Source organism: Amblyomma americanum, chromosome 2, assembly GCF_052857255.1.
Source record: "Amblyomma americanum isolate KBUSLIRL-KWMA chromosome 2, ASM5285725v1, whole genome shotgun sequence".
Taxonomy (NCBI): Eukaryota; Metazoa; Arthropoda; class Arachnida; order Ixodida; family Ixodidae; genus Amblyomma; species Amblyomma americanum.
The window spans coordinates 12761418-12831875 of NC_135498.1; the positions used below are offsets into that span (position 1 = coordinate 12761418).

The following is a 70458-nucleotide window of genomic DNA, read 5'->3' on the forward strand; positions in this document are numbered from 1 at the left end:
GTCGATTATGCTGGAATTGCAGAAGCCGGCGGCTTCAGGGAGCCGACATGTACCGAGCCTGCATGTGCCGCGCTATACATGTAGGCGTTCTAGGCGGCTTTGTTTCACTACGGCCCTTCTTGGAAGGTCCTGACGCTTTGGGAAAAATGGGTTCTGTTGACTTTTACCTTGCTAACCGGACCGCTTCCGAGAGCCCTCAATGAAGCTCAGTGTGGCGACAGTAGACTCGGAGGGGTTGACTCATGCAGACACTGCGCACGTGCATCGATGTGTTCTGTGTGAGCAGTACCTGGTAGTACTTAGTTCTCTTCGAGGTTTCGTCAGGTGACGTCGTCGCCTGCACATCCGACGTTCTTCTTTCCATCCTGTGCACTAGGAGGAGGAGGAGGAGGAAAAACTTTATATTTGATATTAAAATGTGTTATTAGCGGTCGCGGGCTGTCTTTTTCATCTTCCAATGAGTTATTGCAGCCCGTCTTAACAGGGTTGGGGCCCCTGGTCCAGGGCTCCACTGAGGTATGCCGCCAGGTAGGCTCTCCGCACCAATCCGCGCTGGACGGCCGGGTCCTCGCTATAGAGCATCCCCTCCCACTGTTCCGCACTCGGGTTTTTGTTTATTGCAGCTAGATCGTTGTTTTTCTGACACACCCACGTTATGTGCATTAACGTGGGTTTTTCTCCACACCACGGACATTTGCTGCTGTATTGCGTGGGGTAGATTTTACTTCTGGTATTTAGACTGGGGAAAGTCCCCGTTTGCAGCAGCCTCCAGCCTACTGCATTTTGTTGGTGTAGGCTGTTATGGGGTGGCGGATATTTGAGTCGCGTTCCCCTGTGATAGTTTAGAATGTCTGAGTAGCTCAGGGGTACCGGGTCTGCTGCTGGGTTGTCGAGGTCAGTTTGAGTGGAGGCTCGGAGGTGAGTGGGAGTGTTTCAGGCGAAATTGCCTAATGGCTCCTTCAGTGCATTAACGGCCAGTTTAGTAGAGTCTGTGAAAAAAATCGTTCCGCTAAGGCACGCTGCCTGTGTGTGAATCAAGCCTACACTCTAAACAATACGGCGATGTAGCAGTAGAAAGGGGGTAAGCTGTCTTCTAGCGCACTACCCTTTATAAAAGGGAATGCGCTAGAGGACAGCTTACCCCCTTTTTACTCCTTTCTGTTTCTATAGGGAGGGTGCAGAGCATTAGAGGAATGTCAGTATGAAGGTTGCGGAGAATGCAGGTTTCTGCCGTCTCGAGAGACGGATAGTGTTGAGGGACTTTGCCTGATGTTCTTGTAGTATTCGGCCATTTGATCTGTGGGCGTCGCGGCGTCTTCCGTTCTCGTTGGAGGGAAGAAATCTGCGCTTCCCTGAAGCACCAGGCGCCCGCAGTATAGTGTAAGGACCCCATATTTTACCTTGCGCGCCTACAGCACCTGTATGAGGACATGGCTTATAACTACTTGCATCATTTCGCTTTGTGCATGAGGCGCCATTTTCGGTTGTTCGGGCTCCACAATAGTCAGCAGACATTTTTCCTGAAATTATTTTATTGCATAGCATTAGAGGTCCCGTTCTTGAGTGTCACAAAAAAGCAGGGGACGATGAAATTAATTCAAATAAATTCAGTGCAGTTAACACCTGCCCATCGTGAGACTGCGCATCGGCTCATTGGGCGAGCGATAGGCAGCCTCCCGAAAAAATACATGCGCAAAAATGAGATTTACATGAGCTTGGAAAGGGCAACCCGTGTTTCACAATCTCCACCGGTGGCTGTGTTTGAAACAGCCACCTGCCGGCGTGGTAACGCACCACTTAACCGCTGCGCCACTGCGCCAGTAGAGGTATGTGCATTTCCCGCGATCTATGAATATATGAAAGAAAAGGAGTAGCAGAGAGGGAGGCCTCCGGCTCTAGTATAGATCCTGGTATCTATAATGCTGTCGCATTGTGCTGTTAAGGGTAAGTTAAGCGTCATCCAAGTTTTTCTTTTCCACACTCAACAACATTGGAATGTGCCGCACTTCTTCCACGGTCGCCTTGGAAACTGATATGTAATACATTTGTTTCTGAATGAGTCGAACAACGGCGTCAGAATGTCGCCACGCCAACATTCTGCCGTTCTATGGTCGAAACGTCGAGAAACCGTTTCAAACGTTGGTCTACGTCTGTACCATAACTGACCGTGCCAAAAAGGCTTTCTTTTCGTTGAATTATATAATATGTATGTATTACGTTCATTGCATTCACAAACTCATTCCCTCAGAAGCCGAATATACAGAGGGTTTGAGCGGTAACAAGGACGAAGGCCTGGCAAGTCTGCACGTGCACCTGACGCTTGCTCAGTTTGCCAACGAAAAACACGACGAGGAAAAAGTCTGCTCTCTAGCCCTTCTTCCCTGGCTTCGGAGAGCTCGCCATGGGTAAGTTTAGCAAGTTCGCCTAAACTCGCCATTGACCGGAACAGTTCTGTACCGGACAAGGACTACAGATGAGCCGAGACAGACCCGCCGCGGAGGCTCAGTGGTTAGGGCGCTCGAATACTGATCCGGAGTTTCCGGGCTCGAACCAGACTGCGCGGCTGCGTTTTTATGGAGGAAAAACGCTAAGGCGCCCGTGTGCTGTGCGATGTCAGTGCACGTTAGAGATCCCCACGTGGTCGAAATTAATCCGGAGCCCTCCACTACGGCACCTCTTTCTTCTTTCACGCCCTCCTTTATTCCTTCCATTACGGTGCGGTTCAGCTGTCCAACGATATATGAGACAGAAACTGTTCCATTTCCTTTGCACAAAAACCAATTATTATTATTATTATTATTATTATTATTATTATTATTATTATTATTATTATTATTATTATTATTATTATTATGAGCCGAGACAGCTAAAGGCAATAGTTTTCGGCTCCTGGGGCTGTTTATGAGCAGTTCTTGCAAAGAAGTACCGTTCTTAACCAGGGGGGTGCCCACCGGCGTGGCCGGTGTGAACAGCTTCTTCTCTAAAGGAAAAGATGCAGTTCATAAATCTGCGAACGTATATGACGACAGTGCTGTAGTTGCGGGAGAGACATTCTACGTGGAGTTTGGAACAACGTGGTTTCGTCCGTTGACGGCGCTCTTCACTGCCTTAGTCATGCCGCCGCCCATAATTCATGTGTTGGCCAGTGGCCACATACGCAGAACGTGATCAAAGTAACGTTGTTTGCACCACAAGGGAAAGCGGTCATCAAAGTGTCAGAGCTTTCGGGCCAGCAATCTACAGTTGCACAGTAAAGAGCGACTGCGTGGCGGCACGCTTACGGGTGGCACCGCGATCAGCTTGAGAGCTAGAGAAAAATTGAGGGTGTTATAACCAAGTGGCGTCGCGGAGCTAGATCCGCGTGGTCTGGGGCGATAACGCGCTAATGGGAGTATTTCGTGATTTTGATTGGTTATCGTCTGTGAGGCCATTGTTAGTGGGTAACGAGGCGGGTGGTGGCCAGTCATTACCCGGCTTTATATATTTAGGAGTGGAGACAGCCCTGCGGTTGTAATGCACGGTATCTGAACGTCCGACGGGGCACATCGACGGTTGCATGTTTCCTTTGCGTTCAAGGCGTGTCTTCTTAATACTGAATTTGTTGGTCTCGTTCTCCCTCAAACACGTCACTCACACACGTATACCTAACCGCGTTTGAAAGCCACATGGCATGTCTTTCCCCGCAGATTCTTCTGATAGCGACCGCACCGCCATGCTTGACCCTTCGGCCTCGGACACTACAGGCGAAGGTGGGCAGTTAACATTACCTTCGAATGCTACCATACGTGGAGGCATATTGACGTTGTGTTTGCGGTTAATTACCTGATATATTAGCTTATTCTTCACCTTGTCGCTATTATCACTTTAGGCTGTCATGTCGTTTTGCCAAAGTAGTCCATTTATGCACGCCATCTAAAAATACCTTGAATACCTTTTCGTTACCGTGGCCACGTATTTTATGGTTCAGAATGATATATACATACCTGGGAGAGCGTGAAACGGCTTAAAATATGAGAGCATAACATAACAATAAAAATAAATTAAAACAACAAAATTATCAACAAAAATAAAATTACTAGAGCAAATCAAGGATACCGTTCGCTGGTATGCAGTTAGACGTGTTAGAAAACACCGTACAAAAATAAAAAGTGAAACTAACGCTGAATCCTTTTCTTTGATACTGCTCTATTCGAACTCTCATCAATCATGTACAGCGTTGTTCAAAAGCATTCAAGCCACAGAGCTCGCGTTTGAACCGTGTAGCCGAGTAGTTGCGGTCCACCCGATGTTCAGAATCTCCGGACAAGGAGGCAGAGTATTTTCCCCACTTCTGTGAAGTTTTCGAGCTTGTGGCCAGAATAATTGTCAACAAATTAGTGCGTTTTGCGGTGCCAAGCTATCGCATACGACACGGGCTGCTATGTCGCTCGCTAATACGGCTGGCATTGTAACCGGCTTAATTTTATTTCTCAATTTTCCTCAAGACGATGGCCCTGGGACGTCCTCAATCGTCACTCCATTCAAGGGTAAGAAGCTTACTTGAAAATACAAGGCTACTCACTACTCCAGGTCAATATCTAGCACCTAACGGCCTGCGCCAGAATCACCCTGATTTACTTCCTTTTTAATCGGCTCTTGTTTGGAACGTGAAAGAGGAATTTGTAAACTTTCCACGCATCATGTTCCGATGCTGCCTGCCCTTCTCGAACTCACTGGACTCGCACAAGACGCAACCGTCGGGAATCGGAAATAATTGTGGATTGGTTTGCCAAGACGCATTGGTCAGTGTGATTAAGTACGAATGCAAAAACGCTTTCCCCTCTGTAATTATTTTTCTGTATGGCACTGAGATTTTAAATAACAGTATATGAGGACCACTTGTTACACGAAATTCAGTGTGGAGCGCCGACTTTCTCCTATGCTATCATTTCATTCTGCTTAATGAAGCAGCTGTAGCCGACTGCAGAGAAATGCAGCGTTTTACGAAAGCGATTGGGAAAAGTCAAAGTAAACTTAATCTCTGCGGAGTCTCTTTGGCCAAGGCCGCTAAGCGAATTGCCTCTAGCAGTGAAGAAGTGCTGCACACAGGTGTTTGCAGTTCAAGAAAGCATGCCGCTACGGCAGTTTGTGAATGCCTTCTTTGTCTTTTCTTCTGTCCCTCGTCCTTCATAGCCTGAATCGCTTTGTGTCCTTAAACCCTGATAAACCGTAAAGCATAAACCATAAACCACCTCCTGCCCTTCGCCTATAGTAATAGTAGTAGTAGTTTTCGTGCTGAGTTCTTCACAACAAGTGTTTGCACTTTTCAGAAAGGCCAGTAGCGCATGTGCGCCGGTCTCCCTCACCGTCGGATTCTCTGAAGAAAATTTGATCTTGAGGGAGATTTGGCGTGGCACTGCATTCAGGACGTGTGTTGGCAAGGATGACGCTTTCGGCTGGCCATTGATGTGATGGTTAAATCCGATTTGGATGAGGTGGTTAGCTGATCTGTTCCGAAAAACTTTGACAAAGGGCCCCGAATTCACATCTCAACTTATATATCGAAGCACGGCAGCAAGCGAAAGTTCCGTCGTGTAGCTGGTTAGGATAGAACTGCCATATTCGTTTGCGTTGTGCAGTGTTGCCAGACACGTAACTTTTTATGGCTTTGCGAATACTAATGCATTTTACTGTAATACAGTCATGACTTGTACCACGTTTTCTCACCTTTGTACAGTGGCCACATTGTAAGTACACAGAACTTAATAATTTTGTTGCCTCGGTAGCTTTCGCAGACCAGCATGAAAAAATTACAAAGTGGGCTAGTGCATAACATGCATACGTGCTCAGGAGAAGCAAAGTAATTCTGCAAAACTACTAAGATGGATTGCATGGGGATCTTTTAACGCCAGAAAAATTAATTCAAGCGAACGGTTAAATCTAATTTGAGTGGAATAAGGAAAAAGGGGGATTTGAGTGCATTATCTGACACACGATTTGTGACTATTCACGCTTTTTGAAAAGTCAGCACTGTAGGTGCTTTTGACGTCTTACTGCTGTTTTCGTGAACATATTCCCTTTTCTTTATCGCACTAAGGGCTTCCGAAACACGCTGAGTCACTGAACTTTCTCCAATCATCTATCTGCAAAAATCATCCGCCCAACCATCAGGTTGTGCGAATTTTCGGGTCAGCGGTATATATGGAGCGCGATATCGAATCCAAAGAATTGATGAAGTAAAGTGCGATATTTCGAGTGGCCCTCTTTACTGAAGGAGTTTATTCGACTTCTTTAGAGCCTAGAAAAGAAACTTTACTGAAAACCCGGAGAGTATCTGGCGTACTTCAGTTACTGATAGAATTTGTCTCTATTGACAGACCATAGAGAACAGCGCATAGGAATACAAATCCTATAGGCAGTTTATAGACAATCTATAGATTTATGGTCATACATGTTTAGCAGACTTTTTTCTATAGCTATAGACTGCTTGAACTATGAATAGACAAAAAGAAATATATATATAGGAAGACCATAGAGTCTAAAGTAAGTCTATAGAATCTCTATAGACAGTCTATAGTCAATAGTATATAGAGTTGAAATGGGACAACAAAGCACCTTTCTCAGCGTTGTCGCCTTTCGAGCTTTGTGTTTCCTTAAAGATAATCCTATACACAGACCGGTAGTCTCTACTGTCGGAGATATATGTTCTCAAAACCTTACGCTACCGTTTCTTCAGGCATGCCACTGTCTGCACTCACAGTGCATTCATAGGTCGTTCTTTTCCCCCACCAGCTGCACACCGCCGCTGTTCTTCACCATCGCCGGCCTGCTGCTGCTGTTTCTCTTCGGGTCCAACCTGTTCATGTTCGTCAGCGGTAAACGCTCTCACGCTATTGTAACACAAGCGCCATACAGCCCGACAGCAGACGCATCTTGAAGCCTGCAGAGCGGCACAGGTCGTAAATGGACCCACAATTGGCCCAGCTCATTGCTCATGCCCAGGGCTCCTGTGGGTTACACGGTGTCAGTGCTCAGCGTCCCTTTTAGCAACGTTCACATGGATGCCGACTACCATTCTACACGGGGGTTTTTAAGAATCCTTGGAGCTTGTCCTTCTTGCTTTTCCAGCCGCTCTGCTGTGATTTTTAGCAAGCAAGCAGTTACATGGACGAATATTGGGCGTTAACAGTGGGCGTTAACAGAAAAGAAAACTTGGTGTGACGATAGTGACAGACTTTTTACAGCCGCCACACACACAATGACAGCATGCGGCCCCTGGCTGTGCTACCTTGTCTGCGCATTCTTTTACTTGGCGTTCCTGAATAGATACTCTGCCATTTAGAGAGCGTCAGAGCGGACGCCCTGAGCGATGCAGTTAACAGAAAACAACGCAAGGCTAAAGAAAGAGAAAAACATTACTTGACGGGCAAATCTTGTGTGGTGAAATAGCAAGCTTGATCTCCACTACGGCACCTATTATACCTTTCTTCTTTCACTCCCTCCTTTATCCCTTCCCTTACGGCGCGGTTCAGGTGTCCAAAGATATATGAGACAGATACTGCGCCGTTTCCTTTCCCCCCAAAAAACAATTATTATGATCATAAGATTGCACGCGAATCATGCTGCTATCACTACTCGCACCTGTTTTTTCCATATTTTTATTCTTTACGATAAATTCGGCTTACGAAAACCATTCTCTCACTGTAGGTTTTCTAAACACTCGTTTGCGGTCACATGAATCCTCTAGTTACGTCCTATTTTGTTCGTCATCAGTGACATAGTAATAAGGCGAGTTGTTAGTAGCGCTCATCCCGTCACCTTCTTTATCCGAGTTATTAGCTCCTCTGTGGCCACGCTTAGATTATAGGCCTTAAACCAATGTTCCTAGCAGCACATACTAATAAACTCTTACGAAAGTTTGAAAGGAATAGAATGCCATTATTTTAAAAGAAATTCGGGGTATTAATGATGCGGTCAAACGGTCGATCTGTCTAGCGCCGGCGCCCCTTGGAGCCTAACTGCCATGTAGTATACATAGCAGAAACTACAAGCTGTCGTTGGCTGCGACGCTGCAGCGAACGTGGGCAACGCGCCCAGCTTGGAATTCACAGCCGAGCCCGATGTGGCGGTGATCGTCACGGAGAACGGTGTGCCTAGCATCGCCGTACGAGCGGAGGAGGAGACCGTAGAAGCAACCCGGGAGACAGCAGCCACGAAGACGCGAGGTAGGCTTCACGGCAAGCTTCTAGAAAAGTTGCCTCACAACGCCTACTTTGCGCAGCTGCACAAGGCTATGCGCCAGTTGGACGTCTTCTGTTTAGAAGCTTTTGAGCTTGAAATGCTCATCGGAGGCACCGAGGTCGCAGGGTCGCGCATCTCCCTGGTAACTGGTGATTAAGCATTAGAGAGAAAAACATCATTTGCCACTTGAAACGTGGGAAATACAACGGTAGTTTTACTAATTCAGACCAGCAAGCAAACGAATGAGCCATGTGAGCGTGTAGGATTGTGTATTTACAAGACAAACACTGCGCGTGTGTTCGTGCGTGTGGGCACGAAAGAACTGAGCCGACAAGTTCCTGTCAGTGTGCAGGTCCAACGTGGTATTCACGAAAGCCTAGCTGTTCTCTTGGAGCAAAAAAAAAAAGAATTTATGGTAGCAGCGAATCAGTCACCATACATTGCATTGACTGTCGCCTGCTCTAAGACACCAACGGCAAAAACTGTCACTCTTTGATTCATGCCTCTCCTCTTGAAACGTGGCGTGGATGGATCTCTCTGCTTATAAGTGAACAAAGCGCGATATTCATATTATTCATATAACTTAACTTTTTCCAGTGTGTAATTCCTTTCTATAATGCCAAGGCTGCTCAATCTTGCAGGCTATGCCTGCTGGGTGCCTAGTGCTAAGAAATACTAAGTACACAATCATGGATAAAACACCGAGGAAGACTTTGGCGAAGGACACGCACACACATTGTCGCAAATTTCCATCACGTGCTCGTAATATGCGTGTGATGTGGCTTAATTTGAAGCTTAGTAATGTGGTAATTAATGGAGTTACCTAGAGACGTTCTAATTAGTGATATACATTTTAGAGTAACATTATCTCTGTGTACTGCTGTGTGGAAGAGCTGCCGACAAGAATGTGAAAACTGTGGTAGTAATTGAGATAAATGCGCTAATTAAGAACCGAGAGCATTAACTGAATGTGAAGGGAAACTGCTGAAGGGATCCACTAATGTTGTCGCGCCACGCCTTTAAAGGCTGTGCTAATGCGTCCCCGTGATTTGTTAATGCGAAAGCTTAAGTCTCCCATTCTGCAGAAAATCTGGCGTCGTCGGCGTTGGCGTTGTGAGCGAAAAATCCACAGGCCTGGGTGGGCCACCCACGTGACCTTGTGGTGTCATCACAAGCTGCCCACCGCATTGTGAGCAAAGTGACCGCCGTGGCAGGTGGCATTTAAGATAATGACTGGTTGCGAGGGGTTTCTCTGGAAGAGCAATGTGGGTCTTATAGGTCCCACCGGTGGCAGCATGCACCTGCCATCTCAGGGCAGTGGCGCATCACTTAGCCGCTGCAATACTGCGCCGGGAGTGGAATAAGGACTCCCACAGATTTATGAACGTAAAGTCGAGATTGGCCAATTACGCATATATAGCCAATAACCCATTAAAGCTATCACGTCACACCCTTAAGGTGGAACTGGAGTGTACTCTCATTTTTCTTGGGAGTTTCAAAGCCAGGGCTACAGTTAACCCGTATTAGTGGGGTGCTCGTGGTACTCCCATAGACTTGAGGTCTGAGCGCGGCACGAAGACTTCCTTTAGAAAACTGGTCTATAGGCAGTGTGTAGGCTTCTTATAGACTCTATTTACTTTCTACAGATTTCTTTTTGTCTATTCACAGTCTATAGGCTATAGACAGAATTCTACTATAAATGTATGGCCATAAATTTATACATTCGCTATAGACTTTCTATAGGAGTTATATTGCCCATAGACTGTTTTCTATGAGTTATCTATAGAGGATCTATAGACTTTATAGACAGGGGTCTATAGACAGTCTATAGACTGCCTAAAGAATTTTTTGTAAGGATTGTCTAACATTCGGCCTAGTATGTCTACAGAGTCCAGTGAACGCTCTCTGACGTTCCCAATGGTGCATGGCGACTCCACCCACCCTTACCTGCGCTCTGGCCTGGCAAATTCTGACCAAGACTGCATGGCTTTGCAGCAGCTCCCCGGGGTGACATCATGTGCGTCGACGGCCCGGAGCTGCTCCCCGGCCGGTCGCTGGTGTGCGTGCTGGGCAGTCGGGTCCAGGAGTACGGCGTGACGAGGCTGGACGGCCTCTGCGACGTGGTCTTCGTGCCCTTCTACGCACTGCCCAAGGGCGGCGACACTCTCCTGAACGACGGCCACAGGATCACGCAGGAGGTGCTGGAGGCGGCCGCCAAGTCGGCCACGACCACCTACGGCATCCACGTGCCACTCGGGTATGCGAGGCTGCATTGTCGGTCTCTGCGGCATGTGGCGGCCACCGAGAAAGACAAAGCCAGGAAGAACCTTAACGTCGCTATTTTAACGGGGTCATAGAGGAGCTTTCAAGAGACGCTGGGGATGAATTGAAGTTGGCCTGCATCGATAAATTATCGCGTCCTTATGAAAAACGCACTAGTTTCACTGGAAGCGCAGCTTTCATAACCTAGAAAAGATAAAAATAGAACTCAGGAATCTCCACCACCGGCCGTTTTGAAAATTATCTGGGGGTGGCGTCTTGATAGATGTTTTTGCGATGTGTATCCCCGAGTTGCAAACGCTGATTACGCAGTGTTTTCCGGGCCTGATATCACGGGCATCGTTCATTCACACGAAGCATGCGTTGAGAGGCAGAGTGGCGTTCGGGTGCCCACAACTAGAGGAAGGTATCTCAACCTGCTAGAGAGGACCAATAGTGACGGGAACGAATTCACTGGAAATTACCTTGCGAAGGCTGGTAGTGCATACGCCGTTCTGCGAGCTCAGTTTGTCGATTGTAGTTGTCATGTGGTGGCTTCGACTTGAATCGAACTGCAGTTACAACTTTGTGACGAGATTTTTAAAACTATGGTCCTGAATGCATTTTAACACTTGGAAGCCAAATGATATCTGTATTTTGTTGTATATATCTGCGTATACTTTGATTGAACGAGCGTATGCTGACATGAATATAGGCCGGTGACGTCACTTTTACAAACTGAATTTGATTTCTCCATGCTATAAACAGGATGAATCGTTCAGCAAATGAAGTCAATTCTCGTGATTTCAGAGAAGTTCGGAGAAAGGATTGGGCTTAAAACCCTGTGTAAATACAGCAGTAAAACTGATATATAGAACTGACAGATGTGTTTTCAGAGCTACTAGTTTGTGTTGGTTACAATGTGGGGCACCATTAAATGCATTGTTTCCATTTGAGGCTTTTGATTCCTTAGGCGCGAAATAAATCGATGCACGGCAGGGTAACCCTAAGTACTGCGAATACTTGATTATGAGGTATAGATAAATAATATACGTATAATGCTTGAATTGATCTCGACGCCACTACTTTTCTGGCTGGGCTTTGTTACTGTGCATGTTACAGAAAAGTTTCTCAAGTTATGACCGACCTGAAACGAAAGAGTGCCCTGCAGAGGATGAAAAACTACTGGATGAAAAACAATATTTACCACTACGGGGTGCTAGACCTGCACGTCGGGAAAAATGGCACCACGGCCTCCGACGCAGCGGGACGAGTCTTCGCCCTGCTCAAGGCAAGTTTCATAACCCTTAATAAGTCTCGGATTTTGCTATGTAGACCATACTAACGCTGTTCGTCACTTAGCTCAGACATCGAGGCTTCTTACAGGACGACAGCGTAATTTTTGAATAAGAGTAAAAAAAGACTGTGGCAATGTTCTTTAGCTAACAAGTCAGTGCCATTCAGGTATCTACAATAGGTGCGAAGATCGTTAATATTATACGCCTGCAGGTGTTTCAAGCTTTCTCTTTTGCGGGCATAACCTTAAGCTAAGATCTGTAGTAGCCGCATGCACACGATATTAATGCTCGCGTATATTGTGTGGTATGTAGGATTTAGCATCCGAAAACTGCACTCGGATTATGATAGACACCTTAGTGGAAGACTCCGGATTAATTTAGACCCCCGTTGGATTCCTTAACGTGCACAGGTATTTACTTTAAATTCTTATAGTCAATGTCTGCGAAATAGTCGGACATTTTCTCCGCACTGACTCATTTGATTTCTTATCTTGCTTACGTCTACTTTTTCCGCCACCTTAGGAATTCAGACACGCACAGAACAATATCCGTCGGGAATCAGAAGTTGCCTCGAAACACCGCAGAGCGGCATACGTCGTTTTGGGGGTCCGTTCGCTCTTGGCAACCAACGGCCAGCTCTTCAAAACCCTCGAAGAGCACGCACGGTACGGAATGCTTGGGCATGTTGCAGTCATAATTTGCGAGTTTGAATAACTTAAGCAGGCAAACAATGCACTCTCACTTGTCCTGACTCGTTTAATTTGAATTGCCTATTTTTTTCGCACTCACGGCCTGGTCCCCTACAAACACCAAGTGCTTAAAAAAGTCTATCCTAATGGTGCACTAAAGGGGAACCTGAACTCGTCTTTTTACCGCGGGAACTCGATCTACACGTTACGAGCATTCTTAGAAACTTCGGAGTATTGTCCTGTGCGGCCGATTTTTCCTAATTTAAATCGGATTAAACGTCCGGGCTCCCGCCTTTCTTTTCAACTCAACGCTTAAGGTAGGAGGAGTCAGCCAACGCCTGGAGTGCCTTTCAGCCAGTCCCGTGGCGGGTTGCCGCTCTGCCTTCGGTGGAGTGATACGTTAATCAGAGTCCATGCATATTTTTATTTCTGTGGGCCTAATTTGCGGCTACGTTCTCTGCGACTGAAGCTATATTTATTCACAGCAACCTAAAAAACAAAATAAAAGCGAAAGCAAAGCCGCCACTGGAATGGAACTCCACGCGTTGGTTGACTCCTCCTACCTTCAGCGTTGAGTTCAAAAAAAGGCGGGAGCCGGGACGTTTAATCCGATTTAAATTACGGAAATCGGCCGCACAGTACTATAATTAAAAGTTTCTAACAATGCTGGAAACGTGTAGACAGTTCCCGCGGTATAAAGACGAGTTCAGAGCCTCTTTAGTGCACCGTTTAAGAATGAACTCTGCATAATGCGAAGAGATTTTTGGTGCGCTTCGAGTTGAATTTACTGAGAGCGCCCCTCTTACACAAATGTTCTATAGGCAGTCTGTAGACTTTATAACTTTTAGACTCTTTTGCCTTCCTGTAGATAATTTGTTTATTCATAGTCTATGTACTGTCTATAGACAAAAGTCTACTAAAAGTGTATGGCCATAAATCTATAGATTGTCGTTAGACTGTTTATAGCATTTGTATGGCCTATAGACTGCTCTCTCTAGGGAGTGTGTATAGAAAGTTTATAGACTTTATAATTTTTGTAAGGGACTGTACTAAGGAATTTAAGAGTACATGCCTCACTTTTGGTGCCAACTTACGGTATGTGAGTGGTGTTGCTAATAACCCCTGCGAAGAGAGAGTCTATAAATGGTGCCCTCTTTTTCCAATCAACAGGTCGTTTGTGGTCAGCGCTTTCATATTTCGCACACACATCAGCGACAGTGAAGTGTCGACGCCTCATTACGGATGCAAGGTCAACGGCCCTGCACCGTACAAGATTAAGAACAGCAAGCATTTCATGGGAATGGTGAGGCTGCCGGCCTTAATGCCGTTTAGGCTGCACTCTCGACTGTGATGCTGAAAAAGAAATGTAATGTCCTTATCAGACAATGTTCAGTGCTTTCGATGGATGATACGGTGGTTCTTTTCAGAGAACTAACAAAATAGGCTCACATCGTTCATAAATAAAGGAAGCTGTTTTCATGTTTTTTTTAAGTTTCACTTCGTTTATAATAAAAGCAAGCTTTTTTACGTGATCGTGCTTTTTTTTTTACGGTCCTAAACAGCTCACAATCGGGTTCTTAATAGCAGCCGAGTCTTGATTGTGGGTAGTTTTCATAGAGACTGCAAGGTTTACAAGTTATCTCTAACGGATGAATTGAATTTCAGTACGAGCATTCTAACCTTATTTTAATTTGCCTATTTTGCTTATTGATGAGGGATAGCTGTGCTGCCTTTAATGATGCGATAGGAGACAAAACAATCAGACATAATAGATTCAACGACGTCGTTCAATTTTGTAACTATGAGAATCTCTGCCTCAGAAACTTAAAATCACGGCTGCTTGAAGCGAACTGTACTTGTGAAGATTTCGAGTGGGGCTAGATTGATTTGGGAAAGCGTTTTTTTTTTCATAGTACATGAAGCATATGAATGCATAAGAAAAAAATATCTGGGCAGAAAGTCGTTCGATGGTTTACCAGTGAAATGGAGAAAATGTGGAAAATAAATTTTAACCACTATTTCTATCAGGGCATTACCTTACATCCTGCAGCGTGCAGCATTGTACCTGTGGCAACTCTGTTTTGCTTTTTAAAATACGTTTTCCTTCGCATTATCACATTGTGAATATTTGGGCTTTGTAATTTCTTACTGTGCGCGGTCTAATTTTCGCAATTTAATTTGTGCTAAACGGCTAGGACCAATCGGGTACATATACCTAGGATTTATATTTTGTGCCTAAAACAAACGTTGTCGCTTGTGACGCTAATTATCATCCTCGCACATTACTAGACATCGTCTTTACCGCCATGAGGAGAAGCAAAAACAAGCACGCAAGTGACTCATTTAAAAGTCGCCACGCCGCGGGGCTGCGTTGGGTTTCCCTTTCCTGCAGGCAGATGCGGTGTCCTATGCGAGGAAGTTCAGCTGGGCCAGAAACACAACCCTGGCTGTCTCGTTCACCCTTTGCACGCACCGCTACCGGCCACAGAAGGCGCTGCACATCGGCGCCGAATGCAGCAGCAGGGACGCCAAGAGGAAGACGACGGCGATCACATCGTCGGCCGTGAGTAAAGCTGCGTGGAGAGCGGGAAGTGGCATCCACGCAAGGCTGCCGTGTTATTCAAGCTCACATATTCTCTACAAGCGCGCTTTGGAGAATTATTCACCTGCCGCCGTTTGAGGTTTATAGTGTGGCTCTGCGTGCGAAACAATGCCCGTCTACTTGGGGGCATTTAGCTGAGAATGGGATGAGAGACACTGTGGTAGCGGGCTCCAAATTATTTTCTGCCGCAGTGGTTCCTCAACCTGTTCTCACAGCGCACAGAACAAGGGCGTTCGAGGATTGCGCCTTGATAGAAATGGGGCCGTTAAAGTCCAAAGCCATGCTCCCCATGGTGGCAGGTCAATGCTTGTCAAATAACTCTCGAACAGAAATCGTTAGTTACTTCATTTGGAGTTGGAGAGACCTTTGCCATGCAGAAGGCGTAGTCAGGCTGCTGATGATGCTGCCTCTGCTGCTGATGATAATGATGATGAGAGGGTTAACGTTCCAAAGCGACTCAGGCTATGAGGGACGCCGTAGTGAAAGATTCCGGATAATATTGACTATCTGAGGTTTTTTAATGTACCATGACATCGCACAGCACACGAGTTTATATAGCATTTCACCTCCATCGAAATGCGACCGCTGCGGCCGGAATCGAACCCGCGTCTTTCGGGTCAGCAGTCGAGGAGCATAACCACTGAACCTCCGTGGCGTGTTCTTCCGTCCGAGTGCCCACATTAATCAGATTTGGTCAACGGCAGAAAAACAGCTTTAGTTCTTACCTCAAAAATTCAAACTGTCATCACATACGTGAAACCCTCGTTACAGTATGCCTAGTTTTATATGGGACACTTTTCTAGTCGGGCTGATTCGAACGCTCGAGAAAGTGCAACGCATAGAACCCATGCCCATCTAAAAATATTCATGCGAGGATTCGGTCAAAGAAATGCTTAATTCACTGCAGTTGCCTTCTTTAGTATATCGCCGGATACCAGGCAGAGTGAAGCTTCTTTTAATCATTCCTGAACTTCTTTACCTTTGGCTCGACACATTACCTAGTATAAACAGAATCAAATAATTTACGATGAAGGCGCGATTATAATCACTGCTCTGTACAGTCATACATTAACGCATACACCCACTCGTTTTTACTCAGATTTACTGCACAACTAAACTGCTGACCAGCTGTGATCCCCGAATTCGGTACAGTATTATATTTTTAAGATACAAAGAGTGTCTACAAGATGCATTTTATATATCTTGTATTGAGTACTCGTGACGTTATTGTTTTCTTTGTAGCGCTTTTTTTTTCTCTAGGAACCTTTACATTTTGTTGTGACGAAATGTAAGAATGTTTTCTGCCCACCATCCTGCAACAACCTTTACCACCCAATAGTATCTTAAAATAAATAAATAAAAGACGGCATCTTTTTGCGCTTACACTCGGCAGGTGTGCAGTGAAAGGCCGGACTTCTACGCGAACCAGGCCATCGACAAGATGCAGCACACAGCCTACTCGTGGCGTAAACCGGACGTCGTGGCCACGTACGACACTGCGGATACGATGCGATGGAAGGCAAGGCGCCCAGCTCACGCTTCGCACCTTTACAAATTTACCCTTTACGGTTCAGCCGTATATTTAGTTGTGTTGGGGCATTGACAGCAGCGCTCCTAATGGAGGGTTTTACCCAGACAGCTTAGTGCACATACGCAACACAGCCCAGAGAGCACCTGCGTTTGGTCGAACTGTGAAGAGCGAGAAGCGCAATGATGCTTCATGCTGCCAAATTACGCGGTCGGCCACTGCAAGCAACATTCTGAAAAGAAAAAACTTAGCATTTTTAACTGCCGCGGCACTAATTAACAACTATCGTTCCACAGCTCTTAATGCCTCACTGAGGCTCATGATATGAATACTATCAGATTATAATAGCATTCGAATTGTTGCCTGCTAGTTCAGAGAGAACGCCTATTTTGCCCACCATACTCAAGATCTCAGGATTAATTTTGAGCACCTTCGGTTTCTAAATTGGACCGAGATATTGGTACACGGGCGTTTTCTCACTTTGCTTCTACCAAAATGCAACCCCCACAGGAAGGGCGTGAACTCACGACCTTAATAATGCTTAATAGATTAACACAATAGCCACTGAACCCTCACGACGACCTCATCCCATCACATGCTGCAACCTTGAACAAAAGCTTTGAACGAAGTTTTAACCCTAGCCACATGTTAACTCAGAAGCAAGATATTGACTATGCCCCCCACCCCCCCACCCCATGCCCCCCAAGGCATTCAGTTCATGGCGCCATTTAAAGTTACCCCTCTCTTTCCGTTCCGTAAGCTCGCTGCTCATTTAAAATTGGCGGTGGTTTAGCTCTGGTTAAACCTGGAGTGACGGGATAGCAACAGCTAGCCGAGTGGAACTTGCTCAGTTGAATTGCAAAGTCAGTCTTTCGCCGCTCGTTCGCTATCATCTTCGTCCCACTTGACACGGCGCATAGCAACAGCTGTGGCAGCTCGGTTACGCCGGCTCGCCGCGCCGCCGGCAGCTGCTCCGCACCATGTGGCTGGTCACGTGACGAACCACGTGATGAGTCATGGCGCCGCTGCGCCGGCAGCTGCTCCGCACCACGCCGCTGAAGGCTAGAAATGCTACCGTAATGTCGCTATCGCTAGAAAACCGACGGGTGAGGGCAGAGGTTTCGTTTATGTGCGGTGTTCCTACATTGTAATTCGTTAGCAACTTGCCAAACTGCCTATTCATGTCGTAACCCTTGGCCTCCCCAAACGACGCAGATATGTTCCCTGGAGAAGACCCATCGGCACCTCAAACTGAGCGTCGCACTGTTCGACGCGGAATGCGAAGACTGGCGCGGCAAGTGCACCAGACCCAGCACGTCGCACATGAGGGGCTCCGACAGGATGCGCAAACTGCATACCTTCTTGCGCCAACTCTCTCGTCGGGGCAAGAACTCAAGCAGGGCCTGCCCCTGAAGTCGCCATGTACCGTGCGCGTTTCATGTATGCCATGCATCTGGTAGTTTACATATTGAAGCCGCACACTCCATGCGTGCCGCATAGATACCCATGTCGCCCAATAAAAATCGATGAGCGGATCGACTAACAACAACTCGATCAATACTTATTCATGCAGACGTGTGTGCCTGCAACCATTGTGACAAGACTGTGGCATGCGCCGGCTCCTCCCCTAACTTCTTGCTGGCTTCGCTAGTTTTGAACATGTGGCACCTCATTCTTGCCAGAGCTCTGCTCTTAGAAACTCTCCAGACAGTTGTCTAAGCTCTTCCACGTACTACTTGATTGCTCTTACATGGAACAGAAAATAAAAAAAAAATGAAGTAAAGGTAGCGCCGTTGTCTGCAGTACAAAATACGATCCACCAATGCTTCAGATAACTCGAGCCGGTTCCTAATTGTCAGCAGGTTGGTATGCAGTATATAGAGGGTGCTCCAAGCAAAGGCCCTCCTACCTTTATCGTGAACAATGCACACTTTCAAAATGAACAGGAGTAGGTAACGAAGACAAAAATTATTTGGGAACTAAGAAAAAAATTTTAGAAAAAAGAATCCCTGCCCATGCCACTGGGTATAACGGGCTTAGGTAATGAAGATATAAATTATATTGGGACAAGAAAAATAAAAAATACTGTCCTAGCTCGCTACACTAAGTACAACGGGCTAGGTAATAAAGACAAAATTATTCTGCGACAGTAAAAAGAACGAAAGATAAAGATAAATACAGACAGACTGAAGACAGGAGCAGGTAAAGCGGGAATACACGGCGACGACAACATAGAAGGTAGAAGTCCGCCTGTAGTTTTCCCTGGCCCCATGTTCGGGCGCCAAAATTTTTACTATAAGCGAAGTTTATTAGCATATTTCTAGCAGTGAACAAGATTAATGAGGGTCTTCTCTCGCTGCATGGTGCTGAGAAGCTAGTACAGAGAAGTGTTCGCCGTGTATCCTGTTCGACTATTCCTCTCGTATGTCTCCGTTGTGCCGCAAAGGCCTTTTGTTTGCTTCAAAAGAATATCGTCTCACATCCGGTATACTCCACGGATCTGCCAAGAATCAGACAGGGGTCAATAATGCAGGAAGGGTGGACTCACAATACGGGGCGGAAGTTTTGTCAGTTAGACAAGTAATTGAATAAGGTAATTATTTCAACTGAAATTCACTTTTTTTTTTGTTCTGGCTAACCACTGCGGGTCTGCTAAAGAAAATAGTTCTTCGACTACAAGAAAATGGTCGTGCAAATGTTCAAACACTCACGATATAAAAAGCACATTACTGGGGAATTTCGTAGCATTCAGCTGCACTTGAGCATTTGGGCAAAGACGAGCACCGCTGACTCATGGTTCGCCGAAGAGGAAGTGCAAGGCAGGGCGCGGGGTAGCACGTGCGCTCAGATTCTCGGCAGCGTTACTCGATCCTGGCATCCTGCCCAGCCATCACTGATTGGACTACGCCACTCTTGACTGTTCCTGCCGTTCCTCAGCTACCAGCATTGCCTACGATGGAGGAGAAACACGCATTTCCCAAGGAAGCAGGTGAGGGCGTTCGACGGTGAAAGGCACGGGCACATCTTGACGCAGTGACTACGGTGCAACGAAGCAGTCCTGTCCGAAGCCACGAGTGTACAAATGCGTCCCAACTAATTTATTTTTGCTTCGGCCTCAGCATGTCGTTTTCTAGCCTTAAATCGATTTTTTTTTTTGTTCTAACTGCTGCGCCACCTGAAGTGAAGCATTGATTTAGCGTTGACTGCGTGTCAAAAACCGGCAACGTATGAGATTGCTAGGAAAAAAGGCGAAACAGGAGTACAGAGTTTAGCATGAGGCTTCTATGCTATCGCATAAGACGCCTGTGTGATTTTAGATGTCAGCACACGTTGTCCTCTGGTGATCGAAATTGATGCGACCCTGGGGCGGTGGTTAAGACCTCCCACCTTTCCGTTCCTTTCCATGCACGTCAGATGAAGCATCACCACGCCCTTTTTGCAAATAGCGTTTGAAAGTGGATGAAAGTTGATGAAAACGACGATTTAGAAAGCATAGCGTGAGAGGCTTGCAGTTTAACACGTCTGGTGAATGGCTGCTCCGATGACTGGTTGAGCGACAGTTGCAGCTGTCTGTTCGCCCCTCCGTGCGTTCGAATCCCGCTCGCGGCTTTTTCTTTATTTTCTTAGGAGGCGAGGGGGGGGGGGTGGCTGAGAGACTCAGGTTGCTCTTCCCGAGCTCTTACCGTACAGAACCTGCTACGGTTGGCAGGAGGCCGATGTAACGCCGGACGGCGGTTGCCGACTGTTTGCTCCAACGAGGCTTCTATATGCTATCGCATAAAACGCCTGAGTGCTTTTCAATGTCAGTGCACGTTGGCCTCCAGGGGTCGAATTAATGCGCAACTCTGGGAAGTCAAATTTTCCATGTATAATGGCACGTAAAGTAGATAAGTCTCTGTATATTTTCATAATAATAATAATTGGTTTTTGGGGAAAGGAGATGGCGCAGTATATCAGTCTCATATATCGTTGGACACCTGAACCGCGCCGTAAGGGAAGAGATAAAGGAGGAAGTGAAAGAAGAAAGGACGAAAGAGGTGCCGTAGTGGAGGGCTCTTGAATAATTTCGACCAGCTGGGAATATTTAACGTGCAATGACATCGCACAGCACACGGGCGCCTTAGCGTTTTGCCTCCATAAAAACGCAGCCCCCGCGGTCGGGTTCGAACCCGGGAACTCCGGATCTCCGGGAACTTCGGAGCAAAGGCCTTCGCTAAGAAGAGATGACAGTGTATTATAAACACCTAACCAATATGAACCATCCCCTTCCGCTTCCGTGCGTGCACAGGCGAGCGACATGCGGAACCCGGCACACCGCACTCCCACAGCGCGCACTGGAGGCAGCATGCATCGTCCATCTTGGTGGCCGATGAGCGCCGGCAGGGGTCTCGCAGCGTCTCCCATCTGGGGATCCTCATGCCGCTCTATCTGCTGCCCCTTCTCTTCATCGGCTCCGAGGTTCGTCACACGAGCTCCTTTGCTCTCTGTCGCTCTTCCGCTGCGTCATCCTCCCCTGCACGCGTGGGGCGGAGCATTTCCCGTTCACCGTCGCCGGGTGCGTGCTCCTTTTGCAGTACGGCGGCCTTCTGTACTGCGTCTGCTTGCCTCTGCTGCTGTGGACGTTCAACGCGCTGCCCAAGCCTGTCACGGCGCTGGTGCACCTGGTCACCTTGCCGCTGCTGGGACTCATGGCACCGGAGAACGTCGCCAGCCAATACCTCGCAGTACGTAGAAGGCTGCGAGGAAGGGGCAAGGGAAGAGTGGCTGCTGCTAATCACATCATTCCCATTACACCTATAAAACCTGGAAAATGGCTGCGACAATCCTTACCTTAACGGCTAAGAGTTCAGCGGGAAGACTCGATTGGTCTGGTTCGAGATTTGATGATTGGCTACGGAATGAAATGCATAAATATAATTATTGTGCTGATTTTGAGCAGGCAAAGAAAAGAGAAACAAAGGGCTCGTTGCGGTATACACATGAAAGAAGCACAGAGCCATTGAAACAGAGGAAAGCACTGGGGAGCGCGTTTTTTTTTATAAATGACGATGCTGATTAGAGTAGAAAATCAGGTGCGACATCAATTTGGATTCGAGATAACTTTACAGAAAGCAGAGGCATTAAGGTTGTTACAAGTACCCGCTGACCTCCAAAGGTCGCCGTCAGCGCTGGATTCGCTATTATACTTTGCATTGCTGTTCCAGTGGTTCCTGTTCGGGTTCCTCCGTACTTGAGCGTTTTAAACAAAGAAACCTACGCACCACCTATAGGCTTTCGGTGATGCCCCATTAGAGTAAAGCTCGAGATGTGCACTGACAAACCACGGAGGCAAAGGAAGCAGAAGACACACCTGTCTCCTATGGTTTCGGCATTTAGTGTAGAAAAAAAGGTTGTCCCTCGAGTTATATGCGTTCGCGTCCACATTTTCCGACACGGCGCACGCAGGGCAATATACAGTCTTTGCCAAAAGTACACAGCCCAAGGCGTCCGCTTCTGAGCCCTTCAGCGCGGCTCCTTTTGCATACTCAGGGACCCTAATTTTACGAAGCCGGGAGGAACTTCAGTCCTCAACCCTCACAAGCTTAGGACTGTTAAATGTGCTAAATAGCCCCGCTACATGGCTCAGAAGACAACCCCTTGGGCTGTATATTTTTGACAAAGACTGTACACGCCTCTGGGAACTACAAGTATACTCAGATGCTCGCCGTGTTTAATGTGTTCGGCCTGGCAACGTGTTCTGGCTGCCTCACAGGTCGATGTTCTGATCGTCGCGCTGCTGCTATTCCTGGTCGTGGTCGTCGACGCCTGGAGCGAACTGGTCAGGAGCCTGGCCCAGGGCGTGTGCGCACGCTTCGGTCTGCAGCGCCGCACGCTCTTCGTCGGCGTGTGCCTGTGCTCCTTCGTAAGCGCGTGGCTCTTCTCGGCCGCCGTGGCATCGGTGGCGTTGCTGTACTTGCTGGACCGCATATGCGTGACCATCTTCAAGAAGAACATGGACCGGCCCCCGGACGTCGCCCACTGCTCGCTTAGGCGCCCGTCGCAGCTGGAGTGGAGCTCTGAACGCCCAGTCCGCGTCGACGACGAGGCCCTCTTTGACCGGCTGGCGCAGGTCGTGCTCAGCATGAAGAAGCCCAAGCGTTCGGAGCACCGCCTTAAGACAGGGACCGAGTCTGAGGACAAGGACGCGATCGTGAACCAGGGTTCCTCTGCCGCCGCCTTGACCCCCGTATCTATCGTCAATACTTCTCCCGAGGTACGTGTTCGGATGAAGTCTTGACTAAAGGTGTCTTATTAAGTTCGCGTCAGGCGTTGATTTCGTCGTTGTAGGCAAGGCTAGGTCCGATTTGCTTGCTCATCTGAGCCTCTAGGAGAAGAGGGCGATTACGATTTAGTATCTCAGAGCGTGAACACCGACGCGTCCTCTACTGATGAGGTCCTTTTTGTAGCCATTGTGATACCTGTAAACAGGATCTGCGATCAAACATAGAAAGACTGACACGTGCGAGGACTCTCACAGACTACAGCGATATATTTGTTTAATTGAAGTGACATAGACGAAGGCAAACTCAGAACTCGGATCTCGGAAACGCCTCAGAAACTGAGCCACGCAGATGAGGGCTTACGAAGCTTACGCAATGAAACTGCGATGCTGCATGATTTGGCTGATTCCACAGTGTCTGTCACAACCTGAACTGCATTCCATGTTCAATGCCTGGTGTCGCATGTACTTTGGCACTCTACGGTACCTTTACGTGAGCCGTTCCTGCTGGTTTAGTTCATCTTCATTAGGTGCCTAAATACGCGCCCCATCTGTGCAGGTACATCGACAAATCCCTGAGGCAACTTCTTCGAGTGACGATGTGGAACTTACGGACGCCGGCAAGCCGCAGAGAAGCGGCAAGAACAAAAAAGCGCGTTTTGGTTTGTGGCGCCTGCAGTGGTCCAAAAAGCGTGCACCAGTCAACTCAAAGGTCAGTTGCTGAGTAGCATCATTTAATACCCAAATCAATATGAAAGGAAAATATTTGTCCATGATCATTCTAGGTGGAAGAGCAAAGAAAGCAACAGTCAGAAAAGCGTAGTTTTTTTTCTTGTTGTGAGTCCTGCAGTGCGACTCGTGTGGCATTCCCATATCTGCATATATTGCATGAATAAATTTCCTCCGCACCCCTCATTGCTTTGAATTGCTAGAGGCGCAACTGAACCTTTTCTGCGGTGCCCCGCATAAAGACTGGGCGATCTTGAGAATTTTGAAAATGATACCGAAAAAAAAAAACTGAACGACTTCTCTGAAACCTACAACAATGCTTTTGTCATTATTTCTCTTTACAATACACTGTCTTCACTGTAGTCGGAAGTAAGGTACTCATTGGTCCCTTCTATAAAAAGCAACGCTTGCTGCAGTGTTAAAGCAAGGCGCATTCAGCTCAAGCTTTTGTCATGAGACTGAAAGCGGGCGAAATCAGGGCACCTGCGATTCGGTGCCCTCCTCGTTTAGTTGAATCAAACGATACACCTGTTTTGATCTTGACGCAGGAGAGTCGGGAAGCTCCGGCGGGCTCTGCTGCTGACTCGAGAGCGGATAGGCGACCCCAGGAAGACAAAGCGATGGAAGGCGATGACGTAGACCACCGAGCAACTTTGACGCCAGCTGGACCGTCAAGCGCAATGTCTAGCAGGGAAATCAGTAGCAGCCATCCCCGCCACGTGACGCAAGGTATCTTTTCAGGGGGCATATATTTCCAGGGCCTTTCTGTCGCAATAGGTACCTATTTATCTCCGCCATTGTAGAGATGTTTACCGCCTGTCAATAGGACATAAACACAGGCCTAATTTGAAATTCTGTCGATTGAGAATGGCTGTGGCAGTCGTGTACACCATCAGCCTAACTACTCCCACTGCATAGCAAAGGCCTCTGCCATGTCTCTTCAATTAACACTGTCCTTTTCCAGCTGCGCCCACCGTATCCACGCAGCAAACTTTTTAATCTCATCCGCCCTCCTAACCTTCTGCCGCCCATTGCTACGCTTGCCTTCTCTTGGAATCCACTCCGTTACCCTTAAGGACTAGCGGTTATCTTGTCTTCGCATTACATGCCCTGCCCAACCCCATTTCTTCCTCTTGATTTCAACTAGGATGTCATTAACCCGCGTTTGTTCCTTCACCCACTCTGCCCGCTTCGGGTCTCTGAACGTTACACCTATGATTTTTTTTTCCATGGCTCGCTGCGTTGTCCTTAACTTAAGCTGAACCCTTTTCGTTAGCCTCCACGTCGCTGTGGGAGCACGCGCAAACACTTATGGTACCCGAGAAAGAATAATTCGTAATGTGAATAAATCAGTTCTTTCGCTTAGATTTAGACTGCATGCCTAATCGCATAAAGGTGCGCCCGCAGTGACTGCGAACAATTGACGCCTAAGACTCCTTGCCAGAACCCAAGGTACGCCTAGAATTAGACAAAACACGTATTCCAAAAGGGCTGATTGCACACAATAAGTGCACAGGAGATCATACGAGTTGATCAGACTAATCTGCGTTTGTTGCATTGGTTGTACATTTCGCTGCTACAATAATCATCTCCCCGTTCAGGCATAACAATGAAAACGACGGGGCGTTTACAATGACGTTAACCTGAATGTAGCAGCGGTCTCTTTTGCATGTTCTCGAACAATTCAAAATATAGGCTGTTTCGAATAGTGCTTTACCTTAAAAAGCAAGAGTGAATTCCTATTATTTTCTGGGGTGAGGGGAGAACTGTAACTGCTTTGCGTTATTAAAGCTTGGCGAATCACTCACATGCTGAACATAGACGATGCATTCAGGGTAGGGAGATCTAGGAAAAAATGCGTCACAAATTTACTAAACGTCTCCATGCTTCTATTTTCCACAAAAAAGGCAGTATTGTTTGCTTCATGTTCTAGATACACGCTCAATAGGAATGAAGAGACCAGCTGAAACGAAACATAGAAAAAAAAATTTAATTTCAAAATTTCAAAATGCCGCATTTCTCCCCGACTGCGCGGCGAAATGAGTCAGGGCATGGGGCAAAAGTGGACGCCCCTGCAGAGTAAACGCATTAGTCGGTGTTGCAGAAAATGCACAGTAAATTTTCTCCATAGGCACCAGCACGGACTCATTCCTGTTGGCTTTTGTACTTTTTTGTGGACATGAATAAAACGTTTTTAAGTATTTAATGCATTAGACAGCTTATTGTAAGCAATGCCTATTCTATTCGCACAGAACCCTTCAGCCAAGTGAGCCCACTTGCTACTGTGATGAAGAAAAAGCCGGGTAGGAGACAGCGGAAAGACCAGCGACTACAACAGCCGGGACAAGCGAAAACACAGCAGGATAATCAGTCCCAGTTTCCCTCACGGCCAAAGGTGCTCGTGAGCGAAGTCGACAATCCGAAGACAATGCCGCCGCCCATGAACGATGATCCCTCAAAATTTTCTAAGGTCACTCACCAATCAGTTTTTATCGACATGGGGCAACATTCCCATCAAAACCAAGAACAAAACAACAGGAAAACTGAAAACATGAAAGCGCTACCTTTGAGCAGCCCACGCTTCAAGTGGCTCCGTAAGTTCAATATCTTCGCGCGCATACTGCGTCGCGAGCTTCCACCCACCTCTCAGCCCGACCCGGATGCGGAACATGCTGCTCCCGAAAACTCCGTCGCGGCCGTGTCAGCTGCGGAGCTCTGGCGGTGCGACAACTTCGTCGAGGCCCGGGATGACGTATGTGCGCTCAGGCTTGCTTCGATCGAATACAGTGAGAGTCCCAGAAATGATATCGCGACGCCAGTTCGTGTGGCACTGCCAGGTACTGCCATCGCGGACAGGACGACCGCAAACCCTACAGTTCTCGACGCACTGGCCGACCAGTTTGACGTTGCAGCTAAGGCCGTTGTGTCTGCCGCCAGCAGAGTCACCGATCTTGCCCCGCAAAGCGCTTCCTTTCGTACTGCGGAGAGTCGCGAAATTCAGTCAGAACCAGCGTACCTCCAAACACCGACGGACAACCGCGAACCGACCGGTGTGATTGAGGACAGAAGACCTGTTCTCGAAAAATCTCGCAAGGCTGTTCCCGTTACCGCAGCGGCGATGGACGAGCCTCTCGGGACTAAGGAATACCTTGACGATGAAACCACCAGCAGGACACCCTTTTCAACAACCCGGTCCCAAACCAACAGAAGCGCTGCAAGGAATAGGAGAAAAAGCCCTGGAAGTAGCAGCCACTCCTCAGGGAGATCATCTGGCCGTGCCACTCCAAAATCCAAGAAAGGGGAGCTTTTAGACAAGAAAAGAAGAGAGTCCGTTTCCGACAGAAAAAAAGACCAGCTGGAAAGTACTAAACTTTCCGAGACCAGTCGTTCCTCAATGGAAGATGAACGCCACACAGCCAAAGCTGTCAAGCCTGCTCAGACCCAGAAGGAAGACCACCAGGGCGCAGACAACAGTCACAAAGCCGTTCCTCTTCAATCGAAGCAACTCCAAAGAACCACAGCAGAGGCATCCCGTTTAGGCACTTCAGGCCAGGAGAACGAAGCACGCGAACATTTGCCCCCTGCCCCGTCTGTTGAGAAGCCTAAACCAACATCGGCAGCCGCGACTCATTCCTGCAACAAGATAGACGACAAAAAGCGCCCAGATGATGAGGGAAACTCCGACAAGGCAAGCCAGCTGTCGAGGTCTTCAGTTAAGAGAAAGACCTCTTTCGACCGCCTGAAGGAGACCAGTAGCGGGAAGAAAACCGTGAAAGCGGTGAAGATAAGACCCGACATTAAACAGTGTGTGAGGAAAGCGACGAACAATGAAGATTCGTGTCCGCCGCTAGCACACACTGAGAAAGCTCAGCAGGAGCAGCAACCTGAAATTACAACGACGGCTAGAAAGATCAGCCTACCCGATGCCCTGAAGCCATACGGTACGCAAGACGTACCCAAAAAGACGAAGCCAGTTGCGGAGGAAGCGGTACTCAACAGGTCTGACTCTGAATGCACTCCGAGCAATGCACCGAGAGCTGGTCAGACAAAAGGCGCTTCGACCGACGTTAATGTCAAGATGTCCGTACCTACTCGCGCGTCTGAAGCGGGTTTGACATCCAGGCGGAGCATGCCGTCCGGCGTGTCTTTCGGTATGGACGTGAAAGAACTTAACCGAGATGCACCGTCATCATCGGACAAGGTAAGGCATAGTGGAACGCTGTGCGTTTGGTCGAGAGTTCGCGCACACGCTTCAGAGGCGCCCTCCCTGATTATGAATGCGAAAGCAATTCTCGGCTATGTCGACGGGGTCGTGTGACCAAAGCGTGTCACCAAAACGTGTCCGCAGCGATTGTGACGTTCGCAGAAAAGGAAGTTTGAAACGAATGGCTGTGATAGATAGAGAACGATGTGAGGATGATGCGCAAAAAAATTGGTGTCAACAGGATGATTAGTTAGAGCCAATAATGTCAGAAAACGTTGAAATAGCTTGGACGTCGATATATTGAGTGTACGGGAAAACAGTCGTGGACGGCAGAATAGTGGGAAAATAGTCAAAGAAGTGAAAATAAAGTTTGAAATGAATTGAAATGTGTTTGATGAGTGATAATTAATCGAGCAATAAAGTTTGACATAGATTAATAAATCAGTTTGAAGCAAACGTCAATGGACTCGAAGAGGGCCAAAGAGAGGCGACGAGTGTCGTGGGGGCGTCAAAGATTTCGCATTCCTCCAATGCAGGCAGCCGCAGTGATCTCTAGCGTTTTTCTCACAGCCCTCGCCCCTGGCGCACCTTGTCGAACTGGCACCTCAGACAGCGCGCAGACGACGACGCTCCTCAGCTTTTCCCTCGACTTCTGGTTCGTCAACGTCTAGGACTCGAAGGGCATCATCGGTGGACTTTGGCCCGGCGCAATTCGCTCTAATCAGGTGTGTATGAAAACATCGCCAAGCTTCACGACCTGTCATTAGCTAACTGCCTCGGTGCTACAGCTATCAACTGCATACACCTGCACCCATACACGTGCCCCCAAAATAAAATGGTTTACCTCAATACCATAAAAAATTCCGCGTGTTTCTGCTCTTGTTAAGACTAACTTCAGGCTTGATATCTTCTTTGTCGCAGAAATGAGCAGCTGTGAAACGGCATGTTCACAGACAACCTAACTGTCGGCTGACGAGCCGCAATATATAAGTTGGGGTATGTCGTAGTGGCGCTAGATCGGGGTATCACGTGAGCTGTGCCCACAGCCTCAAGGGTCAATCTACCTCTCCTGATACACCTTCGCTTATCCTGTGCACAAGGGGACATGCGGGAACACCGAACATCATTGCATAACCGGCCAGTGTCCCTTGTAAGTGTGAGTGTTCTAATAGACAATGGAGGGGCAACGCATCTAACATGCGTGACTCTCTTTCGGGTGTACGCGCTCCGCACCGGTGGCCTAATGGTTTGAGCGTCCACCTCGCATGCGGGAGGTGCGCGGCTCAATCCCCAGTGCCGCCGGGTACCCACCGGTTATACAATGGGCACAAGCTTCCCCTGTCTGGTGCTCGGCTTCTTTAGGATGAAATGCGTGGGAAATGAGTCCTTGACACCACCTTGAGAAAACGAAAACCCTTGTGTCATGGCATTTTTTGGCCACAGATGCCCTTGCGCCATAAAAATTCATCATCCCTCTATTCGAGAGGATTGATCCTCCGCACAGCGTTGTCTTGTTTCCGTTCTCGACGTATGAGCAGGACGCTCCGTGTATGGCTATAGTTGACTCAGAAACTGAAGGGACATGCATTTAGTTGCTGAGAACTGCTTCAGGCGCCAACAAGTTACGGGTGTTTTGCTGCCGCGCGTAGCCCCGTGCAGGAGCATGGTGCCGTCGCTCAGCCGCTCAGTCTGCGGCGGCTGTCCGCTGCGGGCACCAGGCAGCGGCGTTCATCCGCAGCCAGTCTGTCGTCGGTGGCTGACAGCGGTGCGCTGGACATGAGCCGGCGACTCTCGACCCCTGTGCGCTATGTGGCTCGTTTCGAAGAGACGCCCACGAAAAGCCCATTTTATGGCCATTCACCTTTCAGCGGTGAGTGGAGGTCATGTCACGCGTCGGGTGAAGGCGGGAACGGGGGGAAGCAATAGTTTGCAGCTGACTTGCCGTCATTTCATTTCATTTATTCACCTTAAAGGCCCCTTTCGGGGTATTACATAAGGCGTGGGGTAATCAAAATCCTTGTTACATTTTGTCACGATGATATGAGAATTTCAATATTGGCGTTGAAGGATGATGGGCAGGTGATAGCAGCAACGGAGTGGGAGATGCCGTTCCAGTCTGACGCGGCTCGTGGAAAGGAGGAGGTGCACACCAGCGCACACGTGTGATGTCGAAGAGGGAAGTATCATGAGGCGTAAAAATACTCAGCAAAAGACGGTCGTTTAGGCAACATCGTTTACTGCGAGCACGTAGATGCCTTTGCCAGCTCGTCGAAATACACAGGAAGAGAACTGCAGATGACGGATGCCTTTTTCAGCGTCGCATGCGAGTTCCTCCGAAATTTCTGGCCCGCTTTAAAATTTGCCTTTCACTTGGAGAGGAAAACAATAAAAACATGAGCAAAAATGAGCGAGTAAAAACTATAAAACCAAGGAAGCTAGACACTTGATAAATTTGAAACGTAAAAGACCACATGACATAAGAGCGAAGATAACATTAACAAAACTAAAAGCAAAAAAAAACAAGAACCCGCAAGCTAATAATTATCGTTGACGTGATTACACTGATATTCGCTTATAACGTGGCAACATACCTGTTTTCTACGAATTCCTGCTTCCTGTTCCTATTGACAGTTCAACTCGCTATAGTGTTTCTCCAATCAAGGCCTTTATTATTACTATTACTATTATGATTATTAATATATATTGTCAGTGCTGGGCACCGTGCAGCCGAACACAGCATATATGATGGTGAGCATCGTCAAGCCAGTGTTTCTCCCTTCACCTGAAGAATGCACAGTCTTTGTCAAAAGTGTACAGCCCAAGGGGTCTGCTTCTGAGCCTTGCAGCGCGGCTCCTCCGTACTTACGGGCCATTTAGTCTCACCAAAGCGAGAGGAACTTAGGTCCTCAACTCTCCCAAGCTTACGTTTATCAATCTGCTTAAGAGCGCCGCTATACGGTTTGGAAGCAAACTACTTGGGCTCTATATTTTTGACAAAGACTGCGCATGTGTGATTTATTTGGAATAAATCTTCTGCTTCAATATTTTTACGCCGAAATGAACTTCCAGTTGGTAGTTAGCACTCGCGTAGTCGCATTATCGCTGTTTGTTCCTTGTGCTCTTTCGTTACGCCTAGGCTGTGTGCGCGTTATAACCACCTTAGCGTGACAGTGTCTGTTATGCGTAATTGTGAATTTTATGTGCCGGAAACTCAAATGCGCCTTGATTTGTTTTTTTGTTCCCAGTCATACAGGTAGGAAGCCAGCTCGGACTGACGACGGAGGCGGCGAAGGCGAGGAGGTGAGAGATCCCTCCTCGAGGAAAGGGAGAAGCGTGCTGTCGCAGGCATTACTCGAATCCGCTTTGGCAGAGGAGCGCCTCGGATTTGTAAACATAACCTAACGCATACCACAGCCCATGCACGCTGGCTTTCTTGTTCCATTCTATGCAAAGCAGTAGTTTATGACGGGATATCATTAAGGGTTCCGTTCCGCAGAAAACCCGGCGTCATCGGTGTTGTGAGCGAAAAACCCTTTGAGATGCTAGAGAAGTAACCTAGGTGTCCCACCTATGTCACATGACCTTGTGGCGTCATCACAACCTGTCAACCGGATTGTAGCCAACTGACCACCGTGGCAGGTGGCAGCTGAATTAAAAATGACTGTTCGCGAGAGGTTGCTCAACAAGAGTAACCTGTGTCGCAGAAGCCCCTCCGGTGGCAGCACCTGGTATCGCAGGGCAGTGGTGCATCGCTTAACCGCTGTACCACTGAGCGAGGCCCGTGTACTTTGCGATATCAGTGCACGTTAAAGAACCCCAGGTGGTTGAAATTTCCGGAGCCCTTCACTACGGCGTCCCTCATAGCCTGAGTCGCTTTAGGACAATAAACCCCCGTAAACAAACACAAACGAACAACGAGTGGTGTGAGTACTACCAGGTCTCTATGAATGTGAAGGAGCCGCCGCGATGGCTCCGTGGTTATAGTGCTGGGCTGCTGACCTGAAAGACGCAAGTTCGGCCTGGGCCGCGGCGGTCTAATTTGGATTGAGGCGAAATGCTAGAGACCAGTGTACTGACGGACTATTTCTTCGTACCAGTGTTCTAAATGACAGCGCTGAGTCATGGCGCCACGCGCTTAACTCGTTTTCAAAGCCCCTTATTGTTCGCTATCGTATTCGTGGAATGTCTACGCCGGCCGTCGTACTCCTGGCACCAATGACACAAAGCAAAGCAACATCACACGCCATGCCTTTTTTTCTGCTCTATTAGCGATTCTTTCGACGCTCGTACATTTACGGCCGCGTGGTGTGAATGACGTGAAACCCCGTCATGCGCGATTTCTGTTCCAAATCAGCCATTTCATCCTGTTCGCCCACCGGGTGTCCGAAATCAATGCAGAATCATCCGCTGCTCTTGCCTCGTAGACAAGAACACAGTAAATAAAGTTATGACAACTTTATTCTTTTTTATGTGAATGGCAACACAACTCTGCTTGCCGTGTCTTAACACAGCTGCTCATGTGAACCGGAGACACTACAGCGATCTTTTTCATGCAGCGCCCGCCTGGACGTTCACAACGCCTTCCTGCTGGGTCCGTCACTGATGTGCGTGCTAGGAGGAATCTGCGGCTTCCACACTGGCGGCAACAAGAGGGCGCTGAGGGTCGTCTTGCTCGCGTAAGCTCATTGACCCCATTCACTAGTGTGCCGTCCGCGGAGGTGTCCTCTACGGATGAAGGCATCGGCTGTGGCCGTGTTTTCATGCCGGTGCAGTTGGTTAAACTTAGCACGAGGTGTTATTACTTATTCCCAAAGAAAGACGGTGAAAACTTTCGGAACTTTCCTCTGTCTTCTTTCATCCTCGTACTAAGTCTCGTTATAATGAAACCGTTTATAACGAAATAATCGATACGACAATGCGATGATGATTTTCCTTGGAATCTCGGTCAACACGCGCTATAACGAAACTACGGCTATAACGAAGTAATCGCCGGGCTTCTTCAACTTCATGGTAACGAAGTTTAAGTCGTGTCTTCACTTGATCGTTAGGTCACAAGATGGCGGCACCATTTTGATGGTTCACCCTCTCGATGTTAACTGCATTTGTCCATGCTCGGACAGAAAACATGTAGGAGAAACACTCTCTGACGACGAGGTGGTCTCGTCGCAGTGCGGAAGTGAAGGACACTCCTGTGAATGCCGTCACCTGGGCGGCCATGACGTTCCCCGGAGCAGCGCTAGCGCTGTTCACGTGCAGCGCGGTCATCTGGATGCTCTACCTGAAACCGCAGTAAGGCACGTTCATAACCTCGTGTGCACTGCGCACGCCACTATGGTGTCTCTCTGGCAAGTTAAGAAGCACTCTATCGTAAGTCGCCCTCCTATTCTTCGAACTCATATTGACTTGAAGCAACGAAAAGAAAAACGAAGACGAAGCTTGAAATTTCAAGTACACCTTAAATCACAACACTGCCTTTTGGTTCTAGGCCTGCAAATTGCTTGGTACCCTAAATGAGCGCAGTGAGAACCTTTTAAAAATGCCGGTGATAATATCAAATTACACATTTTGTACCGGCTGTTGCACACTTGGAGGGAACCGGGGACGCGTGACCACTGCACTTCGCGAAGCGTTGCCGTTGACAGCCGGAGACAATGTGCGCCAGCACGCGCATGCGCGGAAGAAGCAGCCTGCCATGCTTATTACGCATGTGCATTTGTCATCGATTCTCCCCGGCTTTCGGCGGCAGCGCTTCGCGAAGGGCGGTGGTCACATGACCTCGGTACCCTCTAAGTGTGCAACAGCCTGTACATGAGCGGTCGCTCAGACTGGCAGTGCTGAATTGTCGCTACCATTTGAGGAAGCGAAAGGAGTGTATGAGGGTCTCCAGACGAGAAAGGCTCATGCGTATAGAACAAAAAAAAAATACCGGTGTTTTAGCGTATGACAACGCATCATGACAGTAGCTTGTAAGTATGCTGCCGTGCTTTTGATAGCGACTTCCCTATAGAGCGCGCACGGAAACGAGACTCGGACGTTCTTTCGCAGTGAGCCGGAGCCAATGTCGCCTCAGAACTTGGCCGTCATCAAAGCTGCAGAAATGGGAGGGGCAAGTCGACGAAATCACAGGTAAGATATTTCTGGCCGTCCTCGTGGTACTGCTTATCTGTTCCTTACGGCAAGTTACAGCGTTACAGTGATGCGCGAAGTATCGATATGCAAAGAATGGTATAGTGGTATCAAATAACGATAGGACATACTTCTAGGAAAGCTGCTGAGTAGACATACGCAAGGAAACTAGGGACTCGTAATGACATACATATGAAAGAAGCCAACATTCGCCGAAAGCAAAAGGCATAGGAGAGTCTTTATCTTTTTTAAATTTGTGGTGTTGATCAATGAATAATTATTAGTGTAGTTATTTTATCGCTGAAAAGTAACTGATTAAAGAAGAAAAAGCAACACATGCCGCCACAGCGATCCAAACCCACGACCCCTGAATTTAACTTCGGACAAACAAATATCAGCAAAATCTAAGATTGGTGATGGTAGTGGTAGTGCAATAAAGGAGAAGCACTCCCCTATTCTCCTTGCTTACGGTGAGTTCATATGTTTGTTATAAAAGCTGAAGATTGGTGATGTGGGCGGTTTGTTGCATGCGTAGTTTTTATAACGAGTGTACAGGGAAAGTATAGATGCGGAACGAGCGAGAAAGACAGGTCCACTTGAGGGCCACTAACCGTATCGTTCTTGTGCTGCTTCATTGCTATCAACACTGCTAGAGGCAGCTGCTGTTGTTTTAGCAGTTCTGTTTACTTACGAGCGCACTCGTCGAAAGCGTTTTAATTTTTTAATGGAAACGTTACTATGTTGCTGTTCAAGAAACCAAATACGTTTTTTTCCCTCCCCTTGCCTGTAGGGGTGTCAAGTACGCCGGGGTCGCATATGCGGCCATCTTCAGTTTGACTTACGCACCTTCGCTTCTTCTTGGCATGGATCACCGGTGGGTCAAGACAGAGGGGACTCCTACTCATATTTCGAGGGAGGCAATTTTATTGATTTTCCTTAATGCCCCCACAGTATATGTGACTCCGTGTCACAGTCGGTCGCCCAATACCTCCGCGACTCGTCTGTGTGAATCTGTCGTAGCTGACTGCGTGTTATGTGATGTGGTGCAGTGTTGTTTGTTGAGGACACCTGGTGGCGCTGTGTGTGCCCAGGGTGGCTCTGCTGAGTGCGTTGGCATCGATGACGCTGGCGACGAGCCTGCTCACGTCGTGCCTGCGGGTGGCCTTCGACTTCATCCGCAACGTCTGGCAGACGGTGCCTTGGGGCGCTGTCTTACTTCTCGGCGCCACGCACGTTGCCTCCAGTCTGCTTCAGGTATGCACCGCGCATGCGCTGAGAGGAGTCCACACTTTGCTGACGAGATGCTGGCTCAAGAAATGCCTTACTGGAGAAGATATTCTACCAGCCTCTGTCATGTCTCACAAGCAATCGTTTAATAAAAATTGAACTGTAGGGAAATGTCTTCATATCTTTAGCTTGAGCGATACCTCGTAAGCTGAGATACCCGAAATAGTTCGAATATATTCGTCAGGCCCGAGCTGAAGTCAGCGTCACTTTGAACACGTTTCTCAAGTCGGGGTGGTCTTATGAATGTACACAAAACATTTTGGACATGTATTGCCAACAGTTCTTCCTCCATTAGTTTTCTTCATGCTCCCTGATACGGGCTTCTGTGCCTGCAAAAGCGTGCAGCAACGTTTTCCCACGTATATTTAATTAAGTATATGCAGGAAAGAACGCGTATTAAAATATAGTATAAAAAATATGCCATGGTAAAGCAGGAGGAATTTGGGAGCTGTTTGTCCCCTATAGGAACAAAAAGCTGATATACACAAAGCAACCAACTTGGAACGCTGCTCAGGGCGCATATGCACTGAATGTCTTCCAATAGCACTTAGGCTGCAAAAATAATGTTTTTTTTTTAAAAGACGCACAAGATGAATCTGCATAACAATGAACACGCGGTACGACGAAAATAGAAGGCCAGACAGGTGGCTGATGAGATGGCAGATGGTGCGGAACAGAACGAGGCGCCCTTGTCTTTGACCGTGCGCAGACTTATGACGTTCCCCACGAGGTTTTCAAGGCTGCGTCCAGCGCGTTCTGGCATCGGCGGAGCTCGCTCGAAGTGCAGGCCATGCTGGCGGTCGTCACTTCGCTCCTGGCCGAGACCACGGACAAGCAGGTGCTCGTCGAGATGATGGCGCCGGTCGTAGCGCACATAGTGAGTGCGCAGCGACGACCAGACAGAGCGGCTAACAAATGTGCCAAATGACGCGCGCAGAGCTAGCCATTTGTGAAGCTTGCGGCTGCATTCAGTTGTCACGTCGACTTCGGTCGTAGAAACAGCAGCCGCTTCAGCGTTAATTACCATTGATTACTTCCTGCTCAGTTTGATAGTCAGTGAGACTCGTTGCTGTTAAATTTGTGAATTACACATGCAACTTCCAAATAAAATAAAGATGCGACAGACTTCTGCATTACCTGACCCAGGCCTAGCTTTTACAAAAAGATTAATGCATGAGCAATGGGCATGACGCGCACGCTTGACTGGCAAGAGGAGAACGAATTCCCACGCCACTATGTCGGTCGAAGGCTTTAATTCTTTCCATATCAGCGAAGAGCACATCTTCGCTATGACAAAAACCTGACGCCACTTGTGGAATAGCCGGCCAGGGTCATGTTACCGCCGGCGACCTCTCCTCCTTTCCCCTTAAAATTTCTCTCTGTCTCTCTCTGGCGCCACTTAGCTCTATATTCGGGTTCTTGAAACATATTTGGCGCTCTATTACCCCAAGCACCACATTACGAGTTAGACTTGCACGGCACAGTAGCATCAACAGCGGGATCTGCTGGAACCTTTGACAAGCGTACGACGCTTGTTCCTGACCTCTTCGCAGAGTGAGACTCGCTGAAAACTCGGGCTGTGTCTTCTGAGCACGATGGTCCCGGTCTGAAAGGCGCTTAGCTATCTGGGTCACATGGCAATATATCGCGCGTTCCCACTGCCAATCATTGAACGTTCACCCTTTCTTGTACACCAGAGAAGGTTCCATTAGCAGCTACAGTTGTTATGTAACTTGTCTTTCTAGTGTGTATGCTGTGCTGTAGGCGCTGCAGATGCGGTTGCCGCACTGGTGATTTTGCTTTTGCGTACTATCGTCGTCTTGATGCAGGCCGATATGAAGCGCATGCACCTGACGTACCTGGCGACCCCTGTGATTGTGTGCGCTTCGAGCGGCGTCATAATGCCGACGTCGGCTCCCTTAGCTCTGCTCCACGACATGGCGCACGTGTCCTTCTGGAGGCTGGTGAGTGCTCTACGCCAGTGTTCGCACGTTGACGCTGTTGCACCAGCGTTGCCTACGTGGACTTGTCGATTGGCCACAACGTAAAACGTAATAACATTAGGCATAACATAATAGCGGCATGTAGAGAAGTTACGTCGGGCGCTTGCACGCTTGTTTGAATGTTCATGCGCAGGAGCGTCCGTTGCTCAGTCTGAGTTCCATAAATAACGCGAATCCGCCCTCCGGGTCACAGACTTGCACCCCCAATACTCGAACAAAATGTCTCCCCTCGCTCCCCCTCTAAGCAAAGGATGCGATAAAAATGATTCTTTGATGTCCACCCTTTAACGCTTTCATACTTGTGGCTAAGCTCCTCTCTTAATTTCTGTTTCGCCGATGGTATAGCATTAACAGCGAAAGTTAAGAAAATGGTGGCATTTTTTTTTCATGATTGTGGAAGAAAACAAAAAATCACAGGGTGGTTACAAATATCTAACAAATATTCCACTGTTCATGAATCATTCGGGATCGTCAAAGAATGAATCATCATCATCATCATCATCATCATCATCATCAGGCTGGCTTTGCCCACTGCTTGGCAAAGGCCTCTCCCATGTTTCTCCAATTAACTGTGTCCTTTGCCAGCTGAGCCCAGCCTATGCCTGAGAAGTTCTTAATCTCATCCGCAAACCTAACCAATATTAGTACTAATGTTAGGGTTCATATATCAAATCATTAGCCTCGTGCGCAGGAGGGCGGTTGCGGGTGGCATATGCTGGGCTCATAGGTGGGAGATGCATTTTTACCAGGGTGGTGGTGGGCTTGCGGACGCCGACAACGGCGGCAAACTCTGAAAAGAGCTAAGAACCGCCAACGCTGCAAAACTAACTGGAAGAATTCTAGACTCGACGCTTCTTTTATCCTATAGTTTCGAGCGAGCCGTTTCATTCGAGAGTCCCCCCTTGCGAGCTGAGTGACGGGGCTGTTCCCTTGTTTTCTTTTTCTCCAGTTTATCATTGGCCTTATCGCCAAGATCGTCGTCGTGGTCATGGTCATCATGACTGTCAACGCAGCCGGCAAGGTCGGCCTGCTCGACGCCCACACGACTCCTAGAGAATGAACCACCGCCATTCCTGGAATAGAAGCGGAGGACCAGCGGAATGGAGAAAAGGGGCGGAAAGGGGGGGGGAGCTTGAGCTACAGATATTTTTGCAGCCAGGGGGGGAGCTTGAGCTACAGATATTTTTGCAGCCAAGCCTTTTTTTTTAAAGCGCCTCCATTCTGTCGCATTAGTATAGGACTTACTGCAGGCGCCTGTTGCGCTCTGTGTCTTGACTGACCTTAAGCCGTTCGTTCCCGTGTCCGAACAGTTTGTGTAATATCCTAAGGACGCTGTTTAGTTTTCGGATACTTTTCTTCAGTTTTCGCTTACTAGCGATTTTTTTTTGTGCCACTTAGTTACCCCGAGTTCCGCGCCCGTCGAAGCATTGTTCGAACGCGGCAATTTAATGATGGGCACCAGACAAAAAACATGTGTATTAGCAGAATCTTTGTTTAAGTTACTGTGCTTGGCAGTTCAAGCTGACTGTGCGCGAATGTGAGCGAGTGCACATGCTGTGCTGTGCGCAGGGGTGGTGATATGTTTTCGAAAGCCAGTTGTGTGGGTGGAGAACGAGATTTAGAAGTTTGCTAAGTGCCAGCAGAGGATCGGAGCAAGCAAATCTCTCGCCGTGTTTAGGTCATACATGTGCAGTGATGTGGCCACATCACGCGACAGTGCTTTGAAACGGCTGTGCTTTGATTGCTTACAGCCAATGCAAGGATGATTGGTTTCAAGGAAGTCTGAGTTTCCTAAAGTGCCCCGCTATTCCCTTTTGCGTTGCGATATCATGTAGCCTGCAGTGCAAACTTTCCTGGCTTGTAGATATGTCGTGCCTTGCGTCAGAATGGCTGCGTCTGGCGGACTTTATTACCATGGCTCGTAAAGGAGATCGTAGCGCATCTGGGAGAAGATGAACAGTGCGGAGAGATGTACTTTTAATCTACTTGTGCGCCGCTAGGATAGACGATGAAATGCTGCACCGGAGCCTGGGTTCTTGCTGTTATGACGTGCGCAAGGGTTCAGTAGGATGTTCGACAGTGCACTGCCATATCCTTGCGCGCCATTAACTCCCATCTCATTGTGTGGAGGTAGCCTTGCACATACAATAAAATGTCGCCGTTGAGTACGGCTGTCACGGCTGTGATCGTCTCTGGATAAACATTTCTTTCATAATAATGGATTAATTTGTTACAACCCTGTCGCACGGGCACAGCTGCACTCCTTTCAACTTCCTTCAGCCAAGCTAGATTTTATCTCTAGGGAGATAAGTTTAAAGAAGTTCCTATCCAAAGGAGATCGATCATCTTCCTCGACTGGTGAGGGGAGTACTTTCGTTTCCAATGTGCCTTGCTTCCGAGTAAGTGGATAACGTTTCTCTTCACTATTCTCATCTTTACTTGTAATTGCATCCGTTTTTATCGTGACAAATAAATATTCCCGCTCGGCTGGTTATGATTAATTTTATTGCCTGCACAATATACTCTAGAATTAGGCACTTGACGGCGGCTTTCCTTGGCTACGCCATTAGGTTCGTTTTCATCTCTCAGACGCATGCTCGCAACTCGCACGCGTAGCCATACAGCATTCACTCATGCCCTGTAGCGCTTTATGATGAATGACTCATTCGCGCAACTTGCTCAACCTCCGCTAGCGGAGCGTCATAGCGGAAAATTCGCAGAGTCGCTATCAACTGTGGCCGCAATCCCTTGCACAGACATTGCAGAATGCCGCGTATGGTTTCCAGCAGAGCGGACAAAAGCGCTGTGCTGAGTCCTTGGTGGTTGCAAAATTTTTTTTTGTTGTGACAACTGTATTTTATGAGAAAAAAAATGTAGAAAATTCGAATTGTTTCGAAGGTTATTCTTTTGTGTTTGTTCTGAAACGAACCATGCCTTATGGACCCCTGGCGGTTCCTCTGAAAGGTTGTTCGTTACAGAACGTGTGACATGGGGACAACTCCTCTGAGACTAAACTACCTTGTGATCCATTAGGTGAAGGAAGTTCAAGTGGGTTCCAAGTCGGTCGCGTGACACGGGTATTACCCAGCGCTGTGCTTGCCTTGCCTCGTTCTTCGTCTACGTCTTTCACGCTGTTACAGTATCGCAAAATCAAATCTTTTTTTCCTGCGTTTACAGTACACAGCTGATCAGACAAATCGGTGCTTTTATTGTGTTTGGCGCATCATAGCCTTAGTTGCTCTCGTGCCATTGAACTCAATATAATTAGCTTATGTTGACTTTAGCGTGGGCCGCTAATATAGCGCTTGGACCGCGATCTCCTATCCAATCAAATAAGTCATCCATGGGAGTGATTACAACGTGGAAGGAACGAAGAAAAACCATCCAAGTTTACAAATTATGAACGTGCTTTTGTTGTTAAGCGATTTAAGAAGCATCTGTCGTTGCCATTTAACTTAAGTACATTATATTCATGCTTGTACTTTTTTCTGTTTGCATCATACCATGCATCAGGCAGTATAGCATTGAACTTTAAGAAGAAAGGATTTACGTAACGCGCTCGAGTCATGGCTGTTGTCAACCAAATGTGTGTTGAAACAAAAAAACTAACGTACGTTAACTTTAAATTGTTTAGATACTTCGAATGAGCTAAGAGTAAGGAAAATTTGCTTTGCTTAATAGGCCAATGTGCGCGAGAGTTTCCTGCTTCGTATCACTGTGCGAGATGGATGTTAAACTAGACACGTATGATGCTTTGATTCTTGCAGCAGGCAAGGGTGGCTCGAAAATATGCGTGTTCACAGGTTAAAAACACACAAAAAGAACTCAACGTTGAAATTGCCGAACTGAAGTATAAATGGATATGGTGCCATAGTGTAGAAAATCCAGACAGGATTAGAAGAATTCGTGATATACATTGATGCAATATGACACAGTCATTGCGAGCTAAGGCACAACACTGACTGCTAACAGTTTTGTTAATCAGTAATGGAACTGACCACTGGCCAACAACGTGTCATGAGAGTACGGCGAAAATGAAAAGATCGTGCCCCATATTGTAAGAATTTACCCGGCAATATCAAAGAAACGAGGATTTATAATTTAATATGCCACTGAAAATCGCATAAATCGTCACATTGCGGTGAAATCCGCCATTATTAGTGTAGCCCACCACGTGGCCACATCTCGGTAAAATATCGCTTGTTTAAGTGCACACTGTTTTTTTCTTTGAGGGTTGTTCGCGGTGTTTTATTGAAGTGTGCACTCTCTCCAGCACGCCGTTCGGCGAAAAACAATGCTCCCTTCGCGTCGACCATGTGCTTTTAGTATTGTCACTAGATGGCGCCACAGTGTTTTCAACTCTGAATTTCTTGTACGGGACGGCAACCACGGCCCGCTAAATGTTTCGTCGACGAGGCATACATCACTGTGTCGTAACAGTTTTGATTGCTGAAAATAAATTGGACGCTACTGTATACTAAAGATATCTTATTACTGTCTGGCAGGTGAGATTTATATTAGTTTTTCGCACAGCACTATTGCCGACGTGCAATCGCCATCGCACTTGCTGATCATGGTTTCCAGCATCGGCATACATTAAAACAATTGCATGCACTGTTGCGCTGTTCTTGCACCTGTTGTCTCCCAACAGATGTGGTTTTCCGCAAAGTTGGCACTCAGGATGACAATCGTGCTCTTTCTCTGGGTTTTCTTGGCCGCATCCACGGCACGTCCTCTCATTTGGGTTTGGGCATACGTCTGCCCTGTGTCCCAGTTTGCCACACTCGTAACAGACCTCATATTTCTTTCGGTACAAGTAGCACCTCATACTCATTCCCAACATAAAAATCAGCATGGGAACTCGCCAGTCCTCAAAAAGGACCATGATGGTCTGTCCCTTGCCGAATCTTCTCACCCCCAGGATGGGAGGGTTGCGTTCATCCATTCTGATGATTTCTTTCAGCTGTTCACCGGTGCGTGCGGTGTCTATCCCATGGATAACACCTTTCCCGCAGTTTTCTGGGGCGACCTCGTAGGCCGTGACGTCTACGACGGAGTCCATGCTCGTGGCCAGGCCCTTGATCCTCAAGTATTTACGTGCCCTATCTTCATTCGTGGTAGCGATCAAGATGGACTGCTGCTTTAAGTTCGGGATAACCGTATCCTTCGCCGCTTCCATCAGGTCGACTCCAGCTGCCTGGGCGATCACGCAGGCTAAGTTCAGGCTTCCAATCTTATGGAGGATGCTTCCCACTCCTCCGCTTGGTCTCAGCACTATCTTCAAAGCTTCGCTTGGCAGTCTGATCGGTAGTTTTTCAACCGACCTCTCCGCTAGTCTTCTGCCGCGTAGCGGCCGGTATCCCTTCATCCTCGCGGGCTCCTCTCTACCGCCGACGCTGGCCAGCACTGGCACATCCCGCTTTTTCTTCCTCTCGAACCAATTTCCTTCCCGTAATTCTTCTTCCGTAGCTGTTTGTCCATCTACGGTAACCATGTTGAAGCTCGTAGCGACCACTTCCGCTGCCGGGGCCGGCGAAGACCCGGCGTGCATGGCTAGGCAGCAAAGGCTGCCCTTCTGCCTCAACACGTGGTCGAAATTAAAATGGCCGTAAAACCTCAAACATTCGGCCTACCTTCGAAATAATGGTATCCGTAGGCAGGGCTTGTACATCCGGAGCCAAATCCAGCGATATTTTCTATGGATGGTGCTCCTAGTTTTCATACGCATCGGATTTCTACGGAGCAAACGGACGCACGTCCGAGCAGTGCCGCGTCCATCGCCGTCCTTGAGCCCCAGCTTTCACAGCTGTTGTCGGGGTGCTAGGAGCGACAACCGGATGTTGCAAAAGGAACGTCAGCGGATTACGTATTCATGGGCGGGGCCCAGTCCCAGAGCTGTTTTCTTTATTTTTGTCTGGTGCCCCGCGTGTACGAGTTGAGGGGGGAGAGGAGGAGCGTAATTTTTAATCGTCTATATCTTCGGTGTTACTGATGCTAGCTTAAAAATTCTTGCGTTGGGGTGACGAGTGATGAAATGCCTATCTCTCGCCTGCTTCACGTAATCTCAATTATTTATTGCATAGTCCCTTTAACTTCAGCTGAACCCTTTTCATTAGACTTTTCGCACTGGCAATGCTTCGAGCACCGATATATACAGTCTTCCCAGATAGCAATTACGACAATTTAATCTCCGGCTTCTGCAGTTCTTGCTGTTGATAATGTGCACTTCGTAGGTTGGTCCTGGGACGACACACACCGGCGAACCCGTATCAACGTCCATTAACAGCTCGACGCCGTTCCAGTGAAAGTGTCTAATCGGTGGCGCCAGTGATTCCTTCGCCGTTACTGACCATAGCTGGGATGCATTATCTGCGCGGTCGTTACCCGCGTGCGCTGTGACGTTCACTAACCTTAGAGCCACAAAATGAAATTTAAAATTTTTATTTAGTGGCTAACTGGCGTTTCTTGCTTTTGAACACATCAGAGCCAAATGCCCTTCTGCATCACAACTGTAACAGCGTCGATGACGCATTGAACAGGCGGCACCTTTATAACCCCTCTTTCCAGAGCATTCGCAGTGATTTTCACTTTCGTTCCGGTTCGCAGGGCAACGTCGCGGTGCCTTTAGTGTTAGAAGATCCGCCAAGTTTCCTTCGCTGCATATGTTCTGGGAATCAAGCTCTGAATTCTCAGACGCTGAGGCAAGCTTTTCTGCTTCTGCAAGATCCGTTTTTGCCAGCAACTGATTTTGCAGGTTCTTTGAACGAACGCCACATACGATGCGGTCCCTCAACATCTTGTCTATACCAGCATTGTTCCGAAGTTGCAGTTCGTATCTCGACAATGAACGCCTGTACTCGTTCCCGTCCTGCTGTTGACTGTGAAAGAACGAAGATTTCGAAATCTCGTTCGATGTAGGGTCACAGTACTTGGTTAGCTCGTCCACAACTGACTGATAGCTCAACGGGTTTTGCTTGTTAGGAGCGACTGGTCCGCAAAAGGCGTCAATGGTTCTTGACCCAAGCCTGGCGACTAGCAATGCTCTTTTCTTGGCACCTTCGGTTACTTCGTTAGCTTCGAAATACGCTTCATCTTTTACGAGGTACGGTTGACGCTTATCTTTTCCTTCGTCGAACTCGGGCAGTGGCCCAAGGCTGCGGGAGGTAAGTACATACATACGAGGCCTGGATGCTGTTGTCAGGCCTTTCTGTTCGGTGAATCCTCGTCGCCACTGTAGCAACCTTGGCCGGCGGCAGCGCGCCTGGGCGATCCAAACCAGGCAAGCAGTCGGCGCAAATGGCTGTAAAATCGCAAGCCACTGAACAAGCGCTGGCCAAGGAAAAGAAGGAAAATGAAAGAAAGGGCGGTTGTCGAGTGGCGCGCGTGGTCTTCGGCGCAAACGATAGCAGAGCGATAGGAAGCACACGTGACCCTGACGGCGCAGTTCGCAGCAACACGCATGGAATTAACCACTCACCCGAAAAAGGAAGCGACGCTTTCTTGGGTAGTCACTGCCTCCGTGAGGGCGCTCAGTTGTCGCAGGGTGGAAATGGCTGCGAGGCCCATCGGGAATTCGTTCTGCCTTAGGGGCATGCCACGGAAATCGGTCGTCGGCTGCCTGAGCCTCGCGTTGTCTTGCAGCAACCGGCTCAGGCTAGCTTGGAAGCTGTCAACTCCTGCTCGAGACTCTTCAGGCTGAACCGCAGATCAGTGACGCGACACTCACGGAGGAAATCCAGCGATGCCATCTGGACTGTGCCATCCAGACTGAGCCGCCAAAGCTTGGTCCTCGCGTGGAGCTCCCTGAAGCATGCTTCCCTGAAGCGGAGAGACACTTTGCAGAATTGGCACACGTAGGCGCCACTCTTGTCACGCTCCGCCCGGACGTCCAGCTGCTCCAGGTTTGTGCATCCCCGGGCCAGGCACGAGAGGGAGTCGGCCTGGTTGAGGCCGCAGGGAGCGAGCGCCAGTGCCCGGAGGTGAGGAAGCGTGGAACCTACCACTGCGGACCCATTCGTGCCGCGGTCGCAGTGAAATAACGCTAGGTTCAACTCTGTGATGTTGGAAACGCAGCTCTTTAAAAAGAGCTGCGTTCCCTCCATGTAGCGTTTGCAGGCGGTCACAGTTCTGGGCGGCTGCTCTTCAAACGGGACAAAGTGTGCAAGGCACAGTGACAGTGAAGAGACATCCTTCCAGCGTTCGGGATCCGCGACGACTTCAGAGAGGCGGCGGCGGTCTATGTCTGCATTGGCTTTCATGACCACCACTGCTTCCTTGCTCCCTCTTAGTTCATGATTCTGCAGCCCTTTATCGAACACGGTCACATTACGGGAAAGTACCGGCCTCAGCTGAAAACGTATGTTGTTGTGAACAATGTCTACGACTTGAACACGGCGTGGCTCCCGATGGCGGGGTCTTCGTGGTGCTTCGGGGGCGAACACCCATTCGGAAGTCAACTTTAGCTCGTTCAAGTTTTTCAGGGGACGAGCCACTTCCATACTTAAACCTAGGTCGGCGATGTATACACTTGCGCCTTCTTTCCGGATAGAGTGGATGTGCAAGTTTTGCAGCCCGCGACAATGCTTGAGGAGGATCGTTAAAAATTCAACATTCTGTTGCGAAACCACCAGCTCTAAATACATGCTCTCCAGTTGCATGTCTGGCGGCTCGACGTTGGGGACCAACAACTGCTCGTAGAACCGGCCATCGTGCAGCGTCCATTCGAGCTTTCGCACTTGGCTTAGCTTAGTAGCTAGAAGATCGAACAGATGCCAAGGTTGAACGACGCAGTTAACACAATACAGTTCTTTCAAATAACTGCAGCTGGAGACGCAGTTTAGCAAGACTGCGGACGACAGCGAAAGGCAGTTATTGAATTCTAGCTTTTGCACACGACCCGAAATATTTGCCGCGTGAAATTGTTCCATCGTGCGCTCGTCGGCGTCGGGAGTGAATCGGAGCTTTCGAACGATACGATACGGGGCGACTTCGGCAAGTTGGCGATGTTCTGTGTGGGCGGTGGCTTTCATGACCACGATCGCTTGCTCGTCCCCTCTTAGCTGATCGTTTCCCAGCCCGTTATCGAAAATGACCCGATTACGCCAAGCCGGCTCCGCCTGATCTCTTTAGTTTCCACAAAGAATGCCTTCGCCTTGAACACGGCGCGGCTGCCGATAGCGGGGCTTTCATGGTGCTTCGGGGTCCATTAACAGTTCGTAGGTGTAATTTAACACGTTCCAGTTTCGTAGCATACGAACCAAGTACATTTCCTTGTCCATGATATGCTGTATGCTTGCACGTTCTTTCCGGATTAAGTGGATGTGCAAGTTTTTCAGTCGGCGACATTGCTTCAGGAGGAGCATTAAAAAGTCAACATATGCTGTTGCGCGGAGACTAGCTTCATGTAGTACATGCTCTCCAGTTGCACACCTGGCGGCTCGTTGTTGGGGACCAAGGACGAGTTGTAGAACAAGCCATCTTGCAGCGTCCATTCGAGCCTTCTCACTTTGGTCAACTTGACAGTGTTCTGCCCGACCACGCATTCCGCTGGCCTCTGTGGAAGCCAGCGCCGTGCGCCCGCCATTGCGCAACGCAAGCCCGGACTCTCGGACATGTCGCGGCTTGCAGCTGATTCATCCAGGCACGCCCGGCGGAATCCTCCCCCCTCGCAAGGGCCGGCTCGAGCCGCAACCGACGCTTCGCTGACGGCCCTTTCCCGGCTGCAAACTTCGAACGGCCGAGCTCCTCTCGTCAAATTCAAACAGTGACCAGTGCCGTGACCTGATTGCAGGGTTTCAACGGCTGGCTGCTCGAAAGGAAACCAGAGATTATAAAAGTCGAGCCGCGCGCCGGACAGGAGCAGCAGACGAGCAGACGGAGACATCAAGCGAGAACTCCGGCGCATCGCCCTACCTCTGTGTGAGCCAGTTGTGTTCCCGGCCCCTGTGCCGATAATGTAACGCCCTTGCTTATACTGTACTACATAAATGTTTCGTTGACTCACCGTCGCATTTCCATTTCGTCGCTCAGCTCTGCGCAACAGTGGCGGCAGGCTGAGGTGCCCCAGTCCCAACAGGGTGGGAGGCCCAGTCCTAACAACAGCTAGCAGAGCAAATAGATACAAAGCTTGAACCACGCAGTGCACACAAAACAGTTCTTGCAAATTATTGCAGCTGGCGGCGAAGTTTAGCAGGGCTGTGGACGAAAGCGGAGTGTAATTAGTGAAGCCTAGTTTTTCCACGCGGTTAGAAATGCTTGCTGCTGGAAAGTCCTGTATGGTGCGCTCATCGGTGTACGACGTAAATCTTAGTGCTCAAACAAGACGAGTCTGAAAAAAAAAAAACGGCGTTTGCATGAACCCGACAAAAGTCGGATCGAGTGGCCTCCGGTTCTCGGGTTCACGTATACGTTAGGGGGTCGAGCTAAATGACCGTCGAGTCGAGATGGGCTAGTCCGACTGCAGCGGGTGGGTTGACTCGGCCCGGCCCGGTCGCGTCGGCTTACCGCCTCCTCTCTGATCTGGCGCCGCTGCGCAAGCCTCGCATTCCTCCTCCTCTTCTAGCATCCGCGCGTGGTTTGCTTGCTCGATGTTAGGGGTAGCGGCGATCTCTGCCCGACAAAAAACGAGTTCATATAAACGCGGTCGCGTCGGATGGTAAGCCCGACAACTGGCGCAACCCGACTCAACCCGCCGCTTTCAGGTTCGTGTATACAAGGCCACATTCATGGTTGGGAAAAGCTTCTGCGAACACTATCAGGCGTGATAATATAATCTACCATACTTCAAGTGGCAGCATGCTGAAGTTTGCTGGAAGGAATCTTCTCTCGGGGCCAGTGACACGCACAGATTCTTGAAAAACAGGACCGTAGGCTCCCGAGCCGACCAAAGTCCGGCCACAAATATTGAAAACACTCACTTGGAAGAGAACTTTGCATTCCTGACGTATCTTGAAGAACGCAGGCAAAGAACTAACGCGGAGACTTGAGAAAACAAACCACTGCTGCTCAGGAGGATGATGATGATGACGTGTAGTAGTAGTTTGTTAAAAGAAAAAAAAAGTAAAGGAAAAGAATGTTGTCGCCGGCCACGGCAATTGCTATGAATATCTTAAGCACCCGAGCTGCAGCCGGCGGAGGTGAAAGGGAAAGGGAGAGGAGAGCGATACCAAGAAAGGACAGGGGAGAGCTTTGTACACTATTTACAAAATACAAAAAGTAATCAAGCCCGCGCCGCTGTGTTCCTTTTGTGAAGGCGGGTGCAAAAAAGCATGGGCCCAGCCATCAAATAATCTAACACAACATAGGAAAAAAAATTGGCTGTGATTTAGCTCAGGTTAACCCTAGTGCAATTGCGAAAGCTTCGTTTCCTCGGCACGTCGTCTACGCAGCGTCTCATTCCGACGCTCTCGAGAACTCTAACCGGTCTCTTGCGCGGTTGAAGAGTGACTCCGGGCCGTGGCACGACTTCTTTTAGCCGCATCTTCGTTACGACGCTTCTCGAGTCGTGCGGCACGCTCTTCTAGCGTCTCTTGAGCGCGTTGGCTCTTCCTCGCTTCGTTCTGTCATTGGTGCGTCTCTTTTCGCGCTCTCCACAACTACAATACACCGAGGCGAAGAAGCGTATATATATATATATATATATATATATATATATATATATATATATATATATATATATATATATATATATATATATATATATTCATTCCCAGCGAGGCGACACCTCCTCTCCCTTTACCCCAGCGGAGCACATCTGGTGTAGGCAACGGCGACTCAAGGTCGTTCGTGGGCCCGCGCATAAGGCATACGGCGCGACGTGCCGAAATGGCTCGCTGGCTGCAGTAAAGCTTTCGCTTTAAAGGTGCCTGCATGCGCGCCCACCACACTCGCCGATCCAACCCCTCGTGGGGGTCCTTACTGTGCGACCACGGTGCAAGAATACTCAGGTGTTGACACTGCGCCCGCTGGAGCGTCCCGATTATGCTCGGCCGCGGCGGAGCGCGCCTTGCAGTTCGGCTGCAAGCCGATAGATGGCGCCGATGTCAGTGGGCCCAGTTGAGCGGTGCTGGCGCCTTGAGATTCCGCTGCCAAAGCTCGACTTTCGCTTTGTGGGCGTGAATTGAATTGAGAACGCTAAAGAAGTTCGTAGCTTGCAATTAAAATTAGTAGTGTGCCAGTCTTAAAATTTTGTTTGCGTGAAATTATTTCGTGCAAAGCAGTTAATGATATGAACTCGGTCGAGCAGCACTCGATTATCTTGCGCGATGGCTCATTCACGTTTCGCTTTCTCGTTCAATTCATAAATCATTCGATCTAATCATAGATCTAAGCATAATAAATATAAGTGGGGGTGACCGTGCCCTTTTCCGTTCACAAGGGCAGATTATTATGGCACCAGAAAGTTTTTGCTTCACGCTTATCGTTGCTTTTTCACTCTGTATGAAGATCGTTCAAACGTTGTTTCGCTGAGTGCGCTAATTTTCAAGATGCAGCGCACTAGTATAGCGCGGCTATTTACGACTGAAGTAGTGAAGAGGCTGCGTATTAGGTAAAAACTTTCTCACGCCGGAAATGTACCAGACGGGATGCAAGGGCGCGTCGGATCATGGACCGTAACCCAACACGAAAGCTTGAGAAAACGGCATTTTTATTCCGATGCATATTATCATAGAACGGACATAATTTTCAATAAGCTCCTTTCCACTGGAGGCTAAATGGCTCTTGAAGGACTCAAGTATGCAGGGGTCAACGTTCAGCCAAGTACGCTTTCGAAACTCACGAGGTGAAAAAATATAAGGAAATCACCATCTCAGAAGGTCACACTGTCATGTACTCCCACAATAAAAAAACGAATTGAAAAATTTCAGAACTTTATTGCACACCATATGCACAGTGCAAACAAAAAATGCAGTAACTGGGTGAAATATTCAAGATATACACAGTGTCACTGCGCGGTAACAGCAGTTTTCCGTCTAACGTAAGCAGAAAAAGTCGCAAAAACTTTGGCATAGAGGAACATATGATGAAAATTGCGGCTAAGAGGAACAAAGCTTTGCCAGTTTCTTTTTTTCTTGAGTCTCCTTTTTCATGCTCATGTTAACGTGCCTGCAGTGCTGCCTCATCCGCATGCTAACATAGCAGTGCAGCAACTGAGCCACTGTTTCTTCCTTGTGCTCATCACATGGAAAAGTAATGGTGTAGGTGTCAAGAACACCATCAATTGTGTCCCAGTAGACAGTCTCCACTTATCCAAACGAACATTGTCGGACGGAGCTTTGAACAATGTCACACGCTCCGCACAAGTCCGGTAGCCCGAATTGCAGTTCGGCACGAAGCACTTTCGCCCCATTGCGCAGCACTCAGCGCAGCACTCACCAGCTGTGGGCTACTCTGCCGACGATAGCCAAACACAAGGTCTTGGTCTAAAATAAAGGAACTTGTTTAAAACAGCACAGCAAGCAGCCGCATACTACAAAACGAGGCAAAAACACGTGCGCACTGCCGGGCCACGCCGGACCGAGCCGCCTAGCGTGGGACCCCATTTCGCAGCGCCCTCTAAGTTGGTGACCGGTCGGACCGGTTTCCAAGGCCCCCCCACCCGAACATATTGTGGCCGCGAGCGGGCGGCGCTCTCGCGCGCGGCGGGGGAAGAGTGTCAACACCTCAGTATGGTATTCTTACACCGTGAGTGCGACTGAAAAGCTACTGTGAGAGGAGAGTGAAAGGTCCTGGAATGAGGTAGGGGCGGTCCGACAAAGTGTGCAAAGTAGCCCTGCGAGATGCCCGCACGTGGGAGCTGCCGCCTCACCCTTTTAGAACCTGCTGTTGGGTTGGTTCAACCACACCGGGGATGGAGTGCGGAGGGCGCGCGCTTCCACATTCCCTGCGAAAGTTCCAGAGACGCCGGCGCCTCACCACGGCGAAAAGAGGAAACGCCACGACGGCGATCGCTGACCGCGCAGTGTGTATCCGTGCGTGCCTTTGTGTAGTATTGCTTGCTCGTTGTGTTGTTCCCTGCTTCTTTTCTTCAAATCAACAGAAAATTACAAAGCAACCGCATGCGCAGTGTGCCACAGTGCACCAGCAGGGCCATTCACAGCAAAATAATCCGGCATTCATTTCCGAAGGACCCTCGTTTGAAGGAAGAATGGACAGTGGGTGACTGTCTGCAGCGCACATTTCGCAGAAGACGGTTTTTTCTGGAGGCGCACTTGTAAAAAAACATTCGACCCGACGTCTTTCTGCGGGTGCGAGCATTTCAGCGCGCGATATGCGATGTTTGCTCCTGTTATCCACTCAGGTTTTTGAGTGAAACGGTACGCGGCTTTACGTCATCGTGAAACACTCGATGCGACGTACTATATTAGTGCTTGCTGACGTGGATAAATGAAGCCTCTTTTGGTCATGCAGTTTCTCTTGACAGAGCAAACAGAGTAAAGAAATCATGCTTGTGCAGCATGAATCCAGGTAGCAGCTACATATCCGAGCATCCTATTCCACGAAGACAGGGTGCTGCTGACTTTTACTTTGATTTACAAGCCCCGTTCCGTGGTTTCGGAGCGATTGAGAGGGGACCGAGAAGGCTTGGAGGGGCTATCTGCATTGTTGCAAGCTTAGGGCCCTCAGCATTGGAAGACACCTGCAATCTACACGTGCTAGGAAAATGCGATTTCGCCGCTTGCGACTGGCTTAGAGAGAATTTAGAAACGAGAACGCTTCCAAGATTTCGTCCACTCAGTGTTCGTAGATATTTTCTAATACACTTTGTTGTAAGTTATCAAAGGCTCTGGACAAATTACGCGTGTGGACGTACGACTGAAGGTCTTAATACAAAGACTGTCGATGTCTTGACTTCTTCATCCAGCTAGAAGATGGACAACTAACCTTCGCCCTTACGACGGAGGCGAGAGGTGGGGGCGACACGGTGAACTACTATAGGTGATAAGGAGGCAGCCGCGGAACCCCCAGCCTGCTCCGGCGAAATCTACACATTCACTACTAGTGTTAACATGGCGTCCAAAAAGGCACAACCCTTTGGATAACTACAGTGTCTTCTCAAGGTGGCTAAGACTGTAGTATACGCCGTGGTAGAAACAAAATTTAGAGCATGCGATTGCGGGAAATGTTCAATGCAATCTATTTCTTCTGCTTTATAGTGTCGAAAGAAAAAACAACAACATTGAGCATGCACCTGGTAAGTATCCTGCACTCAATACAATATTCAGTGCACACGGCAAGAAGTTGTCGTGACGCAGGGGTTCACTCGAACCCGGGTTCTTTCGGGTAGCGTGTCCGAGCCTTCGAGCTGAGGGTAGGTGGAACTTGAACGTTGGGAAAACGAAAAACAAGCAGGTTTACTGGCACTTTGCGAAAACCTATTTACATAATTTAAAAAAGAGCAAACAGTCACAAATTAAAAGTTCATAGCGTCGAGTGACTGGATGACCTTGTGGCCAAGGCCCAGAGCGATCGTTCTCACTCAGCCCGCCTGCTCCGCCCTCTCACAACACGAGGCACAGATCGGAAGGGTGACACCGCACATAGCACGCGGAGCACCGTGGGAATGGGCGAGGAGGATTCGGAGGTCCGCTGCTACTTCGTCCGAAGCTGTACATGTCCATCCAAACACCGGCGCTTGTCAGTCACGGTTAATTTCGGGAAGGCGCCGTTGTCTTCTTGCCCTGTCGTCTGACCACCGCCGGTCGCGTCTTGCGAAGAAACAGACAAAGGGAAGGTCATCTTCCCCTTCCTGAAGAGCGTGGGAAAGATTCCGCAGGCGGGTTCCCAGCACATCTTTTGTTCTTGGGGTCCTCGTGGGGTCATACGACCTGTCGGAATTGCCGCTACCGCATGATCATCCCTGCCGATTGAATCTTCGCTTTAATCTTCTTCGGCTGGTGTGCATCCCGTTCATAACAGAGTGTAGAAAAAGAGCAATAATGGCGTTTATACAGGTGCAATCATGAGCAGCATCAGGCATGTACAAAATGGCTCGACGATTATTACAAGCCCGAACCGGGGTTGCTTCCTTGGTCGCAGGCGATAGAATTTTGGGTGCTGTGTCCTCGACGTCACCTTAAACACGGTTGCGCGGCCTCACTAGACCGATAAAAGTCGACTGGCAGCAGCCGAGGCAGGGCCCGTTGTCGAGGAACACACCGGCTCCTGAGCGCCGCCGTTTCCCGCTGCGCAGCCTAGTCGCGACGGCATGCCGCTGACGGAGCCACGTGACCGGATTCACTCTCCACTTGGTGTCCATGTAGTGCGCGTGAAACACCTCCAGTAGCGGCAGTTCGGCCTGCATGAGCCTAAGAGGAGATACACATACGTATTTACTAAGAAGGGTAGAGTGGTAAATTAAGACTTTCTGGCGTGCTACGCGCTCCACTGGAGAACGCAAGAGGCGTATGAAGGGAGATGACATGGGCAAACGTAACATGCGAATAAGTAAATATACACACATATAACTAACCAGTTACCTGAAGAAGGAAGCGACGCTGCCCTTGGTGGCCGCCGCCTGCGTGAGGACGCACAGATGTCGCAGGGTGGAAATGGTTGAGAGGCCCGTCGCCATTCTGTTCTGCGCTAGAGGGATGCCGCGGGTATCGATCGTTAGCTGCTGGAGCCTCGGGTTGTCTCGCAGCATCCGGGTCAGGCTAGCATGGAAATTGGCAGTGTTTATCGCCATCTTCTCGGTGCTCTCCAGGCTCAACCGCAGATCAGTGACGCGACACTCGCGGAGGAAATCCAGCGAGGCCATCTGGACTGTGCCATCCAGACTGAGCCGCCAAAGCTTGGTCCTCACGTGGAGCTCCCTGAAGCATGCTTCCCTGAAGCGGAGCGACACTTTGCAGAATTTGCACACGTAGGCGCCACTCTTGTCACGCTCCGCCCGGACGTCCAGCTGCTCCAGGTTTGTGCATCCCCGGGCCAGGCACGAGAGGGAGTCGGCCTGGTTGACGCCGCAGGGAGCGAGCGCCAGTGCCCGGAGGTGAGGCAGCGTGGAACCTACCACTGCGGACCCATTCGTGCCGCGGTCGCAGTGAAATAACGCTAGGTTCAACTCTGTGATGTTGGAAACGCAGCTCTTTAAAAAGAGCTGCGTTCCCTTCATGTAGAGTTTTCTGGCGGTCACAGTTCTGAGCGGCTGCTCTTCAAACGGGACAAAGTGTGCAAGGCACAGTGACAGTGAAGAGACATCCTTCCAGCGCTCGGGATCCGCGACGACTTCAGAAAGGCGGCGGCGGTCTATGTCTGCATTGGCTTTCATGACCACCACTGCTTCCTTGCTCCCTCTTAGTTCATGATTCTGCAGCCCTTTATCGAACACGGTCACATTACGGGAATGTACCGGCCTCAGCCGAAAACTTATGTTGTTGTGAACAATGTCTACGACTTGAACGCGGCGTGGCTCCCGATGGCGGGGTCTTCGTGGTGCTTCGGGGGCGAACACCCATTCGGAAGTCAACTTTAGCTCGTTCAAGTTTTTCAGGGGACGAGCCACTTCCATACTTAAACCTAGGTCGGCGGTGTATGCACTTGCACCTTCTTTCCGGATAGAGTGGATGTGCAAGTTTTGCAGCCCGCGACAATGCTTGAGGAGGATCGTTAAAAAGTCAACATTCTGTTGCGAAGCCACCAGCTCTAAATACATGCTCTCCAGTTGCATGTCTGGCGGCTCGACGTTGGGGACCAACAACTGCTCGTAGAACCGGCCATCGTGCAGCGTCCATTCGAGCTTTCGCACTTGGATTAGCTTAGTAGCTAGAAGATCGAACAGATGCCAAGGTTGAACGACGCAGTTAACACAATACAGTTCTTTCAAATCACTGCAGCTGGAGATGCAGTTTAGCAAGACTGCGGACGACAGCGAAAGGCAGTTATTGAATTCTAGCTTTTGCACACGACCCGAAATATTTGCCGCGTGAAATTGTTCCATCGTGCGCTCGTCGGTGTCGGGAGTGAATCGGAGCTTTCGAACGATACGCTCCTGGAAGGCGATATATGCGAGGCTGGGAACAGCTTCGGCGAACGCCATCAGGGACCCTCCGTCGAGGAGTGAGAAGATGTTCTCCCATGCTAGAACTGTCAGGGAATCAATACCTTTGAAGGGGCCCGAACTCGGTGGCATGCTGAAAAGTTCCTTGGAACGGAGTTTCCCTCGTGGCTTGGAACGGAGTTTCCCTCGTGGCCAACGAGACGGTCGAATTCTTGAAAAACAGTACCAGCTCCTCCGCAACCAAATGGTGACCGTAGAACGCCAAATAGCGACGAAGATTCTACTCACTATTCTTGGCAGATCCACAAAAAGGCAGACACAAAACGAACGCGTCGACTTCAGTGAACGAACTGCTTATGTGACCGGCAAAACGTGGTACTTGGTGATGATGGGGGAGGGGGAGAAGGGGGGGGGAACGCGACGCGGCAGTAATCTCTCTCTGATGATTGGCGAACAACCTCTGCTGGGGGTCCACTCTCAGAGGAGGGGAGGGGCCTGAAGAAAGGGAAGAAACGGTTTGACAGGCTGAGATATGGAATCCTCACGCGTTAATCACCACTACTCCGTCGGGCGAGTTGGTTCATTTCCCAAGAAAAGCCTCCAAAACGGAAACCAGAAGATACTGTCAAGGCAAGCACGTCGGCGCACAAACAGACAGCTTATTTCTTCTTATTTTTTTGCGAAGAATTCACTACCCGCTGCCCTGCAGAATTCGGAAAATCTGTACACTCATAAACAGCATACAAAAATTACAAGAAAGACGCGATAACCTAACATTTTCTCTTGTTTATTTTTCTCTTTATGGACTGGACCCGTGATGGGCCCAGTTCCTTTGCGATAGAGATACCTAAGGCAAACTGACAAAAGAAGCGCCGTGCTTTTTTTTTTCTTGAAAGCCTCTAATATCTCTCGTTATTTTATCTTCAGCCTTGCTTACTAGGAACTCATTTCTTTTCGAACTTCATGTGCATTTATCCTTCTTATGATGACCGGCCAGGTTATCACAAATCTGATTTGTATGTCAGTACAAGAGACAATCAGTGCAAGACATCTGATCAGAGTTCATTATAAGGGCCTCCTTTGAGGGGTACATGGAGCCTCGTTCATGAGTTGTTTCTATTATCAGTAGTGATGCTTTTTGACCGCTTTGAGGCTCTTACAAGTTTTGTGTAACTTGATGCTTTTGTTTATTTGCTCTGTTTTGAATTCCTATAAATGTTTTGTACCTTCTTCCGCCCTGCTGTAATGCTGCAAGTCGATTCAGGTGATTAGTACTCCTGCCATGCACGGCGCAGCATCCCGCATTTATTTCCATATTATTTATTTGTACACAGTGTATACTACCCCCTACCCCTATCCTTTCTTACCATCGATCCCACTTTTCTTAACTCTCCCTGTCCTTTTATTCGCGTTAGTCTCAGCTCAGGTGCTTCAGGTTCCGATGACAGATGCCGCTGTTAGCAACATCGTTTCCTCCCATTGTTATTTATTAATGAATAGCTACTAAAACAACAAATAAATAAAATCGATCGCAATCATCTGGACATCGGGGCACACGGATGTGCCCGCGACCAATATGGCGGCACATGCCGCTGCCGCTTCAAGTGGGACGATCAACTCTTCATTACCACCACTCCACAGGGCATATCTTCTTAAGCTACACAGCCTCCTCAGTGAGTGGCTACCATGCAGTGTGCCCGTGCGTCTCTCCCTACTTCAAGTCGTTCCCGCATTAAAGAACATACTCCTCCGGTCCTCTTTCCCTGCAAGACCAGCCTTACACCCTCCCAAGAGGTCTTCATTAATAAGGTTTATGCTGACTCCGCATATACCCCATATACCCTGGCAAAAGGGCAACGGCCCGACATCACTTAGTCCGGAGTTCGACGAAAACTCGTCTGGCGAGGAAATGATGCCATTATGAAAAACCTAACACTCGCCAAGAAAAGGAAGAGGGTAAAAACAAATGACGTTTCGGGACCATTATGGGTCCCTTGTTCACATATGAAAACGAAAAACGGAACGGCCGTGTTTATACGAGTGAAGGTCGCAGTAATGAGCATGCGTATGCTGCAGGCATGGGCCCACGTGTCCGATTAAGTGTGTGCGGAGTTGATTGGATATGGAATGACTTAGGAGTAGGCGGGAAGATAACGATTTCTCGGTGGAAATGATACTGGCTGCGTCCCAGGCGATAATGTGACTGGTGCACTTCTGGTGATCTGCCAAGGCGTTTTCCTTGGTTCGCCCCTTGGCAACGTCATTTTTATGCTCCCCGAGCCGTCTCCTGTAGTCCCCAGTTTCGCCGATGTAGGCTGTATCGCAATCCTGACAAGGAATCTTGTAAACAACCTCGGGGTATCTAGTGCTTTCAAGCTTGTCTTTCACCCGCACAATTATGTTGCCGTCTGAGCTTGTTTGTGGGCACGTGGCAGATTTGAACGTCATAGTCACTGAAGATTCTTGCCAGTGTTTCGCTCACACCAACCGCGTAACGAATGGCGGCTCGCTTTTCTTCGCTGCTGTGGGTGGATTTGAAGATCAGCATTGCTGCGAGTTAAGAATTTGCCTTGGGTAGCCATTTCTAGAGAGCTCTTTTTTTATACTTTTTTTTCTTCTTTCCTTCGCGCTTGCGGGGATGAACATATATATATATATATATATATATATATATATATATATATATATATATATATATATATATATATATATATATATATATATATATAGGCTTGCGCGCGTGTGCCACGGAGCGCTTGTGCCCAACCGGATGCGCAGAGGCAAAGTTCAGGTATTGGCCTGTATGTGTGGCTTTCCGGTAGGCCGACTTCACGAGGCCATTCGCTGTGCGCTGTACTAAAACATCGAGAAAGGCAATGCGGCCGGAACTCTCCTCTTCCATTGTGAACTGTGTCGTTGGTTGGATGGAGTTCAGATGGTGTAGTAGGGCAGGCGCGTCTTGTTGGTTCAACATAATAATAATTAATAATTGGTTTTCTGGGTAAAGGAAATGGCGCAGTATCTGTCTCATATATCGTTGGACACCTGAACCGCGCCGTAAGGGAAGGGATAAAGGAGGGAGTGAAAGAAGAAAGGAAGAATGAGGTCCCGTAGTGGAGGGCTCCGGAATAATTTCGACCACCTGGGGATCTTTAACGTGCACTGACATCGTACAGCACACGGGCGCCTTAGCGTTTTTCCTCCATAAAAACGCAGCCGCCGCGATCGGGTTCGAACCCGGGAACTCCGGATCAGTAGTCGAGCGCCCTAACCACTGAGCCACCGCGGCGGGGCCTGGTTCAACACGCAAAAGCAGTCATCTACATAGCGCAGAAAAATTTTTGGGCGACGAGGAAACGAAGCAAGGGCGAGGGCCTCGATGGTTTCCAACGCAAGGTTGGCGCAAGTGACCGAAATCGAAGCGCCCGTGGCGGTTCCAAACACTTGCCTGCCTGTTGTCTGGCAACCGGGCGTGTTCTTAACGAGCGCTTGGTAGAGCATCGCCGAAATATCGATTCGGTAAGTGGCTGGGGCCATTTAGCTGCCCACATTCGTCGTCGCTTGCACAAGCCGGCATGCAAAGCGTTTTTGAAGGATACACGTGTTCTGCGCAGGTTCGGCACACAGGGAAGCCGCGAAACTTTCGAAGCCCTATGTATCTTGCATGAAGAAGATAAGTGTGTCAGTTCCCCATCTGTCGCGCTCGGAAAAAAAAGGAAATTGATTATTTGCAAGCAAATGGGATTGTAGGTTCAGGCAGGTAAAAAAGAAAATCGAAAAAAGTCTGCGATGTGCTCTTGTACGCAGCTGGTTGATTTGCGTCTGTTTTGTTTAGATGCATTCGTCATTTGTGGACCGGCGTGTGTTGATAGCTTTGAACGGTTGGTGGCGACAGCGGTGCTTCTCCGTATGGGCTCCGTGCGCTGGTATGGTGGCGCCAGCAGCAATCACATCGCCAGCGCCGCCTCGCGGCACTCGCGGCGTTACCGGACGCTCAGTCACGGCCGGTCTCTCGAGGGGAGAGCCCGCGCTCTCCTCGATGCTGGCCGTGGTGGGCCTGCGTCTTCCTCCATGCCGGTGCGTTAGCGTCAGCCCGGCCGCATAGCAGACGAGCACTGACCGCGATGCTATTCTAAGTCAACGCCTGCTTCTCTGCGGATTTCAAGGCATTGAAAGCCTTGGCGTCACCGCTGGTACGTTTAGTTTCAATTGCTTTCAGGTTGTGCTGATCACCGATGCCGAGCAGCCATGATTGTGTTGCAGTCCCGACGGCACTGCAATATTTGGCAGCGCAATTGACCTTATTGAGATTAATTAAGTATCTTTACAGTTTGAGAAACAAGTCTCTGATTGACTCAGATAATGAAATCAGCTATGTAATTTAGACCCACTGTGACATCCACTATGTGAATGGTCGGCTAGAATTGCGAAAAACGCACTTTCTACGCATATAAGATTATAATGCTCCACATCCTGCACGATCGTCACTGCTTTACTTTGTGTATTCCCCTCAGAGAAGCATAGCTCTAAGCATACAAAAATACGGTGGGTTTCTTGCTAAGTATCTTCTACAGTTAGAGGACTTTCATTTCAGGGATTTCGTGAAGGCACCAATTACATGAATTATTTCGGTCGTATTTTTTTTGGTAAATACTTAACTCTAGAAAGGCCGCCGCGGTGGCTCAGCGGTTATGGTGCTCAGCTGGTGACCTAAATGACTCGGGTTCGATCCTGGTTGCGGCGGTCGCATTTCGATGAAGGCATAATCCTAGAGGCCCGCGTAGTCCGCGATGTCAGTGCACGTTGAAAAAACCCAAGTGGTTAAAATAATTTGGAACCTCCTACTATTGCGCCTCTTATAGTCTGAGTTGCATTGGGACGATAAACTTCATTAAAATCAAAATATTAATTCCAGAATTTAAGGGCTTAGCGATGTGGTGAAATCCAAGAAATTTATATAGGGAAATTTGAACCACTCTCTATTTTCCTTTTCCCTCGTCCAGAACAGGATTTGAGATCTCAGAAAAGTAACAAATAAGGAAACAAAATTTTAAACCACTGTAGGAAATAAAATGATTCAAATAAATACACAAAACCTGAGGTGAAACAATGTGAAAACAACATAAGTATACTCAGAAGTACGACGTCGCTCCCACAGCACACACAAGCACCAAAAAAAACTAGAAACAAAATTGACTCGCTGAACCACAGATGAGCATAACAAACGAAGACTCAAACTTAAGATGCTAGCTCCAAAAACTTCACCGTAGACCATTTCCTGTGACTGACTGGGCGCATTCCTTCCCTCTACATAAAGACCTAAAGCAACTCCTACCAATGATGACACGTTCAAAACACCCTAGTCAGTGTCAACCCTTTCCCAGTTCACACTCATCAATTTAATTCCACAGTGTACTCATTTCCAGCAGACCCTCTGTGCGTGAGCGAGCATGCCTGATGTCCAAAGAAAGTGTTAAAATATTGTTACGGGGAAATACTATTTACATTTATTTACAAGTGCTGGGGGTTAGAATAAAAAGTTCCTAGCAGGGAGCACCAACACGAACCGCGAGCTGCATTAACCTCCTCTTCTTCGTTCGTCCTTTCACGCGACAGGCCACTTCGTCTTCCACTGCCACTTCATCGTAACAATATATTCGGTACCTTTTGCTGCAGGGTTTTTATAGCTGTTGTGACATTGTTAAACAGAGCAGTAGGTCGAGCACCCATAATTATCCAAGTTTGTTTTCGCCTTCGAACGAAACACCTCACCGCTCGCCTCGCTCACTGCAAACTGAACCAGAGAGCTGCGTCGGCTGCGTCCGCCTTTCGCCACCGCTGTTAACCAGGTGGCGCCAATTGCGCGCACCAAACTGCAGCGCACGGAGCCTATATAAAGATCCCTCAAGTGTGCAGTAAATTTCAGTTGAAGTCCGGTGTTCGTGTTGTCTTCTGCCTTCGTCCTTGTCTCTTTCACTGGTACCATGTTCCATAATAATGCAAACAACCAACTAGCCGAGCTGTCTACCCTTAGTAAGGCCTATCTATAGGGCGCCGTCTCTCACAGACTGTCATCATGCCCAGCAAGGTACGCACACACTGGCGGCAAAACGCGCGCGGCACGCCGCCGGGGGGGAGCCGCGTGCCGCGAAACCTGCCGCGGCGGCGGGTTGATCTGCCGCGCAGAGGATGGGTTGAGGAGGCATTTTCGGCGGCTTGGCGCGTGCCGCGGGGCGTGGAGACCAATGAGGGGTGCCCGGCTTAGTCACGTGGGGAGCGTCTGTGTCGCCACCTCTTGGCTCCTAGCAAAGTTACCTTCCAGAGGTGGTGACAGAGCCGCGCGCGCTCCTCCACAAGCCACCAACAGGAACCTCGACCGCTTTGGCATGAAAGGAGCTTTGCGCGGCGGCGCAAAGCTCCTCCGCCGATGTGACCGTGCCATTCGCGCCGCGAATAGTGCCGCCAGCGATTTGCCGCGCGTTTTTCCGCCAGTGTGTTCGTACCTGTAGACCGACGGACGCAGACTCTCCCACAAAGCGCGTCTCTCGCCTGTCCCTTCCCCAGGAGCGGTCATTCTTTCTGTCTGCAGAATGCCTTGTTGAACGCGCCTCAAACTGTCAACGAGCACCACAAAAGACATCCCAAGCTTTGAGCAGCGTTGCCTCCGACATGGAACAAAAGTCAGGCCCGTTTCACATGCATGCGACTGGACCGAAAATATTCGGTGAGTCGGTGTAGCCGCAGTGCGATTTTCGGTCACTGCTTTCACATGCAACACCGACACACCGAATTCGGTTGGAGCGACACACAGGGTTGCTTGATGCATGCATAGGCAACCGTTGATTAATTGCAATATTAAAACAGCAGGGTGTGTGTCGACGTTGTTATTTTTCTGCGTGTTTTTAGTTATGACAAAACCTTTCACATGTTTTAATGGAATAAATGATTTTGTATTAATCAACAATTACGTTGCTGCGCTGCTTGAAACTGCCGAGACGTGCCGGCGGCGGTGGCACGTGACCACACGTTAAGATGTTCCCCATTGGTCAGTCGCAGAGCGAACAAACCGACGCTGCGACTGAATTCCAACCGGGTGGAACTCGATCGCAAGCCGTCTGCGACTAGACCGACGGCCCTCCCCAGTCGCATACCGACAGAATTCGCAGTGTCGCAGGCGAAAATCGCATGCATGTGAAACGGGCCTCACGCGACGCGTGCGGATTATGATGGTTCCTCGTCGCTGCACGCGTGCGCCCACCTGGCGGCAAGAATGTGCACAATGACATGCGAGCCAGGACTGGTCTCAGAGAGGGGAGGGGGGAGAGCGAAAAAAAGCGCAGCTCCCCTCGAGACCAGCCAGGGGGTAATGGACCAGCCGCGTGCGAGCCGACCTAACGTGTACACCACTGGAGGGGTTTGCCCTTTCCGGTATTCTCGAAATCCTCTGCTGTCCGGCTCCCATTATCGGGCTGGGTAAGGAATGTGACTCACCCCTTCTCTGCCGCTGTGCAGTGGCCAGAAAAAAAAGAAAATGGGCATTCCTTTTCCGCAAACCGAAACGGGAAACATTGAATAGCGCCGCGAACTTCACTGTGACTATATATTTTCTTAGCCTTTTCGAAAACATTCGACTCGGGAGCAGGACGAATTTTTCTTTAAGTACTAAATTTCTGAGAAAGCTGTATACCTTTCCTTTGCAGGGGTATGGCTGCGTTCGGCTGGATGAAATGAGTAATTGCACCCCTTATTACAACTCCAGTTTTACACAGGTGTCTTCAGGAGTCCGGAAAGGTTCAGTTCTTGGACTTTGACTGTTCCTAATTTACATTAATGATCTCCCCTTCCTTGTGAACTATCATATTAAGCTATTCGGTGATGTTTGCGTCAATTTTAAAGAAATAACGAACGCTAACGAGATTGCTTTACTTCAATCTGACCTTACCCCTATAAAACTGGTGCAAGGAGCAGTTAATGCAGCGGAATAATAACAAATGCAAAGCCATGCATATATCCAGAGAAGCTTCCACCCCAACAGCATAACGAGCCCATATAAACACTAATCGGGTGCTAGGATACTTACACCACAACTTTTGTGATGTTCCTTCTGATTTGAAACTGTTGCTATATAAAACATTAATATGATCTAAACCTGAGTATGCTACACCGGTATGGGACCATAATCCAAAATAACTGAGTACGCTTTATTCTTGCTAACTGCTACCACACAGCGAGCACATTTACTGCCTCCCATCACAGAAATCGCGTATGAAAGAGTTCCGTATTGCCCTTTTCCACAAGTTGCACTATCATCCCGCTCTATACGTGGTTACCTCATCCTTGAGCCAATCTATGTTAACTCATCGCACTGGTCAGCTTCACAATGTCGGCATTGTGTCACACCGCACTAAATGCTTCTCCCAATTATTCCTGCCGCGAACCTCACGCGGCTGGAACCACTTTGCGGCAGAAATTGTTGGCACTAATAATTATGAGCTGTTCCGCGAATCATTAGCTAACGTTATATGATCAGGCACTAATACGGAGCTTCAGAGCTTATAGCAGAATCGACTATTGTCGATGAAGGTCCGCACAGAAAATAAAAGAGGCAGAAAAAACGCATCAAGTTTCACGACTGGGAGTCGAATCCATGGCGGCGCGAACAAATTAGCTTCAAAAGCCGCTGCACGAGACCACTATAGGCTATCGCCGCTTTTTTTAAACATGATATTTATTACAGTGAAGCAATGTTCCATGTACATGAACTGTGTACAAACCACGAAGAAAGCAATAGCAAATCAACACAATGCATAATACGACACACCTAAAAAATCAAGAACCAGAAAAGAGGCGACGCAGGGCACAGCACTGTTACATCGTAATACGACAGACCTAAGCAACAACATACTAGAAACAAGGTAATGAACAACACAACACTAGGTGTGGTTGCCACTCTGATTCAAATTCAGTCTGGGCATACAATTCCTTTAGCTGAAAAATCATTCTGCTCCAGTAGGTTTCTTGTAGCCTTTATAGCGAGACATTGCCCGTTAGAACATGGTTAGAAAAAACGCCATTTTGGTTACCATGGTTAATTGCCACCTTTGTGATACTCCAGAAATGACTGAGCTTTGTTTCATCGATTGCAACGATGCTGTTCACTTCTGAGATATCTTGCAACGGATATTGAAAAAAAAAGAGACGTAATTTCACAGCGCACTTTGTGCGCTATCCCACTGCACTGCCATTTGTTGGTGAACCTTTAAACATGTTCTTTCTGACTGGGCTACACAGCCTCTGGAAAACGAGCATGATGGAACGACATTGTGAACTAGGCTCTCGCCCCAGCCGAACACGCCTAGTGGTAAGCTGCACCATACACTCATGCTGTGCATTGCAGAGTGTCTTCATGTTCCATCTGCTCCGTCCGTCGTCATTGCCCGCTCATTGTCGTCTTCTAGTTAGCATAAAATCCAAGCTTTCGCACTGATTCGGACCCGCCGCGGTGGCTCAGTGGTGGCTCATGAGCGAATTTTAATGTGTTTACGTAACCCCAAGTGCGGGTGACGTAGTTTTAGCATCTGTGTTGTGTTGTTCGCGTGGATTGGTTTGTAAATGACGTGCTGAAGTCGGCAATAAAGAAAAAAAGCGGTATCTCAGTGGTTATGGCGCTCGACTACTGATCCGGATTCCCGGGTTTGTACCCGACCACGGCGGCTGCGTTTTTATGGAGGCAAAACGCTAAGGAGCCCTTTGTGCTGTGCGATGTCAGTGCACGTTAAAGATCCCCACGTGGTCGAAATTATTCCGGAGCCCTCCACATCAACACCTCTTTCTTCCTTTCTTCTTTCACTCCCTCCTTAATCCCTTCCCTTACGAAGCGGTTCAGGTGTCCAACGATATATGAGACAGATACTGCGCGATTTCCTTTCCCCCAAAACCAATTCTTATTATTATTACCACTGATTCGAGTGTAGTGAACAGTCTCTGTAGTGTTTCTCTTTTTCAATTTGCGGGGGTGATTAATTAGAGATTAATAGTGTAATTATTTTCTCGTCTAAAAATAATTGATAAGAAAGCAGAATAAAAAATGATGGTCGGTTTGCGGAACTATAGGCAAAATGCGAATTATGTTCGCTAGCAGTTTGGTTTGCACTTCGGTTCCAGTTTTGAGATCCAGTGCGCACAGATAGCAGGATAGCAATATCGAGTTAATGTCCACGTATACACCATTCCCTCCACTACGTATACACCATTCCCTCCACTACAATCATAGATCCCTGGCAGCCCTCCAGCCACTCCTGGCGGAGTGTTGCAGTGGTCATGCGATGCGCAGCTGCCGCTCTATGGCAGGTGCTACCATCGACGAGACTTGGGTTGCTACCCAGATTGCTCTCTGCGAGCAGCCTCTCGCGATTAATTGAGCTGCCTGCTGGGGATGGCTTGCTTCAGTGCCGTAACGTTCGATGGAGCTAGTTCTTTACGCCCGCAGAGAAAAAAAAAGTCTGCGTGCCCTAATGGATAAGATCACAAGAATGCAGGTTCGAGTCGTGTCACGAACGAGCAGTTTTACTTTTTTTTTCAACAGTGAAAGCTGTAATAGCTTTGTACAAACCATTTAGAAGAAGCAATTTAGAGGGTATAACGGCGGCTGTCTAACGCGTAACGCGTTTTCACAGGCGCGATAACTGTCTTAGCTTTACATCAGCCATTTGGGTTACAACGGCAGCAGTGGGTGCGTTCCAGTACTCCCAAGTAAATGTTTACTTAGATGGCTTGACGGATAGCCGCCATTGTGAGACGCGTTTCAACTCTCACGAAGCCGTCCAAGAACACTGCTTCGCCGAAGTCAACATCGATGCAGGCTAACTTGCACTCTAAAGATGGTGGAGCAGCTGGTTTGGTTTATTTTATGGGGGTTTAACGTCGCAAAGAGACTCAGGCTATGAGGGACGCCGTAGTGAAGGGCTCCGGAAATTTCGACCACCTGGGTTCTTTAACGTGCACTGACATCGCACAGTACACGAGCCTCTAGAATTTCGCCTTCATTGAAGATCGACCGCCGTGGCCGGGATGAAACCCGCGCCTTTCGGGCCAGCAGCCGAGCGCCATAACCATGGAGTCACCGCGGCGGGTTCAGCGGAGCAGCTGGACCAGTCGCGTGTGGAGCGGAGCGAGCCGTGTTCTTCGCGGGCACCGGAGCACGGAGACGCATCATCTTTTAAGTGTGAGTTTTTCCGTTATGCTAATTTTTATAAGAACTAGTAGCCAATAAAGCAGTCTTTGTGGACCTACGATTGCCATAGCCGCGCACGTGTGTGAACCGCGCGGGAGGAAATCGTGACGGTGAGATCTCTGCTCAAGCAATAGCAATGAACGCTGTTGGTGCGTTTATAATCTGACGATCCAAGCTGTTTTGCACGTTTTGTTCCGCACTAGATCAAAAAGTTGGTTTCTGTGGTTTGCACCTCCCTATCCCTCGGGGGTCCACAGCGGACGCCTTTAAGGGCACGCATCCATGTTTTTTCTGCTACTGTATGGTAGCCTTATCGAACTCTTTTTGGTTGCAGCCTCAGAAGAAAAAACAAAGCGGCTCATCGCGAAGCGGTTTGAATCGGAGACCCTGTTCACGGGGAAGCGGAATTCTTCTAAACAAGCCTGGCTGTAAGTGGTGCGACAAAAAGCAAGCGTGTGTGCGTCCCATGACTACAGTCCTGTAGTAGGCAAAAATACTTTGCTCCGAGCAATGAATCTGATGTATGCATGTTCATTCTTTGTACATCGCTTCTTTTCTCGGGCGTTTTCTGTTGTTCAGGTAGTGTTTTTTGCCTTTTCGTTTGCTGCAAAGCCCCCGCCTGCGTGCGCGAAAGCTGCGACTCGCAGTGTGTAGTAAATAAATACACGCCTTCCTCCAGCAGCACAGCGCATAAACTCTACCGCTCACTTGCGATAGTATATGCATACGAGTTCACTTAGTGAGGGTGATGTGGCCACATATGATAGGTACTTGACAGAGGAATATCCTAGCTGTTCCATTATTCATTTAAGAAAGACACAGGAACGAAAAAAAAACGAACACACTCGTAGTGAAGGAACGGAATAGCGCTCGTCCTCCTCCCTCACTTCGTCCGTGTTCGCATTTTTACGCTCCTTTGTCTTTACTGAATATGCACCAACACACCTAGCAACAAGTACTTGCCATTATTTAGTCCATGGGGCAGCAAAGCCTGAACCTCAACTGTTGTCGGAATTGCCGTGTTTTGTGTTAGAAACATCTACCTGTGAACATTTGTTTCTTAGTCGAATCATTCAGGAGCTTGAGCTTTGGGGTGCCACACCAGAGCAGTGCAGAAAAAAGTGGCTCAATTTGCTGAGCAAATACAAGGCAAGTTGGACCACGACCTGGTATATCACGTGATATGCTTATGCAAACTGTGCATGTACCTTTCTCATGGCGCGATAATCCAGATGTTAAGGACTATTGTCGTCATTAATAAGCTTAATGTTCGAGGCTTTTTGCTTCCAGGAGCTCAAGAATCCCCCGACTGGGGTGGGCAGTGAGGATGGGGATCTCGACTGGCCATACTTCCAGCTGCTTGACGACGGCATGAGCGGCCGGCCGATTATAAGTCCACCGCGCCTCATTGCATCGGCCCAAGGCGGCAGTGCTGCTGATGGCAGTGCTGCTGAATGACCGGCTGGAGGGGTGGTTTGTAGCTAACAGCAGTATTTGCATGGTCGAGCTGTCCTGTTTTCTTTTCTCCATTGCACTGCATTCTTACTTAGCCTACCTCTTCAAACCTTGGGAATTTCTGCACGCCACATCAAAGCCTGCAACCTGGGAATGTCTCCAGTGCTCATCCAAGCTCTGATGAAACGCCTGCACTGGCCATCACCAGTCTGGCTGCCTCTTCTGAACTTTCTTAAAGTTTGTGGCTTCTTTTCTTGTGTTATGCCAATGATCCTGAGCCACCACGTGAGGAGCGACGAAGAAAAAAGGCGCCGTCAATCTGCTGATGTTGCAGAACGTCTGCTGGAAAACATGGAGCGGCAGACGGATATATAAAAAATGTACGACTTTTTCATGTCGAAACATTCTTGATATGTTTATATAATGTAATATTCTGTCACATGGAGAAGGACTTTGCACTTGTGAAAGAGAGGACGACAACCCTCTTTTCTGTTGCACAAGTGCAAAGTCCTTTACGTGAACAAATGTCAAATTACGCGAGAAAAATTTGAGGCTTTGGAGATAGCGCGAGCTGGCGATGACTGCGTAAGTGCTCCGTCAATTCTGTTGTCACAAAAAGAGATGTCCTATCTTACATCTTCAAATGTGTCGCTCGATGACTGTTATCTTTCACTACTCTGTGATAATGCCTTGCAGACATTATCGAGAGTATAAAATTCCGCTTCTGGCATGAAATAAAATAAGTTGGAAGTAAGCGCTCGTGTTGTCTGTCTCATTCTGTGTCCTTGTTTTTTGCGCTTTTTCGTTCAGCATGGAAAACCAACTCGCCCAAACGCGGCCATTATTCTTAATCTCATCCACTCACCTAACTTTCTGCCGCTCCCTGCTATGCTTGCCTTCTCTTGGAATCCACTCCGTTACCCCCAAGGACCAGCGGTTATCTTGCCTTCGCATTACATGCCCTACCGAAGCGAATCTCTTTCCGTTGATTTCGACTAGATGTCATTAACCCACGTTTGTTCCCTCATCCATTACGCCCGCTTCCGGTTTCATTTCACCCATCATTTTTTTCCATACCTAGTTGTGTTATCCTTAGCCTCCACGTTTCTGCCCTGTAGATGAGCACCAGTAAGATACAATTGTATACTTTTCTCTTGAGAGATACTGGTAAACTGTCATTCATGATCCGAGAGAACCTGCCATATGCACTTCACCCCATTCTTATTCTTCCAGTTATTTCCCTCTCACGATCATGAGCGGCCACTGTCTGCCAAAAGTAGACGTGTTCCTTTACCACTTCAAGCACTTCACTACCAATTGTGAACTGCTGTTCCCTTGCTACACTGGTGAACATTACTTTGGTTATCTCCATGTAGTTTTAAGAGGTACCATTCTGCTGTAATTGAACAAACCATTTTATTTATTTTCAATGCCTTCAAGTGCCGAGGCATTACAGAGGGGAGTGGGGAAACAACAAAAATCTTCAAAAGCGGCAAAACTAAGTATGTAAAATAAATGTAAGACAATACAACATTCCAAGAAAGCAAAGAAGCACAGAAACAACAGCAAAAAAGTATACATTACAAGAAAGCAAAGAAATAAAGCACACAAACAACACCAAAAAAGTAACGCATAAAACTAAAGGACAACAGCGCAGGAAAAAAATGCGAGGAAATGATGAAGCAAAAATAACTAGGGGTGTCACGCATCAGCCTCATCAGCGACTGGAGATAAACAACACAGTCATTTATGCCAGTGTTACGTCTCGCCTTCGACGCGCGGTATAGCCGGCGCGGATGCAACGGACGCCGCGGCTTCGTTCATCGCGGCCGCAACGCCTCCCGCCAAGCGCGTCCAGGCAGGTTTCAGTGCCACGTGTCGTCGTGCGTGCGTGTGTGTGCGTGTGTGCATGTTTTGCCCACGCTTGTCAAAGCGCGGCAGCCGGGGAGAGGAGCTCCCCAACTGGGAGGCGAGGAGGTCTGACCGGCGCCGGCCTGGCGGACGCGCCCGTCACGCCTGAACATGTTCATGCGTCGCCGTCTTGTGCGACTCATCCCAAGCCGCTCCTTCTTGCCCTCGACTCCGAGGGTATATAAAGAGAGCTGCCCCGGACGCCAACGAGAGACTTCGATTTCTTCCTGCGAGTAACGTGGTCGCCCTGACCGGCTGCTCTTTTGCGATGCCAGAATAAACAAGTTGTTCTGTTGCCAGTCGACTCATCCTTTGCCGGGACCTTCGGATGTTTCCAGCTTTGCCCCAGGCCGCCAGGCCAACGCTACCCTTGGGGCTTGCAACCCAAATGCAACAACTGGTTGCCAGCGGTGAGATCCCGACAACGGAGGCCAGCAGCGAAGATATGCGGTCAACTGTATGCTGAGCAGCTCAACGACCATCCGGGAGCAGTGCAACGAGCCCTGTGTGATGACTGGTTGCCTGCAGCGGAACGACTGCGCTGAATTCTTGGCTGCGAGGTTTGGTGAGTGCGGGACTTTCTTCTTCTGAGTTTTGCCAGGCTTTTGTTAGTGTCAGAAACAGAGCTGGTAATTGTGGTTGTCGTTGCTGCCGGGT

The 70458-nt window shown here is 48.6% G+C and overlaps 4 protein-coding genes and 1 long non-coding RNA gene across 5 annotated transcripts; all 5 read left to right on the forward strand.

The window, feature by feature from the left end:
- The first annotated feature begins 2329 nt into the window (after nucleotides 1–2329).
- On the forward strand, nucleotides 2330–4526 carry LOC144118341 (uncharacterized). The gene is made up of 3 exons (XR_013312015.1): nucleotides 2330–2405; nucleotides 3687–3749; nucleotides 4485–4526. It is a non-coding gene; the product is annotated as an uncharacterized LOC144118341 (long non-coding RNA).
- Nucleotides 4527–8272: 3746 nt separating this feature from the next.
- On the forward strand, nucleotides 8273–11841 carry LOC144119533 (uncharacterized). The gene is made up of 4 exons (XM_077652119.1): nucleotides 8273–8369; nucleotides 10216–10477; nucleotides 11602–11770; nucleotides 11815–11841. Exons 1-4 carry the CDS (start codon nucleotides 8273–8275, stop codon nucleotides 11839–11841), a joined length of 555 nt encoding a protein of 184 aa, XP_077508245.1.
- A 7710-nt stretch (nucleotides 11842–19551) lies between these two features.
- On the forward strand, nucleotides 19552–26809 carry LOC144119534 (uncharacterized). Its single transcript, XM_077652120.1, has 8 exons — nucleotides 19552–19585; nucleotides 20885–21054; nucleotides 21171–21320; nucleotides 22349–22849; nucleotides 23415–23567; nucleotides 24133–24313; nucleotides 25837–25985; nucleotides 26756–26809. The coding sequence occupies exons 1-8, from the start codon at nucleotides 19552–19554 to the stop codon at nucleotides 26807–26809; spliced, it is 1392 nt and encodes a 463-aa protein (XP_077508246.1).
- Nucleotides 26810–31036: 4227 nt separating this feature from the next.
- LOC144119535 (uncharacterized) lies at nucleotides 31037–38264 on the forward strand. Its single transcript, XM_077652121.1, has 9 exons — nucleotides 31037–31088; nucleotides 32345–32464; nucleotides 32958–33077; nucleotides 33834–33914; nucleotides 34705–34788; nucleotides 35006–35168; nucleotides 35911–36078; nucleotides 37031–37165; nucleotides 38154–38264. The coding sequence occupies exons 2-9, from the start codon at nucleotides 32391–32393 to the stop codon at nucleotides 38262–38264; spliced, it is 936 nt and encodes a 311-aa protein (XP_077508247.1). The 5' UTR covers nucleotides 31037–31088; nucleotides 32345–32390.
- Nucleotides 38265–59241: 20977 nt separating this feature from the next.
- Nucleotides 59242–67893, forward strand: LOC144119536 (uncharacterized). The gene is made up of 3 exons (XM_077652122.1): nucleotides 59242–59279; nucleotides 67500–67584; nucleotides 67726–67893. Exons 1-3 carry the CDS (start codon nucleotides 59242–59244, stop codon nucleotides 67891–67893), a joined length of 291 nt encoding a protein of 96 aa, XP_077508248.1.
- The last annotated feature ends 2565 nt before the right edge of the window (nucleotides 67894–70458 follow it).

Coding starts and splice junctions, on each gene's coding strand:
- LOC144119533 (XM_077652119.1), top strand. CDS start 8,273: ATGCGCCAGTTGGACGTCTTCTGTTTAGAAGCTTTTGAGCTTGAAATG. Junction 8,370..10,215: donor GCGCATCTCCCTGGTAACTG/GTGATTAAGCAT, acceptor ATGGCTTTGCAG/CAGCTCCCCGGGGTGACATC. Junction 10,478..11,601: donor GGCATCCACGTGCCACTCGG/GTATGCGAGGCT, acceptor TGCATGTTACAG/AAAAGTTTCTCAAGTTATGA.
- LOC144119534 (XM_077652120.1), top strand. CDS start 19,552: ATGGAGGAGAAACACGCATTTCCCAAGGAAGCAG. Junction 19,586..20,884: donor CGCATTTCCCAAGGAAGCAG/GTGAGGGCGTTC, acceptor GTGCGTGCACAG/GCGAGCGACATGCGGAACCC. Junction 24,314..25,836: donor TCCCCGCCACGTGACGCAAG/GTATCTTTTCAG, acceptor CTATTCGCACAG/AACCCTTCAGCCAAGTGAGC.
- LOC144119535 (XM_077652121.1), top strand. CDS start 32,391: ATGTGCGTGCTAGGAGGAATCTGCGGCTTCCACACTGGCGGCAACAAG. Junction 36,079..37,030: donor CGCCGGTCGTAGCGCACATA/GTGAGTGCGCAG, acceptor GTCTTGATGCAG/GCCGATATGAAGCGCATGCA. Junction 37,166..38,153: donor ACGTGTCCTTCTGGAGGCTG/GTGAGTGCTCTA, acceptor CTTTTTCTCCAG/TTTATCATTGGCCTTATCGC.
- LOC144119536 (XM_077652122.1), top strand. CDS start 59,242: ATGCTGGCCGTGGTGGGCCTGCGTCTTCCTCCATGCCG. Junction 59,280..67,499: donor CTGCGTCTTCCTCCATGCCG/GTGCGTTAGCGT, acceptor TTTGTTTCTTAG/TCGAATCATTCAGGAGCTTG. Junction 67,585..67,725: donor ATTTGCTGAGCAAATACAAG/GCAAGTTGGACC, acceptor TTTTGCTTCCAG/GAGCTCAAGAATCCCCCGAC.